Source organism: Coptis chinensis, chromosome 8 (assembly GCF_015680905.1).
Source record: "Coptis chinensis isolate HL-2020 chromosome 8, ASM1568090v1, whole genome shotgun sequence".
In the NCBI taxonomy this organism is placed as follows: Eukaryota; Viridiplantae; Streptophyta; class Magnoliopsida; order Ranunculales; family Ranunculaceae; genus Coptis; species Coptis chinensis.
In genome coordinates, this window is record NC_141463.1 from 85,022,794 (window position 1) to 85,083,741 (window position 60,948).

The 60,948-nt window shown below is 37.9% G+C and overlaps 4 protein-coding genes, 1 long non-coding RNA gene and 1 other non-coding gene across 15 annotated transcripts; 5 read left to right on the plus strand and 1 right to left on the minus strand.

Moving 5' to 3' along the window:
• Nucleotides 1–5,728: 5,728 nt before the first annotated feature.
• Nucleotides 5,729–9,471, plus strand: LOC147483744 (uncharacterized). 2 transcript variants are annotated; one of them, XM_086580657.1, is made up of 2 exons: nt 5,729–5,868; nt 7,791–9,471. In XM_086580657.1, the coding sequence occupies exon 2, from the start codon at nt 7,956–7,958 to the stop codon at nt 9,270–9,272; it is 1,317 nt and encodes a 438-aa protein (XP_086436783.1). In that variant the 5' UTR covers nt 5,729–5,868; nt 7,791–7,955; the 3' UTR covers nt 9,273–9,471. The 2 variants fall into 2 exon arrangements, with proteins under 2 accessions (XP_086436783.1, XP_086436784.1); XM_086580658.1 differs by lacking the exon at nt 5,729–5,868 and adding an exon at nt 5,879–6,235.
• LOC147483745 (small nucleolar RNA snoR145) lies at nt 6,214–6,371 on the plus strand. The gene has a single exon (XR_015207158.1). It is a non-coding gene; the product is annotated as a small nucleolar RNA snoR145 (small nucleolar RNA).
• An 18,160-nt stretch (nt 9,472–27,631) lies between the features above and the next one.
• On the plus strand, nt 27,632–37,083 carry LOC147483746 (mediator of RNA polymerase II transcription subunit 33A-like). The gene is given in 15 exon segments (XM_086575658.1): nt 27,632–27,966; nt 28,862–28,969; nt 29,754–30,107; nt 30,699–31,006; nt 31,101–31,192; nt 31,277–31,658; nt 31,802–31,866; nt 31,868–32,013; nt 32,095–32,209; nt 33,326–33,487; nt 34,229–34,591; nt 34,593–34,902; nt 35,102–35,308; nt 35,964–36,184; nt 36,186–37,083. Coding segments are annotated over 15 exon segments (3,966 nt in total). The 5' UTR covers nt 27,632–27,694; the 3' UTR covers nt 37,047–37,083.
• Nucleotides 37,084–37,822: 739 nt separating this feature from the next.
• LOC147483747 (leucine-rich repeat receptor-like protein kinase PXC1) lies at nt 37,823–39,723 on the plus strand. 2 transcript variants are annotated; one of them, XM_086575660.1, is made up of 3 exons: nt 37,823–38,035; nt 38,137–38,781; nt 38,952–39,723. In XM_086575660.1, the coding sequence occupies exons 2-3, from the start codon at nt 38,289–38,291 to the stop codon at nt 39,596–39,598; spliced, it is 1,140 nt and encodes a 379-aa protein (XP_086431786.1). In that variant the 5' UTR covers nt 37,823–38,035; nt 38,137–38,288; the 3' UTR covers nt 39,599–39,723. The 2 variants fall into 2 exon arrangements, with proteins under 2 accessions (XP_086431786.1, XP_086431785.1); XM_086575659.1 differs by having other exon boundaries at nt 37,935–38,781.
• A 1,325-nt stretch (nt 39,724–41,048) lies between these two features.
• LOC147483748 (uncharacterized) lies at nt 41,049–44,929 on the plus strand. Of its 8 annotated transcripts, none has more exons than XR_015206252.1 (7): nt 41,058–41,495; nt 41,598–41,652; nt 41,877–42,090; nt 42,261–42,420; nt 42,503–42,554; nt 43,684–43,753; nt 44,025–44,929. It is a non-coding gene; the product is annotated as an uncharacterized LOC147483748 (long non-coding RNA). The 8 variants fall into 8 exon arrangements; XR_015206253.1 differs by having other exon boundaries at nt 41,889–42,090; XR_015206247.1 differs by adding an exon at nt 42,852–42,885 and having other exon boundaries at nt 41,049–42,090.
• Nucleotides 44,930–50,201: 5,272 nt separating this feature from the next.
• LOC147483749 (Tetratricopeptide repeat (TPR)-like superfamily protein) lies at nt 50,202–59,498 on the minus strand. The gene is made up of 11 exons (XM_086577233.1): nt 58,946–59,498; nt 58,678–58,794; nt 56,680–57,175; nt 55,936–55,974; nt 55,592–55,713; nt 53,917–54,063; nt 53,388–53,477; nt 53,152–53,276; nt 51,969–52,174; nt 51,182–51,306; nt 50,202–50,531 (listed from the first exon to the last, which is right to left on the minus strand). Exons 1-11 carry the CDS (start codon nt 59,453–59,455, stop codon nt 50,346–50,348), a joined length of 2,163 nt encoding a protein of 720 aa, XP_086433359.1. The 5' UTR covers nt 59,456–59,498; the 3' UTR covers nt 50,202–50,345.
• Nucleotides 59,499–60,948: the final 1,450 nt, after the last annotated feature.

The following is a 60,948-nucleotide window of genomic DNA, read 5'->3' on the forward strand; positions in this document are numbered from 1 at the left end:
ACGCCCTTCACATGGGGCCAATCACATGAGTTGTGGTAGCTAGGTTCCAGGATTTTCGTTACGTAATTTATCCAGGTATCATACGTATATATCTCATAACAACTTTCATTCTTTTGCGTGCCAAATAAATGATTGCACTAAGCCACAATCCCGTGGAAAATATCCACAAATATTATACTACCTCATAGTAGCATCTCATAGATATAATGATGGAGCGTTTACATCTATTTCTCTAAAAATATTGCATTTTAATATATATATATATATATATATATATCCCAACATATCATATAATGTCACAATTGCTCCAAACATACCCGATAACATTTTTATAGCGTTTTAGGAATATTATGTCTCCTAAAATTTCTATCTCGTCACATGTCAAAAATACACAACATCAACGTCAAATCTTTCTTAGATAATGATAAACAAGTTTATACCGGCTTCCACAACATTCTACCACTGGACTTGTCCATACAATTTACAACATAAAAAGTAACGTAAATAAACAGTCAATAGTCCACAATCAAGGCCCAAAACCAAAATCCAAGAGTCTAAACATCCTATTTATTCAACCTGAGCCAATTGGGCACATAAAGACCAGCCCACATAAAATTAGAAACCGGCCCAAAGAAAACTAAATGGTTCGGCCCAAAACAAAAGAGTAGAAACTGGCCCAAAACCACTTAAAATGAAACTGGCCCAAAGAAAACTAAATGGTTCGGCCCAAAAACAAAAGAAATAGAAATTGGCCCAACACAACTAATTGGTTCGGCCCAAACAAAACAAACCAACTTAGGTCCGCCCAAAGAAAACAAATAAAACAATAGATTTTTGGCCCAAAGCCCGGCCCAACTGAGGTCGTCTTCCTCACCTGCTCCCTCCACCCACCACCACCACCGGATTAACCACTCCTCACTTCCACATACCCACGGTTTCACTCCTTATCAAAAACCAAACATCTTTAATTAACCCACCACACCCTTTTAACAACTGTCGAGATCTCTCCCCAATCTAGATCTCGACCGCCATTAACATATGTTCCAAGCTTCAACAGCACCCATCCCCTCAAACAACCACATCTACATTCACCACACACAGTCCACCCAAACAACCATCAACAACCCACATCAAACCAACCAATTCAAATCACCACAACAAGAGTTCACCTAATCTAATCCATCACGATTTCTTTGGGCGCCATTAACGCTTCTTCCAAGCTCCCACCCCAGACATCAACCAAACATCAAACCCGTAACAACAACATCATACACACAATAAACATTCAAACAATATACAAGGACGATTTTCTCGTCCTCACGGGCTTAGCTTAGCGAGCCATTAACAAATCCAATAATTCAATAATCAAGGAAAACAATATATGACATTTAACTAGTTTAACAATTCAGCAGGATAAGAAAAACATCGAAAGAAAAAATGAGGCAGAACAAAAATGGAGCAGAGACAATAAAGTTGTTTCTTCGTTTGGTGAAATAGAAAAACACAACTACTCACCTTCGTATCGTCAAAACAGAGTATATAGAAAATGAAAGAGAATCAATTCCGATGCACAATCTGTGCCTCCGTTCTTCTTTGTGTTTAGCTGTTTAGTTCTTGTTTTAAGAAAAACTTTTTTCCTTCGGAGACCTTTCTAAATAATATTACCTACCATATATTATGTTTAACCTTTTAGAAACTTCCTATTTTACCAACTATCTCTATTCCTAATTATATAATATTATTTTCTATTAAAAGTACTCTATTTATTATCTACCTTATATTAATATATATTTTGAAAAATTTCAAATATTTAAAAATCTCTACACACCATTGAAAATTCAAAATACCTGTTTTCCCTCTTTTCTTTTTCTATCAAAAATTCAAGCCCACATTTACTAGCCCATTTACTAGCCCGTAGACCCAGAAATAAATATCAAATACCGAAATATTGAATATTGTTACGAAATAATATAAAAATAATTTAGGGGTCTTAAAGAACGTGATAGAGATAAAGTGAAATTTGACTAGTTCACTAATGGAAAACAAGTTAAAATGAAAAGTGGGAACAAACAAAACGTTGTCAAGATGCAATAGAGAAGAGAGAATAACACTACCAACATGAGTAATTAAATGGTCTGTTCCATCCGGAAGTTTAAGAGTAGAATGTGTTGAACAAGTATGATAATGAGAAAACAGATGTAATGATGAACAGACATGATTGGTAGCACCAGAGTCAATGATCCATATGGATTTAGAAAAACACGAGAGAGAGATATACCTGTCAGGTTTGCTTGTGAAGTGGTACTACCTGTATAACACCCCGTGTTTTATTCTTTTATTTTCTTAATAATAATAATAATAATAAAGATAATAATAAATAGATAAAACAAAGATAGGATATCCAGTAGTTTTGGATAAAAGCCCGTAAGTAAGTAGATAGGTTTAAAACCCTTGTTTTCGGGGAGGTTTTAAACAACTGGAAAAATAAAAAGAGTTTCGGGAGAAAAAAAAATGAGGTTTATAAAAAAAAAAAAAAAGTTTTACAGAAAGAAGAAAAAAAGGGTTTGAACAAGAAAGATCGTCCAATTTCGCGCGACAGTTGTCTTCAGGGGGGGTTTTTCCGCTTCGGGGAAGCCGTTCGGTTTAAAAACGATGAGTAGTCCAAGTTTTTTTTTTGTTATTTTTGTTTATGCTATTCATCCCAAAGAATATCTGCTTTCCGTAATTGAGATACCCCGTTAATGGTGTCGATCGATAAATACGAATCGTCGCATTACCACAAAAGTATGTAAAACTCGTAAAGTTGAAAAAGTTAAACCGTCGAAGCATTGACATCTTTGACACCGTGGTTAATGGCGCCGCCATCAACACCAAACCGTCCTTTTGTTTTGTGTTTGAAGTATTTTTATTTTGATTGGTGGTGATGTTAGAACTGCTTGTTATAATTGGTGTTAGATAGATTATTGGTAGGTTTTATCGCCTGGTTTGCTAAAGCCCCACCAATAGAACCGCCTTAAACCTTGTTTGAACTGGGATATATTTTTGTTGATTCATGATGCTAGGTGGTTGTTGTGAAACCTTTTCAAAAGCCTGTAAATCGGTAATGGATTTGAACTCGAAATTTACTGTGTAATTGTGTTGTTTGTTTGGAGGGGTTAGGCAGTGGTTCTATATGGAATGCTAGTGATTGGAAGGTTGATTTTGAGTTTAAAAGCTCCTATTTTCCGGATCGATTTTCATCATAGGATTGGAAATCGTGGTTTTGTGGTATCATTGTGTAGGGGTTTTTACAGGGAACCAAACCGCTGGGGTGGTGGTGGTGAATTAGTGGAGGTTGGTGGTGGTCAACTGGTGGTAGAGGCGCTGTGAGGAGGAAGATGAACAGTGCAAATTTTAGTTTTTGATTTGGGCTTGGGCCCGAAAATCGTGTGGTGGGCTTATATATTTTGTTTGGATTGTTGATTTTAATTATTTTAGACTATGGGCCTTAGGCTTTATATATTTTTGGGTTTTGGAGTTTAGGCCTGGTTGACCAATATTTTAGTTGATCTGACTTTACCGAGTTGACTTTGACCAGTTGACCCCAATTTGACTTTTTCCTAAAATTATGATTCGGTCTATTAGGATAAGTCTAGGACTTTTAGCATGCTTGGCTCTAGGCTAAGACCTTTCTAAATATTTATATGTAACTACTGTGATATTTTCACACAACGTTATGACACTTATACCTCCATGAAATTAATAACGCGTAAACCAAAAATACATGAATCAAGATATTCCTACGTTCTCTGAAATGATATATACAATAAGGTTCAATAATGCGTAAACAATTTACCACCTCTTTTAGAACTCTCCACGCCTAAGTTTTGGAATTGAGTTTTATAACTGCTGATGTCATATATTAGGTGGACATTTATTGAATGTGTCATAAATGGTCCGTTAGCGTTATATAGGGGTATTTATTGAAAATGAATGACCGGTATTCATTGAATGTAAAAATGACCCAGATTGTTTGGAAACAAGGAACTAAGGTATTGCCTCAAGTTAGTGGTATTAATTTGATTATCAAGTGTTTGGGTTTTCTTTTGAATACATAGGATAAAAAGAGGAGGAGGATACAAAAGGAGGACGATCCTATTCTTATCTATACAATGGATGATCGGTAAGTTTTAATTCAATGATTTAGATATTAAAACGAGTTATTAGAATGAGGTAATATAATTGAAGTTTTGCTTGGGAAGAAACTATGCGGTTGAAATGATGGCGGAACCTTTCTTCCAAGTCGAGAATGAATGATTATGGAAAAATATAACGTGATTGTTTGGATAATTTAAAAAGTATGATAATGTGTATATGTGGTTAGTCTACTCATACCAACAAATTTCATTTTCTTGACCCATGTTTGCTTTGTTTTGGTAACGTGGGTGTGTTCTTGAGAACATAGGTGGAAAGCGATGGAAATGGGCGTGTGTGATTTGGATTCTCTTGAGCATCTGGGAGTTTAATTTATTAGGTCCGATCTTTTTGAAATGATGTAATAACGTAGGTTACATTTTTTTTATATGACATGAGAATCTGATGTTGGAAATTGTTATTCTTAAAGTTTGTTTATGTTTGTATTGAGATGGAAGAAAGTTTTTAATAAAGTGATAATTGAGGAATTTGGAGATTTTTGTTGTTAAGTTGATCCTGTTGTGATGTGGGTTTTAGGTTTTGACATGGGTTGTATTCCCCGCCATAGTGCAGGTTTTTGACAATTGAAAGCCAAGTGATGGTTGAGATATTTATATTTCAATTATTCATTTTTTTTAATTGTTTAGAAATTCGGGCTGTGACAACCTGAATCAAGCAAACTGAGAAGTTGGCTGTATTGTTCGGTGGAGAAAACAGGAGAATTGGAGTCCGTACACTACAACAAAAATGACATTTAAAATCACTCTATAAGTGATGTCAAAAATATACCACATCACTTTTGAAAGTGATGTAAATGGTGGCGACGTGAAAAGTAAGGGTTTTTAAAATCACTTTTTCAGTGATGACAGCAAGTGATTTGATAGGTCTTTTACATCATTTTTTTTGGTGATCTAGTAAAGATGCATCACTTTAAGAAGTGATGACCCAAAGTGACGTTATTCAAATATAGATCACTTTTTAGGTGATATAATAGTTGTTAGTTTGACATCACTTTTGGAAGTGACGTAAGAATGGAACATAAACATCGCTCAAGAAGTGATGTTAAAAACCAATTAAACAACACCTAACAAGTGATCTCACATATTTTAAGTCACTATAAAAGTGATGTCATAGTAACCAAAAAAATTTAAAAGAAAAAGAATTTTTACGTTTGCTAATAGAAATCCTAATAAAACCATTGGTTATCAAATATAGAAGAAATATACCATTATATTGTCATTAGTACTATCTAGTAAGCTTGAAACACCAAAATACTCATTTAAATTAAGTATTCGATTTCATTTGTTTGTAGCACTGCAATGGAATTTCACAGCTACCTGTGTTGCAGATGTTCCTCGAATGTTTTTGTATGTCACTTGGTTGATCTTTGTACCAGAATGCTATCACATATAATAAAAAGTTATAAAAATTTAGTTTATGAAAGGACTCCATTACTCCAACTGTGACTAGTTTATGGTGCCTCCAACTGTTGCATTGACCAATCATTGCCTCATGAATATTGTCTTGAAGAACGTATTGGGCTTAAAATGTTGGGCCCCCTAAAATGTTGGCCCATTTAGCTATTTTAACTATCTTAAACCCTAACCCTAAAACCCCAACTCCTATAAAACCACTGAAGCCTCTTCTTTTCAAAATTATGAACCGGATTCAGAGATACCGGATTCACCAGCTAGGGTAATGTTATATCATATCATCCCCAAATGTATTTCTGCTATCAACTAGTTCATATTTTGATAAATCTCTATCTGAATTACAGTAATTGGTCTTTAGTTGTTTGATGATTAGTAATTTTATGTGTAAATGTAGTCAATAAGCAAACATACACTAGATGGACACTATTTAGTTTCTTTGAAATCAAACTGTGTTCTAAGGCATTACTGGATTGATGCACTGATGAGGACATGAGAAATCATTGATTGTGTGGATGTATATATCCTCCAAGATGAGCTTTTTTTTTCTGGTTCGTATTCCCTGAGCATTAAAAACCACTATGCTTTTTAGTCAAGTTTGATTGTAGGAACGCGAAGGTCCCAGCAGAGAGGTAGGAACTCTACATTGAGACCTCTCTAACACTAAAAATTATCCTTCGTATATTGAGATCATTATCAGCTGTTTCGTAGGATGCCCAAACATATATTATGATTTTTGGAGTATCTAGAACCCTCAGCTACATTTAATTTATTGTGAATAAAGTAGAATCTTATGGTTTTTCTTTTTGATTTAAATCTTTCCTGTTTGTTGTTGGCGTGATGCAATGAAGATACCATGAGAAATCATTGATTGCGGGGATTTAGTCCTCCAAGATGAGCCTCCTTTTGGTTCGTATTCCCTGAGCATCAACACCAACGTTACTAGAATCTTATTAGTTCGAGATCCAAATGGATATGGATTTTTACCTATTAAAGAATAATCAAAGAAAGGCATAGAAAAAAATTTCTGATCACATGTTCCCAAACCTTAATTCATTCTCTGGTTTTGTTTGATCCGAGGGACCTATGGAGGAAGCACTTTCAATCGGTGTGCTTTCAACCAAGTTTGCCTTCGAAAATTTAATTAATGAAAAAGATCATCAGATCAGATTGTTATAAGTTCTGATTTGGTTCGAACCAAGATCTCTTTTCGTACATCAATGCTATAAGTTTTATAATAGCAGTAAGCAAGGACTCTGAATTGAGGGAGCTCTGCAATAGTAGGAATTATGGATCCCTGTTTGAGATTATTAGATGTTTTATAGAATGCTAAAGGCTCTTAAGATTGCTAGAAATAGCTTGAAAATAAATTTTTCGTATGCTAATATTGCTAATTACAGTAGATCTTCTTATCAAAAATGTTTGCAGGTTGAAATGCTGAATGAAGTTTGTTCTTTGCCTCTCAATTTAGTTCTAATAAATTTTTCTTGCAAGTTTTGCTATAATAGATGTGCCAAATTTCATCTTTCTAGAATGTTGTTCTAAATTCTAACCATTGTTAAGTCAGTATTGGCTGTGCTGCTTGCTGGCAGCAGTGACAATTCTTTCAAAGCATTTGGGCCGAAGTTCAGATGAGAGACTTATAGATGTGCAAGTGTTTGATTTTTGTTTGCTTTCTCAAGGTTATGCTTTTATATAATTGATTCAATGACAATAACATGAGAAATCTAGATTGCTGTGATTCATATTCTCTAGGATGAGCAGATTGTTGGTTTGTCTTCCTGGACATAAGGATGAACATTTACATACTCGATGTAGCTCAATCTTAATTAAGGGTCAATTGACATACGAACCATACCTCTCCAAATCTCTAATAAACCTTTTCCCTCTCTGTTTTATCTTAATGAACTTAGTTAGTTACATGAGTTGAATCTCCCTAATGTGTTACGTTTATTGACTTTCAACATGAATCTTGTTATGGTTGTGATTTGTCATTGACAAAGTCAGGCAGAGACATCTTAATTGAGCTTTTACATTTTTCTCAATAATCTTAACTTTAATGTATAGGTATCTTTGTTTTGGTTGTTGTCGGTGTTGATTTATTCCTCCCTCCATGACCACCCACCTCTCTCATTGTTTTAATTTCACTGATTTGGTTGATTCTTTCTGGATTGGGTATTTTCTTAGGGATAAAGTTCACACAAGACTTTTCAAAGATTTGGAGGAACTAAGCATAATATCATTTATGGCTACTATATAGTCAAGAGGTTTAAATAGTCGAGAAAATCTGGTGGCTCCTCACTACTTTTAGATTATAGTGTTGGCGACGGTGAACCTGAAATAAAAGAACACATGGAAGGAATGTGGTTGAATAAGCAGAAGCAGATGGTTATGGTAAATATAGAGATGGGTGTTTTCTGTGAAGAACTGCTTGAAGAAATCCTCATCCATGTTCCATTCAAACCACTTAACAGGATGATGTGTGTATCGAAGGCTTGGTACCAACCGTACCATTTAATTTCACATCTCAAACTATCAAAACTATGCACTCCGGGGCTCTTTGTTCAATATGCCAATCATTCCCTGAAGAGAACCATTGATAACCAAGCAGTTTTCCTCAAAATGACGGCCAAAGGTCGAGAAATTGATTATATCGAACGTGATCCGCTTGGTTTCTCTCTGCCCCCGTATTGGTGGTTCTCTAGCTCCTCCAATGGCTTACTTCTTTGTCATTCTTTAAGGAAGCTCTACGTTTGTAACCCCACCCTCAATCAATGGGTATCACTCCCCCCCATTCCAGGATTCAATTATTGTGGTTCTATGTCAAGCATGGGACTTGCTTTCAATGGCTTAACACCACACTATAAGGTCGTATGCTTCTCTTTTGATATAAATTCAAGCAATCGAGGAGTGATGGACTGTATGATCTTTTCATCAGAAACAGGGAAATGGAGAATACGTCAAGCAAGACTCTTGAATTCTTTATTCATGAGAAATGGGTTTTATTTCAGTAGGGATGCCCCATTCTTGTTCCATGGGGGTGCGGTACATTGGTGTTCAAGTAATGGACACATGCTGGTTTACCATCTTCAAAAGGGTTTCTTCAAGATCAAGGAACTACCATTGAAAAAATTGGGTTACTGTTCCACTGGAGGTCAGGGTTCACTTTGTTCCAGTGAATCCTTGTGGGAAGCAGGTGGATGTTTGCATCATGGTTATGTCTGTGAAGATGGATTTCATATATGGGAATATGGCAGAGGAATTAAAGACAATAATATGATGTATAATGTGGATACTATCGGTAAGTGGCACTTGAAATACAAACTATACTTTAAGAGAATGGTGCAGGTTGGGGTAGGTTTTGGTTATTATGCATCAAATATGATGACTGACCAGTTTCCTGCTGAATTGAAACCTTGTGGTTTTAATGATGACCTGCAGGTGCTTTATCTATGTTCTTATGGTTATATCTATTCTTATAGTTTTGACACTAAAAGTATGAAGAAATTGTGGCCTTACAAGTTTGAGGGTTCAGAATCTTCTGATTTCAAGGTCCATCCTTTTGTATTCAACCCCTCAGATTTGCCTTTGGGAAGTGAAAGCATATTGATGGTGCCTGAGAAGAAACCATCACAAATAACTGGAAGGCCGCTTCTGTTGGTTGACTAGTAAATATTCCAGTAAGGAAGATATTGTTTCTTTATAGATGTACAGACTTTTGTTTCTATTTTATCATCTTATTAAAGTTGTTCATAAGCGCACGACTGTAATTTGTAGTGCTTATTGGTTTTAGCTTGATGGCCTGCAACATTATTCTTTCAAAGAGTTTGAAATATGGAGAAAGTGCAAAGTTGCATGGTTTTTTGTTTGCCGTTTTAGAATCTGAACTTTTTTTATGACCTTTTTAATTGCCATGACAAATTGTCAATATCATGAGAAATACTGATTGGGTGGATTAATATCCTCTCCAAGATGAGAATTTTGTGTTTTGTATAATGACAACATCTACCTAAATAAACAAGGGTCAAAATGATAAAATGGCAGGGGAGGATGCTAGCAACTGCCCTGGTGACCTATTTTAGCTGGTGCATTTGCAAGCAAACAAACGAAGCGTAACACCTTTTTTATTTTTTTGAACATGTATCTTACTATTATTCTCATTCCTCATCAGCAAAGTTTAGCAAGACATTATAATCGACATTTTCCAATTATTTTCAAATTTTCTGATATCAAGTATGTGTGCCTTGCTTGTTTTTTCTGATGTATTATAATTAGGGTTAACTAGTATTACCCTCCCACTAGATGAGCCAATTAGGATTTCCCCACTAGATGAGAAATTAGGGTCTCCCTAAATACACACAAAAAAGGTCAACCTACGCTTTTTTTGTGTGTATTTAGGGGAGACCTAATTTCCCATCTAGTAGGGGAATTCTAATTGGCTCATCTAGTGGGGGGTAATACTAGTTCACCCTTATAATTATACTGATTTGGTTGAGTCTATCCTGGTCGGCGACTGTTTTATGGGTTTGTTATGATTGTAGAAAACTTAATGACACTTTTCCAAGGTTTAGAGGAACTAAGCATCTCCCTGTTGATGGCTGCTATAATCCAGAGGTTTAAATAGTCCAGAAAAGATGGTGGTCTCCTGACTCCTATCAAAATCTAGTATCGCAGACTGTGAACCTGACATCAAACTACGCATGCATGGAAAAAACAGGGATGAATTAGAAGATTGGTAGGTGGGGTAAATTAGATGGAGTTGGGTGTCTTCTGTGAAGAACGGACTGCTTGAAAAAATTCTTATCCGAGTCCTTATAAAGGAATCTGGCATGGCACTTGCTTTCAATGGTTTACAACAACACTATAAATTGGTATTCATCTCATTACATAGAATCACAAACAGTCAGAGGATTTATGGGCTGCACCATCTTCTCATCAGAAACAGGGAAATGGAGAACACACCTAACATGATATTAAGTAATAATGTATAGTAATATTAGGAGTGTGTTTGTTAAATTTTAACTCATGGAAAGGAAAGGAAATAAAATGGGTGGTCCACTATGGAATCGAAAGGAAATACTATGGAAACAGGGAAATCAGAACAAACTATGGAAAAGGTGGACCACTCTTACTACTTATCTTGTGAAATCAGGGAATGTAGGCTTCCTTTGGTACAAAACAAAAGGTTATAGAGCAAAATATGAAGGATACTGACGATAAATGATCTTTCAAGGGTTATAGTCTGGTGCTTCTGTAAGGTCTAAGCCCAATCAAAGTTGTCATAACAGTTCACCGACTATGAGCTTAAACGCCTTAGAACTGTACACGTTTCTGTTTGATATATAGGATATGTTATGCAAGGGTATTTAGGTATTTGCAATAGGGTTTAGGTTTATGGTATAAGTACGTAGGAGTTTGCAATAGTTTGGATATTCACTCCGAATAGAAATCTTGATAATAGGTTCATCAAAATCTACAATTCCTTGAAATTGGAATATATATCCATGTCTTGAAAGTGGAGGTTTGACGCATTTGAGGGATTTCCAAGTTTGTCTAGTTTGCTGGCCTGGGTTTTTGTATAGGAAGAGAGATGGGAAAATGCTATAGTAAACTGCCGCATGTAAAAGTGCCCTTGATATGTTTTCAGAAAGGAAAATCTACTCATAGTGTAGCAGCGGAGACGATGAACCCTATTTTGCTGGAGGTATTCCCCAACATCCCTGATGATGTTTTGCTGGAGATACTTAGGAGAATTCCTACTAAATCTCTATTACGTTTCAAGTGTGTTTCCAAGCACTGGTGTTCTTCGATTGAAGATCCTACTTTTGTCTACTCTCATTTGGCTCTAGCGACAGAAAAAGGTATGGGCATTATTAAGATAATGACGAGCTATGATAAGACAGTAGCGTTTAGTTTTTACTCGATCGACTCATATGGCATAGCAAAAGTATTACAGATCACTTCTCCGCACATGCACATTATGGCTATACTTTCATGTAATGGTTTTTTATGTGTCACAAGAGATGTTTTATTAGATTCCAATATTATAAGCCTGTATAACCTGGTCACTAGAGAAACCATAACCATACCACTCGAAGTCGTGCCTTTTTGATACAATTTTGGGGTTTGATACTTCTTCAAACAAATATAAGGTGGTATGCTGTCTAGTTTCTCAATCAGAACTCGAGGTATACACTCTAGGGGGCAGAGGCAATTCATGGAAGAATATCAAATGCCCATCAGATTTTAGATTTGGTAATTACTGTGGAAAGATCACATATGCTAATGGAAATCTGCATTGGAGATTTGACTGTACAACGTTATCTAGGATGATCACATTTAACCTTTCCGATGAAGAATTTAGAACGATCGGGGTTCCTGATGTAATTCTTATGAATCAAGACTACGACCTACTTGAGTTCGGAGGTTATGTAACTCTGATGCATGCGCCTTCTAATGAGAGGAAGGCACTCTCCCTGTGGGTTTTGAAGGATTACAACAAACGTGTGTGGGTCAAACAATGGACATTTCAACTACCGCATGAACCCCTCTACGACTCTGGTTTATTACTAATTTCAAACAATATAATCTTGATGCAATCGAAGGAGAACGAGTTCCACTATGCATGCCACTATGATAATCTGGGTCAGCTGCTCAAGGTAATCAAAGTTAACGGGATACCCCGGTCCACTCTAAGTTATAGAGGCTACTATGTCGAGAGCCTAGCTAGTTTTAAGCATATGTGAAATTTAACAGTGTAAGCCTTATCATGGTTATGGAACAGTAAAGGTTTAGGTGCTGGTTACGTTCTTTTATTCAATTATCTTTGATTGATTCTGCTTGTATTGATTTCCCATATCCATCGTGGTGTGTTAAACTTTATTCATTTTAGTGCAAACTTTTTCCTCTCAAGTGCCCTATAATTTCCGAACATCAAGAGTTTCTGAAAAAGAAAATTTCCCATTGAACTTATTTTCCGCAAATCAAACACTCCCAAACTAATTACATACAATCTTGCCACCCCAAATTCATCCACTTACTGTTAATTGCATCAACCACCATATTCCATTTGAATATTTACATATAACTACAGGAAGAAGGTAACTAAATTAGAGTTTTCCAAAATCAAATATGGACTTTTGCACTAGAAATGCAAAACAATAGTTTGTCATTAAAATGGTATTCAAACGTATTAGAAGTTGTTCTTCACATCATAGTGAAGAGCGCAACCTGCGCTCAACCAAAGCATGATAGAGCGCGAGCTGCGCCCATGCCTTGACGAGAGTCCAGGAGATATAGCATGTGCAGAGCGCGACCTGCGCTCATGCCTTGACCAGAGTCCGGAGATAAGATGCAGAGCGACACAATTTTCGTCAAGGCTCAACCCGAGCGCACCCCGCGTATTGTGTTTCTCAAGTTACACCGACTGTTTTGTTTCTATTTAATTTGTAATCTCTATTTAGAAGTTGTAACCTCTATATAAATAATTGTAATCTCTTTAGAAATCAATCAAGTAAATATTCTCAAATCTCTCTCTCTAATTTATCATGGTATCAGCCTAATATTGATCCAAACCCTAATCCTAAACTCTATCAGCTTCCGCCTCCTCTCAATTCTCAATGGCCGACGCCTCCACTCCCAATAATGACTCTACTCCAGATTCTGATGATCCTTTCTATGTCCAGCACTCAGATAGCCCCACAGCTACCACTCAGATATCCCCACGGCTATCATTGTATCTCCTATGTTATCAGGAGACAATTATCCAACTTGGTTACGGTCTATCTCTAGAGCCCTTCGAGCAAAGAATAAGTTTGGTTTTATCGATAGCTCTGTAACTCCTCCCAGCACTCCCAAAGAAAAATCCAAGTGGTCGCAATGTGATGACCTTGTTGTTTTATGGATTCTCAATTTTGTTACTCCAGATATCCGTGGCAGCATCCTCTATGCCGACTCTGCATCCGAAATCTTGAAAGATCTAGGTGATCGTTTTTCACAAACTAATGCACCCAAGGTTTTTCAACTGAAGGATTCCGTCACTCTTCTCAAGCAAGACAATCGTTCGGTATCTGTTTATTTCACTTTGCTTAAATCTTTCTGGGATGAATTAAGTTATTTATCTACTATGCATGCTTGTACTTGTGGTCATGCATTTATTTTTGCCAAAGAGATTGAAGACGGTCGTTCTATGAAAATTCATGCAAGGCCTAGATACTCGTTTTCAATCCATCTACAGTTAAATTCTCTTGATGGATCATTTTCCTCGTATGTCCAAGATTTATTCTTTAATCCGACAAGAGGAGAAGCAACAAGAGATTCATTCACTCTCTCTTCCTTCTGCTCTAGACGTTGCTGCCCTAAGTACTCATTTTCAGAAGACCAACTGGGCATCTTCTTCGAAATCAGGTCCGTCTAAACCTCCACAGCAGCCTGGTGGTTCGCCACAGCCTCGAGCGCGCGTGCCCTCAGATACATGGCCACTAGAGCTCGCACGCACTCGTCCATTCTGCAACCATTGTAACCGAGTTGGACATCATATTGGTACATGTTACAAACTGCACAGTTATCCACCCAAGCCTGCTTAGGCTAATTCGATTGCTACAGACTCCAATTCTCCTATTTTCTCCATAGAACAATACAACCAACTTCTCAGTTTGCTTGATTCAGGTAGTTGTAGGAACCGTTATGGTTTCACTGAATGATTTACTACTAACCGCGAAACACCCACGCGCAGCGAAATAAGGGGTGTCCACAGTTTGGTTAGAAATTCATATCTTTAGATCGGCTGAGAATCCAAGATCTATGAAATTAGCAACCTCTTGATCTTCTGTTGTATTCCTATTAATTAGAATGGATGTTGTGTGGGCAACGATCTTCCAACCCTTTCTCTCTTGGCCTCTCTCACTCACAAAGTTAGAACCGATTTTGGATCTATTTTTTCTTGAGCAAAACCTGAGTTTTTCTTGTGTAAAAAACGGCCAGAGAAAGAGGTTTCTATTTATAGGCTGGCGGGGACCATGAGGAGGAGAAATTAGGGTTGGGCCTCGGCGGGCTTGGGCTTCCCATGTTCGCCCATAACACACGGCCCAAGTCTGTCAACAAATGACTTATTCCACTAAATGTCATTGTTGCACTACCGCCCTAATCCCAAATTACGTGTTACATTTATGGGCTCCATATTATATGCTTGTTGATCTCCCCGTGTTTAAGATATCGAATTCCCGTTTCGTTGATTAAGTCAAGTTACTGACAACTACATTAACCAACTTCTTATGTCCTTGAGTAGTACCACTCAACCTCATTATCATGTCGGATTAAATCTACCTACAGGGTTTACATGACAATCCTTGTGAGCTCCTCAAGGGGACATCATCAGCCTTCCTGCAAGTCACAGATTCCTTCTATAATCAACAACACACCTTACATACAATGTCATTACCCAATCCATCGAGTTTGTTGATTCACAAATGAATCTCACTCATTGATGATTTAAAGTAATGTACAATGCACGTAAGTGCGCGCCCGTTACTATATCCAGATTAAGAGGACGAGCATCCATAATAACAGAGGTGTTTGTTCTCTTATATAGTCAGTATAAAAAGAAACAACCCCACTTAGTCATGTTCAATACACACAAAGTGTACTAGTGTAATCCTATAGTCAAGATAGACTAATACCAGATTATACTACAACCATACCAATGGTGTGTCCAAATCCATTTAGATTGTGAACGTTTACTTATACTTATACTTTATAAGGTACTGATGATATGATCTTCTGTGTGTCACCACACACCATATCATCTACAACATAAAGTATTAGACACATGCATATAACTCATAACATATATAATATGCATAACATTTGCCCATATGATTCTCATTCAAAATATAAAGAATTAGAGTTAATACAAAAGTAATGCTTTTAGATATAACCTTATCAGTAGTACCTCTAACACAAGCAAACCTGACAGGTATATCTCTCTCGTGTTTTTCTAAATCCATATGGATCATTGACTCTGGTGCTACCAATCATGTATGTTCATCATTACATCTGTTTTCTCATTATCATACTTGTTTAACACATTCTACTCTTAAACTTCTGGATGACACAGACCATTTAATTACTCATGTTGGTAGTGTTATTCTCTCTCCCCTTTTGCGTCTTGACAACGTTCTGTTTGTTCCCACCTTTCATTTTAACTTGCTTTCCATTAGTGAACTAGTCAAATCTCACCCAATCTCTATCACGTTCACTAATGATTCTTGCCTTTTTCAGGACCAGTTAATGAAGAAGAAGATTGGATTGGGACGACTTAATGGGGGACTCTACCATCTCCAACTAGCTTCCATTTGCTCATCCCACAACTCCACCACAAATAATTTATGGTATTATTGCCTAAGACATCTATCTTCCACGCCTTTGCAGATTTTAGCTAAACAGTTTTCTTTCATCTCTAGTTCCAATAATGCTACTTGTACTGTATGTCCGCAAGCTAAGCAAACACGTTTATCTTTTTCTCATAGTTCAATAAAAACTATTAGACCTTTTCAAATAACTCATTGTGACTTTTGGGGTCCTTTTCATTTACCATCATATTCCAATGCTCGTTTTTTCTTAACTATTGTCGATGATTTTAGTCATGCTATATAGATTTATCTTATGACTGTCAAATCTGAAACTGCCATGCATTTACAATCTTTTTTTGCCATGGTTCATACTCAATTTCATTCTACAATACATTCACTCATATCTGGCCATAGCAACATTGATGACAATTTTCATGAAATCCAAGTCCTTCGCTCCGACAATGGTTCTAAATTTATATCCTATAACATGCAATAATTCTTTTTAAAACATGGGGTAATCCACCAATGTAGTTGTGTTGCTACTCCCCAACAAAACACTGTTGTTGAAAGAAAACATCGTCACTTACTCAACGTTGCACGAGCATTATGTTTTCAATTAAGCTCATCTCCCATTATCCTTCTGAGGTGAATGCATTCTCACCGCAGGCTATCTCATTAACAAAATCCCTAGGACCTTGTTAAATGACAAATCACCTTATGAGCTTTTATTTACAACACCTCCCACTCTTGCCCATCTTCGTATTTTTGGTTGTTTATGTTTTGCTCACAACACTTCCATTAAAAATAAATTTGATCACCGCGGGAAACCTGACATCTTCATTGGTTATCCTTATGCTCAAAAAGGCTATCGCATTTATGATTTATCTTCCAAGAAAATTTATACTTCCTGTGACGTGATTTTCCATAAGACTGTATTCCCCTATCAACATTTATCTTCCCCCCATCACATCTGCCCATTTCTCCCTTACCCATCCCAGACAATAAAACCTTTGACATTCAATCATCTCATGTAATTCCAATGGATCTGGCGCCCTCCCTACTCCGGCCTTAAATCGAGCGACCGGCTTCTTCTTCTTTCCCGACAATCTTCCTACTCCTACAGCACCATCACCCGCACTTTAGGAAGATCCTCAGCCATCACACCTCAATCCTCCTACCTCACCTCGATCTACTAGAGTGCGACAACCCCCACCACTCCTCCTCAAAGATTATCACTGTCCTACTCTCACCAAGGCACCTACAGTCCCTCGTTCGACTAACCTCCTCCAATCGGACTCTAAGGTAACACGGTCTTCCACTCCATACCCTATGGATTTTTATGTTTCCGACACTAACTTTTCTACTTATCATAAAGCTTTTTTGACTAAAGTGTCTTTTTCAGTTGTTCCTACATCCTTTTCTCAAGCTGTTAAAATTCCAGAATGGAGAGCTGCGATGGCTGCTGAAATTACAGCTTTGGAACAAAATAACACATGGACTCTTGTTCCATCATCTTCTCATCATAAGCCTATTGGTTGTAAATGGGTTTTCACGATTAAATATCATTCAGATGGTTCTATTAAACGTTACAAAGCTCATTGTCTTGTTGCCAAGGATTACAATCAGATTGAAGGCCAAGACTATCATGACACTTTTGCACCCGTTGCAAAATTAGTCACTGTTCGATTACTTCTCTCCATTGCTACTATTAGACATTGGACTCTTCATCAGCTGGATGTCCACAATGCCTTTCTCCAAGGCGATTTGGATGAAACTGTTTATATGACATTACCCCATAGATTCACCAAACAAGGGGAGAACAGGATATGTCGCCTCAATAAGTCCTTATATGGACTCAAGCAGGCTTCTCGGCAATGGTTTGCCAAACTATCTACCACTCTTATCACTGTCGGCTTCACTCAGTCTAAGTCTGACTATTCTCTATTCACTAATATTTGTGGTTCTGATTCTACATTTGTACTTGTGACATTCTGATCACAGACAACAATCTATCTCTCATTCAGAACTTGAAGAAATTTTTAGAAGCAAAGTTCTATATCAAGGACTTGGGACGTCTAAAATATTTCTTGGGTATCGAGGTTGCTCGTTCCAAAGAAGGATTATTTCTTACACATTGCAAATGTCTTTTGGACATTCTGTCTGATTGTGGTACCACTGGTGGTTGTATTTCTGAGTTCTCTATGGAACAAAACATCAACCTCCATACCGATGATGGCACATTACTTCAGGATCCTACTATCTATCGTCGCTTGATTGAGCGTCTCTTATATCTCATAGTTTCACGTCCAGATATCACTTATTCTGTTAATTATCTTAGTCATTTCATGCAGTCCCCACATACTCCACATCTAGATGCTGCTCATCGTATACTCCACTATCTTAAAGGTTCGACCAACAAAGGGATTCTCTTATCCGCTCATAGTTCTTTACACATCTCTGGTTTTTGTGACTCTGATTGGGCTGGCTGCCTTGTCACTCGTCGTTCTACTAGTGGTTATTGCACTTTTCTTGGTTCTAGCCCTATATCCTGGAAAACAAAGAAACATAACACTGTATCCCGTTCTTCTGTTGAAGCCGAATATCGTTCCATGGCTACTCTGGCGTGTGAACTTCAATGGTTGAAGTATCTTCTCTTTGACTTAGGCATCTTTCATCTTTCTCCGATGAACATGTTCTGTGACAATCAAGCCGCCCTTCATCTCTCTTAAAATCCAGTTTTTCATGAACGAATGAAGCACATCAAATTAGACTGTCATTTCTTACACGACAAGATACAGGCCAAGTTACTATCGATCTCCTACGTTCGTTCCATCCTCAGATCAGGTGGCTGACGCCTTCACTAAACCTCTCGGCAAGGACACCTTTCTGAGATTAATTCGCAAGTTGGGAGTTCTTGATATTCACTCTCCAACTTGAGGGGGAGTATTAGAAGTTGTTCTTCACATCATAGTGAAGAGCGCGGCCTGCGCTCAACCACAGCATGATAGAGCACGACCTGCGTCCATGCCTTGACGAGAGTCCAGGAGATATAGCATGTGCAGAGCGCGACCTGCGCTCATGCCTTGACTAGAGTCCAGGAGATATAGCGCATGCAGAGCGTGACCTGCGCTCGTCCAAGGCTCAACCCGAGCGCACCCCGCGCCTCGTGTTTCTCAAGTCACACCAACTGTTTTGTTTCTATTTAATTTGTAATCTCTATTTAGAAGTTGTAACCTCTATATAAACAATTGTAATCTCTTTAGAAATCAAGTAAATATTCTCAAATCTCTCTCTAATTTATCAAAACGCTTAACATTCTTGTGAAATCAGGGAATGTAGGCTTCATGTATATCTACTTATCTCAAGGACCTTCAAACGCTTAACATTCTTGTGAAATCAGGGAATGTAGGCTTCCTTTGGTACAAAACAAAAGGTTGTAGAGCAAATACTGATCGACGAGAAATGATCTTTGAATTGAAGGGTTATAGTCTGGTGCTTCTGTAAATCTGTAATAAGGTCTAAACCCATTTGAAATGGACAGCATAGTGTTGGAGTTATCCCTCACATGAGGAGAGAAACCGAGCCGACAAACGGCAAATCAAATTGTCGAAGTCGAGGCTGGCGCCAGCTTTCGGATGAGGATGGCGCCAGCTCGAGTTCGATAACATAGGCGACCAGCTCAAAGTGAAAGCCAGCGCTCGGCCTCAGTCTTGGTAGCGACTCGGCTTCGAGGGGCCGCCAGCTCGAGCATAATTTTGTGGGCCTAGCTACGCGATTCGAAATTTGGTTTTGGAGATAAAACCAAAAATCAAGGTTTTGGAAAACCTAACCTATGAGAAACGGACACAAGTCGGAAGGATTGGAATCGGACTAAAACAAAAGAGAGAACCTTTGAGGAGATCTGACCACGTAAAAGAGATAAGAGTGATCTAGTAAGGTGAGGCGTAAGGAGAGATTGTAATCTTCCTTCCTACTTTATTAAGAACTGGCTCTTGTGGAAGTAGGCATCATTGGCGAACCACGGTAAATCTTTGTGTTGTGGTTTGCTTTTCTTTGCTTTACATTATTATCATTTGTTAATAGTTGTTTTAGCGAGTTGGGCATGTTAGTATAGGTAGTTTGTGATATTTGAGATTTATCCGGAGTTGAAGTGTGTTCATACAAGTTATCCGTGTAGTGGGGAACCGATTGATATTGGTGTAATCCCCAACAAGTGGTATCGAGCCTTGGTTAGAATAGCTAGGGTGTTATCGAATCTTGGTGAGGAAGGTGTTTGACGAAATTCACGAGAGAAGATTTGAGGTTAAATAACTTGTAGAGATGGACCATTCGGTGAACACTTTCGTATGATGAGTCGAATAGGAAGAACTACACCATCCGGAAAGCCAAGATGGAAGACTTGCTATCTTCTGCAAGGACTTGGCACTTCCCATGAGAATGAGGGAGTAAAACCGAGAAAAGGCCGATGAAATTTGAGTGGGAAAAAAAGCTTGACGAAAAGCGATTGGATACATTCGGCGATGGATTGGCGGCGGTGTCTTTCACCATGTGGCAAGAGACTACTGACCTTGAGTCTATGGAAGAAACTTCGAAGACATTTATGAGAGGAAGTCGGGTGGAAACAAAGTGCTAGTCGTTAAGAAGTTTGCGGAACCACGAAGTACCAAGAAGGTTCTTGATGTCCGAGCATCTTAATGAAGTCTGAGAATATCATCAATCGGATGCATTTGATGAAGATCAATTTGGGAGGCGAAGTTGAGGCTTTGTTTCTATTAGGCTCTCTACCCGAAAGTTGGGAGACATTAGCGGTTTCTCTACATGGAGCGACCAAGGATGGAATTGTTACCATGGAGATGGCTACCCGTCTTTGTTGAATGAGGAGACTAGAAGGAGTGCAAGAAGCGGCTCTTCTCACTCGAGGAGATCCTTTTCCACAGAGAAACGGGGAGAGGTCGAAGCAGAAAACCATCTCGTTCTAGAGGTGATGGCGAAAGTAAATCTAGGGGTGAAGCTAGAACTCCTAAGGTAGAGAGGCAATGTTACTATTGTGCCACAAAAGGCCACGGATATGAGTCGCGAGAACGCAGAAGAAGGATGAGAAGAATAAGCGTGTACATGAAGACACATGGTGCGGAGGGCGGAAACAAAGGGAGATACTCTGCACTAGTCGGCGACCTAGTGGGAATTGTGTCGGTGTGGTGTGTCTTTGTCTTAGTACCTCATGTCGGGACACGAGTGGGTGATAGATCTGAGGAGCATCCTATCACGTCCACACGCATTGGGGATTCTTCTTCACTACCTACATTTGTGGTGAATATGGTGAAGTGAGGATGGGTAACGATGGCGTCTCGAAGATTATAGGCATTGGAGATGTTCATATAGAAACCAATGTCGGCTACACCTTGACACTTTCAAGGATGTAAGACATGTCCACGACATACGGTTAAGCCTAATTTAAATTTGGGAAATTAGATGCGATGGCTTTGTAAACTTCGTTTGGTAGCGGGGTATGGAACTGAAGCGGAGGTTCCATTGTAGCGGCCGGAGGAAAGAAAACTTGCTCTCTTTACAAAAACACACGGGCTAGTTTGTGTAAAAGCGAAGCGAATCTTGTGAGAAGAAAAGCTTCATCCGAGCGTGGCACAAGAGGATCGTGTCACATGGGCATAAAAGGGATGGAAGTTCTTGCTAGCAAAAGGCCATGCCGGACATTAGAGGTACACATTTAAATACATGTACTCATTGTTTGGTAGGAAAGCAACACAGGTGTCTTTCAAAGATTCCGATCTCCGCGAAAGGACAACGTCCTTGAGCTAGTGCACCTGGACTTATGTGGTCCTATGAGAGTGAAGTCCCACCGAGGGGAGCCGTGCTTCTTGACATTCATTGATGATCGTCAAGAAAGATATGGGCCTATAGTCGAAGACCAAGGATGAAGTACTTGGCGTGTTTGAAATTCCACGGCATGGTGGAAAGAGAGGCTGGGAAGTTGTTGAAGTGTATTCGCTCGGATAATGGGGGTGAGTACATTGGGCCATTTGAAGAGTATTGCGAGTCATGGGATTCGTCATGAAGCGGACCGTTCCCAAGACACACCGCAGAATGGAATAGCGAGAGAATGAACCGTACCATTGTAGAGAGGATGAGATGCATGCTATCTCACTCTAAGCTACCTAGAAACTCTTGGGTAGAAGCAATCGCGTCGTCTGTTGCATGTGATCAACTGTCACCAAGCAAAGCCTCCGAATAGTGATTATCGAGAGAGTATGGTCGGCGAGAGATGTTGATTATGGATACTTGAGGGTATTTGGGTGCGGGGCATTTGTGCATATTAGAAGGATGAGAGATCCAAGCTTGATGACAAAGCCAAGCGGTGCATTTTTTCGGGTTATGGAGATGAAAAGTTTGGTTACAAACTCTATGATCCGATTAACAAGAAGGTAATCCGAAGTCGAGATGTTGTGTTCTTAGAAGACCAAACCATAGCGGACTTTGAGGGGAGGGTGAAGCTTCTGAGGCTTTCACCAATGATCTTGTTGATTGAGAACCGAAGTTCCCTTGTGGAGCGTGCGAAGGCATTGAGAATGCAGAGAACCATGAGTTTGAAGCTCATGATGAGAATCCTATTGCTCATGATGGGATAGAACCTATTGGTATAGAAGATGCACGGATGAGATGCATGAACCACCACCGAGCAAGCGGAAGTGCAACCTCACGAGGCACCGGCCGGATGGGGCAAGGAGGTCCGACAGGAGGGAGAATAGCTTCAACGGTATCCACCACATGCGTCACGTACTACTATCGGATGGTGGAGAACCTATGTACTATCAAGAGGCACTTGAAGGTACTGGACAAAGAAAAGTGGTTGAAGGCCATGCATGGCGAGATGGATTCTTTGCATAAGAATCACACTTATGAGTTAGTTGAAACCCCGGGGAGAAAAGTTCTCAAGAATAAGTGGATATACAAAGTCAAGCATGAGGAGAACAATCCTCACCCAAGGCACAAAGCTTCGCCTTGTTGTGAAGGGATTGGGTCAAAAGGAAAGGAATTGACTTTGATGAGATTTTCTCTCTCTGTAGTGAAGATGACTTCTATCAGGGTGGTATTGGGTATGGCCGCAAGTATGAACCTAGAGGTTGAAGCGACTAGATGTTAAGACAACTTTTCTTCATGGAGACCTTGAAGAAGATGTCTACATGGACCCGACCCGAGAGGGTTTGAGGTCAAAGGCAAGGAGCACCTAGTATGCAAGGTGATAAAAGAGCTTGTATGGGTTGAAGCAAGCAGAGAGATTGGTACATAAAGTTTGACTCCTTTATGGTGAAGCAAGGATACAAGAAGTCGCTTCCGATCATTGTCGCGTTTGTTGAGAGATTTCTAGATGGAGATTTCATTGTCTTTATTCATTGTATGTGGATGATATGTTGATAGTTGGCCCCAAACATCAACAAGATATCAAAATTTGAAGAAAGACTTGAGTAAGTCCTTTGAGATGAAGGATTTGGGTCAAGCAAAGCAGATACTTGGGATGCGGATCACTTTCGTGACGAAAAGAGTGGAAAGTTGTGGCTTTCAAGAAAGCTACATTGAGAAGGTGTTGAAGAGATTCAACATGGATCGCCGAAGCCGGTCGGTTATCCGCTTGGTGGCCGGTTCCGCATGACCAAAGAGATGTGTCCTAAGGGTGAGCATGAGCAGAGTCGGATGGAAAAGATTCCTTATGCATCCGCGATGGGCGGTTTGATGTATGCCATGGTGTGTACTAGACCGGATATTGCTTTTCGCCCGTTGGGGTTGTAAGCAGATTTACATCAAATCGGGTAAAGAGCATTGGGAAGGTGTTAAGTGGATATTGAGATATCTCAAAGGCACTTCCAAATCATGTTTGTGTTTTGGTGGAAGTAAGCCCCTTACTTGAAGGCTGCTAACCGATGCGGACATGGCGGTGATGTTGACTTCGATGAAGTCCACCTCAGGTTATCACGGTTACTTTTGCGGGGGCGGTTTCTTGGCAATCAAAGTTGCAAAAGTGTGTTGCCCTCTCCACTTCTGAAGCCCGAGGTATATTATTGCCAACCGAAAGTGTTGCAAAGAGTTGCTATGGATGAAGAGGTTCTTCGACGAACTAGGGCTAAAGCAGAAACAGTTTGTAGTTCTATGTGACAGTCAGAGCGCCATCCACTTGAGCAAGAATCCGAGTTTTCATTCTAGATCCAAGCACATACGTGCGTTATCATTGGATTAGAGAAGTACTTCGAAGACAAGCAATTGTGTATCGAGAAGATCCATACCGACAAGAGCGGGTGGGATATGATGACCAAAGTCTTACCGAAAGGTAAGTTTGATGTTTGTTGTGCTATTGCCGGAATGGCAGCACACTCCTCCTGTTGATTTGGCAATTGCATGGAGGTATCCCCCCTCACTGTTCGGGAGGGGGAGATTGTTGGAGTTATCCCTCACATGAGGAGAGAAACTGGAGCCGGTGTCGTCGAAACGGGCACTTTCGGCGGGATGTCGCCTTTCGAAGTTCGAGTAACATACGCCGAGTTCCAGAACAAAGTGGCTTAATTCGCCACAATAAGCTTCGGCCTCCTTCTTTCTTCAGACTTCTTGAAGGCGGAGGAGGGCCATTTCGAGCATAATTTTGTGGGCCTAGCTTTTCTGATGTACCATGAAATTTGGTTTTGGAGATAAAACCAAAAATCAAGGTTTTGGAAAACCTAACCTAATGAACCAAACAAGTCGGAAGGATTGGAATCGGACTAAAACAAAGAGAGAACCTTCTGAGAGATACAACCGTAAAGAGATAAGAGTGATCTAGTAAGGTGAGAGACTGTAAGGAGAGATTGTAATCTTCCTTCCTACTTTATTAAGAACTGGCTCTTGTGGAAGTAGGCATCATTGGCCGAACCACGGTAAATCTTTGTGTTGTGGTTTGCTTTTACTGCTTTTACATTATTATCACATTTGTTAATAGTTGTTTAGCGAGTTGGGCATGTTAGTATAGGTAGTTTGTGATATTTGAGATTTATCTGGAGTTGAAGTGTGTTCATACAAGTTATCTGTGTAGTGGGGGAACCGATTGATATTGGTGTAATCCCCAACACATAGTTATCATAACAGTTCACCGACTATGAGCTTAAACCCCTTAACGTTCTGAAGTCCACCACTAGCTTAGTTAATTATAACAGTGCCACAGACTCTGAGCTTAAACGTCTTAGAACTTTACACGGTTCTGTTTGATATATAGGATATATTATGTAAGGGTATTTAGGTATTTGCTCTAGGGTTTAGATTTATGGTATAAGTAGGAGTTTGTAATAGTTTGGACTTTGGATACTCACTCCGAATAGAAATCTTGATAGGTTCATCAAAATCTACAATTCCTTGAAATTGGAATATCCATGGTCTTGAAGCTGAATTTCTTAAGAAAAAACACCAGCTAGCTCTGCCTCACCCTCTACTTTCAGTATTTTTCTCACCCCTTGTAGGAATTCGTCTAGTTTACTGGGGTTTTGTATAGGAAGAGAGATGGAAAAAGCTATAGTAAACTGCTGCATGTAGAAGTCCCCTTGAGATGTTTTCTAAAAGGAAAGTCTAATCATAGCTTTATCCCTAATGATGTTTTGCTGGAGATACTTAGGAGACTTCCTCTTAAATCTCTAGTACGTTTCAAGTGTGTTTCCAAGCACTGGTGTTCTTCGATTGAAGATCCTACTTTTGTCTACGCTCATTTGGCTCGAGCGACAGAAAAAGGTATGGGCATTATTAAGATAATTTCGGACTATGGTAACGACACAATAATCACACTAGGCTATAGTTTTTACTCGATCGACCCATATGGCATAGCGAAAGTTTTACGGATAACTTCTCTGTCTCATATGCCTATACTTTCATGTAATGGTTTATTATGTGTCAGAAGAGATGCTTTATTAGATTCTACTATTATAAGCCTGTATAACCTGGTCACTAGAGAAACCATAACCATACCAGGACCATTCCACTCGAAGTCGTGCCATTTTGATCCAATTTTGGGGTTTGATACTTCTTCAAACAAATATAAGGTGGTATGCTGTCTAGTTTCTCAATCATAATTCGAGGTATACACTCTTGGGGGCAGAGGCAATTCATGGAAGAATATCAAATGCCCGTCAGATTTTAGATTTGGTGAGTACCATCCAAGTATCACATACGCCAATGGAAATTTGCATTGTCGAGATTTGACCATGTAACGTTATCTAGGATGATCACATTCAACCTTGCCGATGAAGCATTTAGAACGATAGGGGCTCCCGATGTAATTCTTACGGATCGAGATTACCAGCTACTTGAGTTAGGAGGTTATTTAACTGTGGGTGTTGAAGGATTACAACAAAAGTGTGTGGTTCAAACAATGTACATTTCAACTACCGCATGAACCCCTCCATAACTTTCCTATCTCTAATGGTTTATTAATAATTTCAAACAATATAATGTTGATGCGATCGAAGGAGGACAAGTGCCACTATGCATGCCACCATGCATGATAATCTGGGTCAGCTGCTTAAGGTAATCAAAGTTGACGGGATACCCTTGTCCACTATAGGTTATGAAGGCTACTATGTCAAGAGCCTAGCCAGTTTTAAGCATATGTGAAATTTGACAGTGTAAGCCTTATCATGGTTATGGAACCGTGAAGGTTTAAGTGCTGGTTACGTTCTTGTACCCTAATCACTTTTATTGATTCATCTTTGTATTGATTTCCCATATCCATCGTGGTGTGTCACATAACTTTGTTCATAAATTTATGCATTTGCATCTCGAATTGCTTTAGAATTAAGATCTAAGGTAAGAGTGGGAACAATTCCTACCCTCATTTATTTGCTAAAGTTCGATTGGTTATTCGTCCATTTTAAGCGGTTTTTTCACTCAAGAGCTCTATAATTTCCCGACATCAACAAGAGTTTGATGTTGACCCAAATTGCCAACTGAAAAAGAAAATTAATTACTAACTTGCACTATCTGTCTTCATTATATATCCTTTCTGTGTCCTCGAGTCTTCTAAAAGCATACATAGCATCAACCACCATACTATGTGATAGCCGGGTTTGTAGGAGCTACACTTCTCAACCAAACAGTGTATTTCTAATCTCCCTATTTTAAGATTTTAGAGCCACCTCCCTACGTTTATTTAAATTACATCTCTGCTATTTATTAATTACAACTGACTCCCTGATCTCTATTAAAATTGAACCACCTCTTTCTTCAGTAATTTTAGGATAGTCTTCTTAATTTAAAAGCTAAAATTTATATATAGGAATTGTATATCTTTTCCATTTTTAGAAAATTGTTTCTCTTTTCTTAGCGAGAGAAACAACTCGGCGAACTGATGTGTGCGGACACATGCTAGTTTACATATAATTACAGGAAAAAATGTAGTCTAAATTAGAGTTTTCCAACATCAAATATGGACCGTCAGATGGTTGCCACATTACAATAATCTCTCGTCTAAGCGTTCGTACACTTATCTGAAGGACCTTTAAACACTTAAAAAGTCAATCCACACAATTGACTTGACCCTAATTTCCACATTCTTAGTCAATCCGTCAAATCCGTCATTGACTCAAAATTCTTTGACTAACCACGTGTCGCATTCTCATTAGACCTTAAGACTTTCTTTTGTCTTACTTTTCTCTCCTTGATTAATTTTTTTTTCTTCAAACTCAAAAAAATTCATTCTGAAGAAGAAGAAGAAAAGAGATGAGTACTGAGTCTACTCGGTTTGAGAACCGAGTTCTAGAAACAGTGAAACGTTGCCAAGAGCGTAAAGATTCACCATTAATATGGGGAATGGAAGTGTGTAAATGTTTAAGAGAAGCAGAGTTAAAAACACCAAGTGTTGAGTTAGGAGAAGTATTAGTCTCAAATCTTTGTTTCAAAAACAACAATCCTTATCTATGGAAGTTCATTGAACAAGCTATTTCTTCTGGTATTTTGTCTGCGTTTCATGTTCTTGCTCTTCTTAGTTCCAGGTACTTTTTTTTTCTTATACTTTGGAATGTTTTGAGAGATACTATGTTTTTGTTTGTGGTAAAGAATATAACTTTGATGATGCCCGTGTGATAAATCATGATTAAACAGTGTGTTTGATTTGGGTGACTTAGTTATTGTTAGTTTGAATTTAATTAGACAAGCATATTGTTATGTTGGAGAATAGAAAAGCTGTGTTTCGGGTCGACTAACTTGTAATGTTTGTGGTTAATTTTAAGATAACTAGGATAAGCTGGTTCCGATAAGGCGATAACAAGATAATCACACTCAAAATATTAATAGGAGCTGTGTCCTCATGTCCAAGTGCTCTCAAGATGTCAGTTCGGGCACTTTGTACTTATGTGCAAACCAGCACACCTACTCCTGTTAGTATCACGTAGTTTTGTAGCATTTCTTTGACTAACTGCCCTATCTTAAGATGGGAACAGATTAGTGGCAGCTGGCAGGACCTTTTAGGTAAGAAAGTGACATGCAATGATTGCTGATTGAATAGTTGCTTTGAGTTCATGAATAATTCATAAATCTGTGTTCTTCTTTGGTAAAGTCCAAATAATTAAGGTTCTGAAAAGTCGACAAGTTGAAATATTAATTTAGAAAAATATTTTTCGTACTTTTTTTTCATAAAAATGAAATGATTCATCAATGTATATACACCTCCCTGGTATGCATACGGATTAAGCCCATAATGTTAATTTTTATTTGTGTGCATATGTCTTGTGGAATAGGTATGTATTCACTGTGTATGTTCTTGTTTTTTCATCGAAATTAATTTGAGAGTCTGTAACTTCAAATTATTGTTGTTTGGAATCGTAATTTGATATATAGCTAGTCTTTTTATTCTGTTAACCTTATTTGCTTCTTGGATTTTACTGTTAGGGTAATACCTCATCGAAGGACTCAACCAGAGGCTTATAGACTCTATCTTGAACTTGTAGTCCGCTATACGTTTTCATCTACTCAGATGGATAATGTTTGTAAAAAGAAGTAAGCATCATTATCTCATTTATCTCCTTAGTTTGAATATTTAGACACTTGTCATTGCGTCAAGGTGGTTTGCTTTTTTTGAGAAAGCATGTATGGCATATAAGTAGGAAGTAGTGCTTTAATTTAAGACTCAAATTGAACAGTGACACCAACCCAATCTAAGCATTGTCTTGAGTCATTTATTAGGTCCAGGTATTCTTTGTTATATGAATTTGGTACAGGGACCTACTAAAGCAACTCATCTTAGATGATTTTCGATAAGTCCAGGGCCATCTATTTTTGTTTGAGCTCCAACTACTCTCTAATCAACCTTCTTTTTTCTGACATTTTTTAACTTTACAGAATTTCATTTTTTTATGTTCAAGTTTCATTTGTTGGCTAAGTTCATTCACAGTTTGATACTTGTTATTCAGGTTGATTTCGAAAATGGAAAGATAGCATGAAACGATGAGAGAGTTAATTTTTTTAATTTTTTTTTCCCAACCACAGTGGTTCTCGGGGTGGGGATGCTTTTTTTAGTTATCATTCTTAGTTATTCACAGTCTGATAATTGCTATTCAGGCTAATTATCAACGTCATTAGTTTGGGGATCTTTCCTTCGTTATCATTTTCTCATCTGTTGATTCTAAGCAAATGAAGGGTCAGGATAGGTAGTGGCTAGAATGTGGTTGCAAAGGATATGGCTCTATCCCTCTCCCCTTAAGCTAAAATCTAAAAATTCCCTTAAGTTAGAATCTAAATATTGATTCTAAAACCTCATGCAGCTCTTGCTTTCTTGGTTCAGGATCGCAAAATCTGTTGATGATACCCTACAACTTTCTCAGACTTACGAGATTCCAATAGTTGAGTTTGGACATGCTTTGGCTTTGTACTTCTTTAGTATGATAATTGGTTTAATCGATTGCACGTTGAAAGATTGGGGGCTGCAACATTCATCTACAGACAAACTCAGTGGTGTATTTGGAGATGGTGGCTGCCAAATTATGGATGTCGAATCTAAGCTGGATCACCAGGATATGAGAACTGATCTTCATGATCGCCTGCATAGAATGAATTCTACAAGAACAGTCGAAGTGTTGGGAGAATTGACAGAAAACAGAAAAGCAGTGGTTTTACTTCATCTCATGTTGTTGAACATGTACGTACCATTATTCCCGTTTCTAACTTTTACTCTTTGGATCCTCTTGGTTCATCCTAGACAAGGGCACTGCTAAGATTTGTATTCTATTGTTCACAGTACACCTTTGTCAACCACTAAAAGATAAAAAGGTGACCTGGTGACTGATATACATTATATTCAAGTTTCAGTAATGGAAATCAGTTATCAGGTAACTTGTGTTTCCTTTTAGAAGGATAACAAGCTTTTGCTGCACCTTTGGCGTTGTTTCTGGCATTCCTTGTTTAAAAAATTTGTATATTTCTTGAAAATCTTATATTTGGACTTCTTGTTGAGTCTGTTGCGATATAATTTTGGAACCTTTCGTCCTTTTTTCTAATAATTTTGGGCCTTTGATTCTTTAAAGAAAGTAAATACTCAAACGTTGATAATATATTCAGGTGTATAGAAATTGTACTTATGTGACATGCTAGTCTCGTGAATTATTTCTTAATTCCATATTCTATTTAAGATATATGAACTCGTTGCTTGTCAAATAAAGAAAGAATAGACATTTATGAGCCCATATTAAGTTCAGTGGATTACTGATATGCACTTCCTTTCGAGTAATAGGCCTGAAAAGTTCAATGGCCTGCTGCAGAGATTACAGTTTCTGGAAGCTAACAGGTTGGCATCATTGAATATAAAATCTGCAATTGCAAGATTGTTTGCGAACATACAGAGAATTCGTGGATTGGAAAACCATTTAAACAAGCGTCATCTCATCAGTATACTGACTGATATTGGATCATGTAGTTCTGCATCTTGCAATAGTTTTGGAACTACTCAGGCTGCTTCTTGGGTTCCCTTTGATATTTATATGGAAACTGCGATGGATGGGAAACAACTTCCAGCAACATCTGCTATTGATATACTGAAAGGTGACCTTCAGTACTCACTCTCTGCACAGGTGTTCTGGCATCCAACAATGACATTTTCACTTGACTTTCTCCAATTTTGATGACATAACTGCAGAATTGACCAAAACACTTCAAGTTATTAACCGGGCAAGCTGGCAAGAGACGTTTCAAGCGCTCTGGATTTCTGCCCTCAGGCTTGTGCAACGAGTTGAGATAAACCCAAACCGCCAAATTGATCTTTATAATGGAAAAATGTATATCTGATCTTCACTAATTTCTTCTGCATTCCAGGAACGTGATCCTCTAGAAGGGCCGATTCCACATCTTGATGCACGACTTTGTGTTCTTCTGTCTATTACACCCTTGGCAATTGCTCGTGTCATAGAGAATGAGGAGCTTTCTTCATTTTCTCTGCGGGAAAGCAGTGGAACTGGTAGTATAGGGTCTCATGATGACCATGGAATGGATGAGCGCAGTCGCGGTACTAGAAAACATGGTTTGATTTCCTCACTTCAGGCTCTTGGACAGTTCATGGGCCTCCTTTGCCCTCCTGCGTCAGTCATTATTGCAGCTAATAATGCTGCAGCCAAGGCAGCAGTCTTCATTTCAAGTTTCAAGAATGGAAATGATGGTTTTAGTGGTCGTGGACGTAGTGTTCCTCATGCTAAATCAGGTGCTTTGTGTATTGTATTACATATCACTTCTGTTAAGTAAAACATGATTCTCTATTAGGTTGGTCTGAGTTGTACAATTTAATCTGTGGTGCGATCACTTTCTATAAGATGTTACCTTCCATGTGCTGCCTAATTCTTGTAGTTGGGAGTATGCTGCATCTGATAGTTGAAGCTTGCATTGCAAGAAAGTTGGTTGACACATCAGCATTACTTTTGGTCTGGGTATGTGTCGTTATCAGTTACATCATCATCAGAATCTTCATCCGATCTGGGATCTCCCTGGTCTGCTTTAATGGAAGGAGCTCATTTAGCTGGTTCTCTTAAAAGCTCCCTTATTGCCACTCCTGCTTCAAGGTATTTTAAGATGGTTTTGTTGAAGTTGTGGATATTTGTTTTATTACAACATTATCTAAAATAGTCTCTCTCTGATATAAGCTTCGCGGAGATAGAGAAGTTATACAACATTGCGTTAAATGGGTCGGATGAGGAAAGATCAACTGCTGCAAAGATTTTGTGTGGCGCATCTCTCAGTCGTGGGTGGAATATTCAGGTAGCTCGTGTGTTCGGTAATTGTCTGGCTATCCTGACTGAGTTTGTGATTCCGTTGTTTAATGCGATCATTAATCACATGATATGTTCACAACTGTTATGTTCTGGAAAATAATGGTATAAGAACTACAAATGATTAATTCTGATTTTTTTTTTTTTTTTTTGCTTGGTGAAGTTGAAATCTCATGAAAAGTGAAAAGAAAGTAGGCCGAGATAGGCTACTATTACAAAGAAACAAAATAATGAAAATAAAACTAAAAACATAGCCATAGGAGCCTAACCCAAGAACTACAAATTATTATACTAAAAGTCTATCCCACCTCACCACAAAATACTCAAAAGGGATACTCCTAAACACTTTAAAAATCTTAGACCATTGAAATAATAAAGCCTTAATAGATATTGAAATAATAAAGCCTTAATAGATATGATAAGCTCTTGCTTAGATGTGGAAACACCTTTAAAAGTATCGGACGATTTAAGCTCAATCCAAATACCCCACAGAATAGCAAATGGTAACAAGTTCCAAAGACGCCTATGAAGTAAAATGACCATGACCCCAACCCTTCAACAAATCCACCACTTGCCCATGACTCACCCAATAAAAATAAGACTCTAAATGGAAAGAAGACCAAATGTTCCAAGAAAAAGGACACCCCAACAAATCCACCACTTGCCCTTTTTTTTTCTATTTTTTTTTTCTTTTGTTTTCTTTTTTGGTGTTTTTGTTTCTTGTAGTTGTAAGAAATTTCTTAATTGGTTAATTGCATTTCCTGTGTTGCTTATTAAATGTCAGTGATATTGCTTAAATCAGATTTGTCTACCATTTCAGGTTGGAATTATTAGTATAATTTTTTATAGGTATTTCAGAGTGGAATTATTGATGATTGTAAAAGAACATGAGTGGAAAATATCCACATGGCCCCACATGCCTACTTGGATATATGTGGATCAACCAAGAATAGTTTAGACCAACAGTAACACAAAACACATGCTAATGTGGTTGTTGGAATCTTTTCTACTTATGGCATGCATCATGTTCAATTGGCTCCTCACTTCAGTGTCTTCTTAGTTCTTAGAAGTAAAGTTCAATACACTTTGTTTCTTTCTTTTGCAGGAGCATGTGGTGCACTTTGTCATTAAGCTCCTATCTCCTCCTGTACCTAAAAATTTTAGCGGACCAGGGAGTCATTTAGTTGGCTATATCTCGATGCTAAACGCCATCCTTTTCGGGATGTCTTCAATTGATATTGTCCATATCTTTTCTTTGCATGGTGTGGTACGTGACCCTTTTCTTTTTCTTTTTTTTTGTTATAAAAAGAAATTGCACAATGGGAGAGGACAAACGCACTACAAGCTATGCTGCAAGTCCTTTCTGAATAGCGAATCCAATCCTTCTAAATACAAACTCCTTGAACCAGCTCACATCACATTGTTGTCGATCACCTTTTGCAGTCTCTTGAGAAGTTCTACACACCAAAGCACCAGAAGTAGCAAAAGTGAATGGGATAAAACAATGTTGGTTTGTCGTGCATGCTACCTTGTGTTTTTCGCCCTCACGCTGCCAATGTGCCATTAGCAGCTTGACCTACCTCAAAAATACCACTACCAATCCCCTCCATTGGGGATACTCTTGTTACATCAACACATGCATGCCTACCACTACTAATTGTAAATTAAAACATTATATGTTGTAATGTGATTGACATATTCCCATAAATTTAAAAGAGTTTTTTATACTTGCCTACCTTTCGCTTGCCATCGTTATTCGTAGTTGACTCTCATAGTCTCATACTCTCATCATATACTGGCATTAACAAATTGATGGTTATGGGGATTCTACTAATTTAGCCAACCTAACAACCTATCGTAACTACTAGAATAGATAACAAATACTAAGAATGATTATCTTGTACAGTACAGATTGTGTAATCAGGCCTTTCCATTTATTTTTAAACACCCCACCCTGGCATACAATTAACATACATTTGGGTCAGGCTCAAGTTAACATCTATTGCAGGTCCCAGAAGTTGCAGCTTCTCTAATGCCACTATGTGAGGTTTTTGGATCACTTGTACCTACATCTGGTCACAAATCAAGTGTGGGTGATGAGCCATCAGTTTCCACAGTTTTCTCTTGTGCATTTCTGTTTCTACTTCGCTTGTGGAAATTTTATAGACCCCCTCATGAACACACTATCAAAGAGGGAGGAACATATACAGGGTCAGAGCTGAGTCTTGAGTACCTTTTAGTATTACGCAACAGCCGCATTGCATTGAGTAATTCTGCTGCAACTAATAAAAGTGATAAAGTTATGAACCCTCATGACCAGTCATTGACTCAAGCTATTTACATCGATTCTTTTCCAAAGTTCTTGAGCTTGGTATTGTCAAAATAGAGCCTGTATAGCATCAACTATCTCAGGCCTCTCTAGCGGAAACCCAGCCCATCAAGTGGCTAATAAGATCTTGAGTATGATTTACTGGAAAATTAGTAAAGGTGGGACAATGTCCAGTAACCTTTCAGCACAGTCTAGCAGCAGCATAAGTGGGTCACCTGCAAGTGCTGGAGAAGATGCTTATGACAAGCCCATGCTTCCTGCATGGGAGATTTTGGAAGCCATACCTTTTGTTCTTGAGGCTGTCCTAACTGCCTGTGCCCATGGCAGGCTTTCATCAAGGGACTTAACTACAGGTTTGTTTATGCTTCTTGATTTGTAGTTTTTTGCTATCCTTGGTTCTTTCAACTTTCTTTCTCTTTATATTTATTCATTTGATTTAATTTTATTCACTAATGAAATCCATTTATCTACATTAAGTTGAGTTGGCCAGTTTTGATTATTTCTTAGACCCATTTTTGAGCAGCGTTCCTTGTAAACCCTTTAACCTTTCAGGCCTGAGGGACCTCGTGGACTTTCTGCCAGCTTCTCTTGCTGCTATTATTAGCTACTTCACTGCTGAAATCACTCGTGGTATCTGGAAACCCGTTTCAATGAATGGAACAGACTGGCCTAGTCCAGCTGCTAACCTTCTTTCGGTTGAATCCGAAATTAAGGAAATACTTGCTGATGCTGGTGTCACTGTGTGTGGTCCTTCTGCGGGTACATTAAGATCCTCTCTCTTCCCTCACTTACTACTTGTATTTTTGTAGTTGTTGACGAGATTATATAAGTTTGAGTTGCAGTCATCAAAAAAATAAAAATAAATAATGTTTGAGTTGCATATTCTGCCTCTCTGGTTGATATCAAAACAGTGTTTTTAAAGGCATTTGCAACTTGGGTCTTGACACTTGAGCTAAGACGTCCTTAAAACACAGGCCTCCTTATCAAGAAATTATTGAGAGTTGATGACCCATATGACAGTTGCAGAAGTCATCCAAAAAAAAGCTCGTTTAGATGTTTCTAACCTTGTTTAAAGTTGTTTTCAATTTTCAAAATCATTTTATTTAGACAAGGTTAGAAATGTTGGAATGAATTGATATGTTGTGAGGTCATCTTTGCGGTGGAGAGACCATATGCATGAAAAATCAGTGGTTAAGTCGTCTTGTAGTTTTACCAATGGTCACTTTGTTACAACAGCCTCTTCAACTTTTAACCTGTAGAAACTCCCGTGTCCCAAAACATAGGGCATGAGATGTTCCTTTGGGTCGATTCTTTGGAATGCATTGCTTGCTGGCATTGCTGGGTGGAGATCTGGCTCAAATATGGGAATGAGGCATATCCTTCTAATCATTTAGTACTTCTGTGGATTTTGCAGGAGCTGCACCTGTGATGCTTCCTCTGCCAGTGGCTGCCCTGGTCAGTTTAACTATAACATTTAAACTTGACAAGAACATGGAGTACATCCATGGTGTTGCTGGACCCGCCTTGGAAAATTGTGCATCAAGTTGCCCTTACCCTAGCTTGCCTGTAGTAATTGGAGCTCTGTGGGCCCAGAAAGTCCGTCGTTGGCATAATTTCATAGTTGTCACATGCTCAAAAGACTGCTTTCAAACAAGATCAGGAAGCTGTTGGCCAGCTTCTCCGGAGCTGTTTTACCTCCTTTCTTGGGTCACCAAATGGTACACATCTGCTAATGAGCGCTTCAGTAGGTGTAAACGGTCTCTTAGGCAGCACCATATCAACTCCTGGACTTCGACCCTCTATGGCACCTGGTTTTCTGTTCCTTCGGACATGCAGGACAATACACAACGTCCAATTTGTAAGTCACCTGATTGTAGAGCTTGTTGCAGAGTCTGCTCGAGCATCAGCTGCTCGGTGGGCACACGGCAACTCAGCTCGCTTGAAGTCAAACCAGACATCATTAGCCTCAGCTGCCGCCCTGGCAAAAGAGGTGGCTATGCTTGGTGCAAGTCTCTTGTGCGTGGCTGGAGGGCTTCAGCTTGTCCAGGTACTGTATCAGGAAACAATTCCCACATGGCTACTTTCAACGAGGACCGTCCAGAATGATGGCCCTATGTCTTGTATTTTGGAGGGATATACAATGGCTTATCTTCTGATCCTAGCAGGCTCCTTTATTTGGGGTGTTGGTGAGACATCCTACCCACGGATGATCTCTAAAAGAGCTCGTTGTCTCAGGATGCACATGGATTTTGTGGCAGGAGCACTTGACGGGAACATATCACTTGGATGTGATCCTGCGACGTGGAAGGCATATGTGTCTTGCTTTGTGGGGCTGATGGTGAGTTTTGCTCCGTCATGGACACGGGACGTGAAACAGGAGACTCTTAGGAAATTGGTTAATGGTTTGAGAGGTTGGCACGAGTGTGACCTGGCTCTTTCCCTCCTTGAAACAGGTGGTATCGCATCCATGGGATTTGTAACTGAATTGATTATGTAAAGAGAATATTCTTTTATAAAGCTTTAGATTTTATTTTTATGCGGCAAAGAAAACTGTTAGCCAATTTTTCCAGTTCAACTTTTGAGAAGAAAACAAAGAGGGAAAAGAATGCAAAGCTAAAGAAAGAGGTAAGAGGAAAAAAACATCCTAATGAAAATTTTGTTCTTTCCCATCGAACTTTATTATTGAGAATGAAGTGCTGAGGGGAAATATCTTTATCAAAAGAGTGTTCAAGTTCTTTAAATGGTTTATCTCATTTCCAGTGAAAGGTCGGGATATGAATTCTCTATGAGGAATGTAAAGGTGTCTTAACGTCCGCATACGAACCAGTTGTACAGATTTATGCAGCCTTAGATATAATAAAACTAATATTTGCAAAGTTGAACGGATTATGTTTGGATTAAGAGAGTTCATAGACTGTCCAAAAGAAAAACATTGGTTTCTCCAAAGTCCAAACACTCCCATAAAACTTTGTTATGACATCATTGTTAAACTCAAATTTCCATTGATAACATGCTGTTGATTGAAAGGAAGAAGAACGCCATAAATTTCTCGAGTCCAGTTTCGTGAAGGCATACATGATGATGTATAAGTGACAACTACTCTACCGATATTAACTAATGTCAAAGAAATGAATAGAGAATTTTTTTGGAATAGTTTGATGAATATGTTCACACATTGGAGTTGTTTAATTGATTAAAAAGATGAACGTACGAAAACAATGGTCATCTTAAATTCTTGAAATATAAAAAGACTTCGGAAACTCTGAAGACATTGTCGGGGATATGGTACACGATTGGAAACAGACAAATGACGAGGTTGACATCGAAAACTGCATCAAACCAGCTTACATATCAATATAAACAGCCGTGCACTCTTGATTTTTCCATCCTGTAGTACCTTCAGTAGTGGACAAGCAAGCTATTTCTATATGTTTTTAGCTGGTTGATTGATATACATCAGACACCAGTTTTCGGAGTTTGGAAGAGGTAAGATTTCATGTCAATCAATTTTCATTCTGTTCAAATGGTTTCTCCAAAACATAGGTATGACTAGCTAGGAGGGGTGGTCTTTCTTTACGTAAATGCAGGTTTTCAAGCATGAGAATACTTGCTCCACAGAAACATTATGCGAGAGAGCAAAATAAATCATTCCAGTTCCACATATTAATGCAAAACACTCAGTGCTTATAGTTGCAGATAGCCCAAAAGTTGACCGCCATCCAAGGAACTGCCAGTTCTAATGAAGTTCTTCCTAGTAATACTTTTCACTGGTTTCATTATCTTGTTTATTTTTTTTGCGAAAAGAAGAGCTGCAAAATTGGCTCGTGACAAAGAGATTCAGCAGTCACTAGAGGACTCACCAATTAAGATTTCAAGTGTCAAGCCTGAAGAAGAAACAAAGTCAGGGGAGGAACACGGAGAGCTAGCGTTCTTTGATGGAGAATATGAGAGGTTTAAAATAGAAGATTTACTTGCGTCCGCTGCTGACTTACAAGGGCAGAACCTTTGCAGCAGTCTTTACAAGGTTCGACTGAAAGACAATGGCATTTTTGCTGTCAAGAGATTAAAGAATTTGCATGTCTCTATTGAAGAGTTCGGACGCATGATGAGGCAGATTGGAAACTTGAAGCATCCAAACATACTATCTCTTGTAGCTTACTATTCATCAAAAGAAGAAAAGCTTCTTGTTTACAGATATCAAAGGAAGGGGAGCCTATTATCTCTGCTAGAGAGTAAGTAACTTGATGTTTAAACAGATATTGACATTTGAAATGGTAGACTAGGACGCAAGCCGATTTAAGCCCCAGTTTATGAAATGAACTAAGTACTAGCAAGCCTAAACCAGATAAATCACATACTCGCACACACGCATGTACTCACACAGTTTACTGATTTCTTGCAGATTATGCAGAAAATAAGAGGGATTTCACATGGAGGCTTCGGCTCTCCATAGCACAGGGGATCGCACAGGGGTTGAAGTTCTTACATGATCAGAGCCCTGTTGGGAAAGAAAGAATCACTCATGGGAACCTTAAGCTCTCTAATGTGTTGTTAACTGAGAATGAAGAACCTTTAATAGGTGAATTTGGATTTCAAAAATATCTGGATCCAAAGAGAGCATGTCTCTTTAACTCAAACGGGTATAAGGCTCCCGAGAAAAGCTTAACTGAACAAGCTGATGTGTTCAGTTTTGGTGTGATCCTTCTAGAGTTGCTAACTGGGAAAACTATAGAAAGAACTGGTCTAGACCTTCCTAAATGGGTCAAGGCCATGGTTAGAGAGGAATGGACAGGAGAGGTGTTTGATAAGGAAGTGAACAAGGCAGGTAAACAGTGGGCATTTCCTTTACTGAATATTGCTCTGAAGTGTGTGTCACATTTGCCTGAGCAGCGGCCAACCATAGCAGAAGTTTTGCGCAAAATTGAAGAGGCTGTGAATGACCAAGAAGACTTCTCTTTCTCGTCGACATCTTCTGTCGATTCCAACAACCATGATGGTTCTTTACTTACCATACCAGAAAATTGGGATACTCCAGGATCAAATACCTGAAAAAGTATGCTTTAGCTTTAGAGATTTTGTTTGGGAATTTGTTTTTATTAAGTTCCATACACTGTTTCTTTGGAGAACTGGAAACCATATAAGTATTATATCCGAATAAATCATCTTTTAATTCATCTCTCACAACCTTGCATGGACTGTCGAGGATCAGAATGCTAATTATTGCCTCATAACCCTCATTGTGATGATGTGTCCTGAAACGAACAAGTATCAACCTCAGGAAAACTTTATACTTATGATTGGAACTCTGGCAAAGAGATATGGGCAGACGTATTGTAAATTCAAGTTTCATTACAATGTTGTCCATGGGTCTTCTTCCGATTGGTACCTGTATGCTCTTAGAAATTTTGAGCTTTTGTTTCACCACCAAGAGGTTGACGAAAAGCGTTAAAGCTTTATATGTTCCACGATCAGAAGTTTTTCTAGTGTTGATATATACTTGATAGTTTGCACTACACCGGTGTACTGTATGGAAGTGTTTTTAAAAGGCGTTTGAGGAGTAGCCTTGATGTGCGCCTCGCGGTGTACCTAAAGCGCCCTAGAAGCGTTGAGCAAGGGGCATTTACACTGGAAGCTTACGCTTCAATGTGTGAGGCGTTCTTGAAGTGTATGCCTCAGTAGTGCGTGAGGGCCTACGCTTCCATTGCAAAATAATTTGTCCACGTTTCTATAACATATAGAACTTTTGTTTTCAATAAAAAGAAGACATCAAACTTTAAGTACTATTAGGGCATCTCCAATGGGGGGTGTAAACCGTATAGAGTGGAAATTTTACACCCCAAATATCAAAAAACTCTCTCCAATGGGGGTGCTAAACCGTAGGTAATAGTGTATTAGCTAATAGAGGGTGGGGAATTCCCCTCGCTATTAGTTAATAAAAGCCCGGACGTCACTTAAAATAACGCCTCGTTTAACTTAAAACTTCGGACGCCACTTCAACACACGTTTGAAGCTTTATTTTTTAACTTTCCCCGGACGTCACCTCCAGTGGCCCCAGGTTTAAATTAAAGAGGGGCGTCACTGGAGCGACGTCAGGAGTTTAAAATCTATTTTTTTTTTTTACACTCTTCCATTTGGAAGTATAGAGTGTGGATATTTATGAGTTATACAATCTTATACAATTAGAGGTGTAAAATCCTAATGGCACCTACGTGGAGCCTAAGTGGAGGTGTAATTTTACACCCCCCATTGGAGATGCCCTTAGGCGACCAATCTAACCAATCTTTTGAAATTGTCTGTAATCAACTTTATAAAAAAAGATTGTCTGTAATTGGGTATCAGTTAGTGTACTTTGTTTTATTGATTTTTCTTGTTTTACTTTTAATTATTCAACTTGGATCTTTATATCTCTATTAGTAAAATACACCATAATTAACCTGGCCTTTTAAATTAGACCAGCTTTTTTTCTACCACTTAATACCCCTAATTAAATACAAAAAAATATTATTCAATGTCTTAAAAAAGGACTATTTCGTCATTTAATTTTTGATTTCTATTTATACCCTTCAATTACAACACACAGACAAAGGAGTTTTATGTAAATTCAGGGCAAAAACCCAAATCCACGCCTATATTGACATGTACGCGGTGTTACCTTGCCATTAATACCCACTTAAATACCATTAATACCCACTTAGCTACCATTAATACTGAGTTCTTTCAACTTCCCCTCCTTTCTTCATGAACTCTTTCCAGTACTGGTTTTTGCTTTATGCTTTCAATTCCGGTTAGATCGAACAGAGACCATGTACTGCAGAATCAACAAATTTTTGGAAAACAAAAAAGTTCTTCTGGGCTGCAATTGTGGTGGCTTTCGTGCTGATTGGTTTTGGGATTTTGCTTTTTATGTTGAAATGTTGCAAGGGAAAGCAACGGGGTAATTTCACAGGTATTAACGCTTCTTAAGTTTCTTCTTCTTCTTCCTCAAATTGTCTTTGATCATATTTAAACTAGGGATTTCTCAATTTTTCTGATCTTTTCACAATTCAAGTGGTGCAAAACAGATAATATATATTCTTTCAAGTTACCAATCAACAAAAGCGAAGGTATGATTCTCCAGTATTTGATAAGAACTTCATTGCTTCTGTGTCCATTGCATTCATTGATTCAGTTCAACTATTTGGTGTTTGGCACAATGTTAATAAGGCTAGCAGAAGAAAAAATAAATAAAGTACTTTGAAAACGAATTGGCTAGATTTTCTGATTTTTATTTGACTACTTGATTATATTACTTGAGATTGTGCGACCACTGATTCGTTTGTTTTTATAGCTTAACTTGCAGTTGCACTGTTTTTGTTGGATGGGCTATTGCTTCATAGTTTTCAACTCTTAAACGTATATTATCGAAGAAACCCAGTTTGATATTTCTAATAATTACCGTACGTTTTTGCAACATCTGTTGTCTTCCTCTGTCGATAAAACAGTTCGCTTGTGGCGAGTAGGATGTGATCAGTGCCTCAGAGTTTTTTCTCACAACAATTATGGTAGGTTTCTCGCGGCTTGCCGGTGTTACTATCTGACACATATATGGTTACTAATGTATCAGTTTCCTAGGATCAGTCTGGGGCATGACAATACCATTTTTGTCCTGCTTCTTCATAGTTATCTTAATTCTTAACTCACTGATATGTTTGTTTCTTAACATGTAATGCAGTGACATGTATTCAATTTAATCCTGTGGACGATAATTACTTCATCAGTGGTTCCATAGATGGAAAAGTTCGCAGATTTGGGATGTTCCTGGTTGTCGTGTTGTTGATTGGACTGATGTTAAAGAAATAGTCACAGCTCTTTGTTATCGTCCTGATGGGAAGGTATGTGATTTATTTCTTCCAACTTTTTCTACTGCTGGTACAAGAAATTTGCCTCATTTTTCGTATAAACTTCATTTAACAGGGAGCAATTGTTGGTTCCGTGGGTGGTAATTGCCGCTTCTATAATGTGACAAGTATGCTCTCTTGCTCTAGCTTTACATTTTCATTATAAGTCAATTTGTAATCTATAACACACTGTTTGAAGCCAACGCTTGCTTTGTCTGTGTTTGTGAGTGATAAACAGAGAGCCTATGTAACCCCTTCAATCCAATAAATTTTCCCGCCAATAGTTGGTAATACTTTTGAGCTGTTAATTACATGCATAGTTAATAATAGTGAATGCATACTTGAAAGACTGTTAATATTCTAATATATGACGTGGAAAAGAACTGCTATTTAAGCATTGTAACCTATACTGCCAATTATATCAGGTTTCCCTGCAGCTGTATGGGGTGATATAACATTGTAAGTTTTACCGAATAACATTCATATATAATGTGTAGGTTAGAGACAATCCTTATTTTTATGTTCTTTATTTCTTATGTTACTTATTTAGAATCAAGAGGAGATGAGGTGGGATTGACTTTTATAAATATAATAAAGATTAATTGCAACTGAAATTGTTGGATGTCTTAGATACATGCATGAAAAATGTTGTTGAGGTCTTGCCTATTGGACATAGCAACTTGCAGCCAAGTAACATTTGCACATGCATTCCAGCCACTAGCTTTGGCAATTTAATTTTCCCTACTATGTATCATTTTGAGTTGCATTTTCTCATTCACTTTTATACTCTATTTTCATGGCAGTGATCTCTTTATTTGGGAGTATGTCATATATATATGAAACTTTTGAATAATCTTTACAGGTAGATGTTTCACTATCAGAAATTTAGGATCACTAGGTACATAGGGGCTGCTGATAAAAGTATTTATAGTCGTAAAACTACATAACTTAATTGTCGACCTTACGTCTGTGTCTGCCATTTCAGGTAGTCCATTACTACCAGTTTTGGGCCCTTTACATTATTTATGGCTTTATCCATTTATCTCTTCCATATTTATAAGTGAGTAGTTATTCATATTAGCTTAATTTATTGATATCTCATTTAAGGGATCTGTCATACAGCAGTTTCACTGGGGATCTCCTTATCTCATTTCAATATTTTACGTATCTCATTGGCTTGGGCCATTAAGGCCCAAAGCTCATTTAAGGTATCATCATCAAATGACTCAAAAACTGTTGTATATGTTGGACGTGAAGGAGAAGGTGTCATTGGAGCTATCACAATATCTGATACTTTACGCCACGATGCAAGGTCTACATTGGACAGGTACCTCTCCTAAAAATTATTTAGCTAGATCAAGTGGGAAAATCAGTACCTTTGTCTTGAAATGATTAGGTGATTCTAGACTGCAGTAAATGCCTTAGTACATAGATCTAACACAAGCATTTTCATTCTTAATTATATCATGAAGAAGTATTAAAGCATATGGTTTTTTCAATTGCAAATTATCCTTCTCTTTTCAACTGCATGGAACGAAGCTGGTTTTATGCCTTAATCATGTCACTTTTCGCTTTAGTTTTAGTGCTTGTGGATTCAGGTATGCCTCTCGAAGTTCTGTGGTGTTCAACCAAAATGTGAACATTGTGAATGTACAATAAATTTTCTTAGCTGAGCTGGGGTATTTGAAGAGGCAAAAGGTGTGCAATAAACACCAAATTAATGTAGCACTTCTCAACAACCAAAAGCTTGGAGAGGAACTCTGACTTCTTTTGCTGGCGATTACCTAGAAACACGATTGGGTAGGTGTTGCAGCTGAGAAGGCTCCTTCAGTCAGAACTTAGAACGTCATAGTGGTGACTACGTACTACTCTCCACCATGTATGCATATGACGTGAAATATGATGATGCAAGGAAAGTGACGAAGGAAGGGAGTGGAAAAGACACCTGGTTGGCCAATGCTGGTTGGACGTTATATGCCTAAACTGGTCTGGGCCGTTGACAATCCTGGTTCTTGGACGGTATGCTTACTTTAAGCGTTTAGGCTATTCCTCCTTTGACATAGAGTACTTTGGACCTTTTAAACGATTTTATAGAACTTAAAATAAGCATGGTAATGTCAAAGTTGTGGATATATATTGAAATTCAGGAGTCATGTGTTCTGAATGGAAGACTTTTAGTTAAACCTCAAACAACAAGCAGCAGGAATAAATCCAATCTGACAGTAGTCTTGGAGCTGGGTTTGTGAAGCAATCAACGTAGGGGGATTGCAACAGTGAACTTCTTACACCTTGATTTTCTTGGCCAGTTATTCTTATTGTACCATTTGATGCTTCCTTAAAAGACATTTTCATTTATTTTCAATGTTGAATTTCTAGGGACAATAATGTATTCATTTGCAAAAGCCTATACCGATTAATTTACCAATTACAAGGTTATAGGAGAACAATCTGTTAACTTGGGTTTTTCTTCCAATTAAATGTGCTTGGACGATCCTTCCTGATCAGTGTTTTGGTTTTTGCTCTGCTTTTGATGAGGCTCACTGCAAATTGGCCAACTAGAAGCAAGTCAATCAAAGCAACCTTCCCGTCTGAAGAACTCTTTTCTGAGGTACCATCCTCATCTGTTTGTTTTTCTCGAGTTCTTATAGATACTAATTAGGCCCATATGGTGGGGTTTTTTAAGGGGGATCTCTTTTTCCGAACTAAGTAGCCAAATTTTTGTGTAAAAAGTTTTTAGGGTTTGAAGTATTACTTATAATAATTTGTTTTGATTGAAATATTTAGAAGTTTTCTAGGATTAGTTTTTTCGTTCTAATATATAATAGAGTAATAGAGACACTCACACAATATAAAAAAAAAAAAAAGTTTAGTAGTTTACAGTTTTTGGTTTGCAAAAACAATTTCTACTTTTGTTTCCATTTAATGCAAAAATTGTTCACTTCTTTTTATATAATTGATTTTAAAACTTTTTACTTTGTTGTTGTTGTTGGTTGAAGGGTTTCTCATGGTTTTCAACACAAAATTCTCCGTTTCAAAATACAAAAATTGTTGCTCGCTGTAACTTCAAAAAGAATATTAGTGGCTGATTCTCATTTTGTGGTCTGCTAAATTTCATGTGGTAGTGAATTTTATTCAATATATCCTCGTGAAATTTTGTGGGAGAAAAAATTCATTAAAGGGAGGGGCATGGAGGAATTTCACGTGGCATGTGAAATATAAAGATGGAATGTACTACCACTAAGAATGTGGTTACTACAAAGTGGGGATTGTTCGCAAAAGTTCTCCCCTGTAATCTAACTTACCCAAGTTCGTATTCTTCAATAGTACTTTACCAAAATATTGTTTGTTTCAAAACTAGAGTTCTTTGTTTTAACATACTAACATGTATTTGATGATTTTTGGGGAAAGGGGAAGAAAGGTGACACATTGTTTTTAAAACAGAATTTTCAAAAATTGTTAATTATTTTTGTTCGAATGGAGGGTGTGATTGTTAGTATGGGGACTACTACGCGTCTCACGCCTCACTTTTTTGTTCGAGATATTTCATTTGGTAGTAAGTATTTTGCAAATATATTCTCCACCATCTACCAAATTTGTGGGATGCTTAGTAAAGGGAGGGCATGGAGAAATTTCACATTATAGTGAAAAATTAAGAGGGAACTTACTACCTTCTTAAACTCTTTACAACTACAAAGTGGTACTTACTCTGTGAAAAAATTTTCCTTTCTATCTAACACCCAAAATTTTAAAACTGTTTTTTTTTGTTTGTTTTTTTTTATAAAGTGCTTTTCTTTGTTTGTTCGAGCATCTATTAAAATAAGGAAGGCTTTTTAGAGAAGATATCACTTTAACATTCAAGATGATAGGAAGAACAAGTGGGGAGTTTTGTCACGATGTTCTTTGGTGACCAAAGATTCATGAAGAGATAGAGGAGCAATTGTTTGTATTATTGGCACTCATTTTTTTTTTTTTTTGGTAAAAAGTATAGTAGTGTTATTAAATAGTTACTTTTCTTAATAGGGCTGGAGGAAGATTGCAATCTTTTCTTGTGTAATAGCAAGCAAAGATAAATGCATCGAAAGTATGTGGCAGGTTTTTGGCAGATGAATGTTGGGATTGCAAGAGCAAGGTTTTACATCTGGATAGTTGCTACTTCATATGATATTCTCTATGGCGAAGTTCGAGTGCTTCTTCCTCCAATTGATGTACGGTAGACTGGAATGGCCTTCGGTGGTGTGTTATGCTTCTTCTTTGAAGTGAGATAAGCATTGGGCCAACCTTGTGCAGTGTGAGGAACAACGGAGTTGTCTCTTCAAGGTTGTTTTTTCACCTTTCCTACAGTCTTTTTACTTAATACTTTTAACAAAGCCATCATAAATGGAATCTGTTACAGGTTTGAAGTCCCTATATTTCGTTTTTCAGTGAGAAAAAACATTGCAAGTGAAGAATTTTCAAAACAAAAATTTTCGTGCATAAAACTGTTGTTTCTGTTTACTCAAAAAAGATGTGGTCTGTATGAGAGTATGGGGAGAATATTAATTGATGTTGATTCTCACTTTGTTGTCTGGTAAATTTCATGTGGTAGTGAGCTTTATTCAAACCTCCAAAGGGATCACCTAGACTTTCATTCATGCATCTTGCTATCTAAACCCTGCCTGGGGGAATGGTCTAATTGGTAGAGCAGGAAATTGTTGTTTGTGACTTGACTTGGAATTTTAACTCAAGCTATATTTTACATTTTGCAGGTATTGCTGTCATTGGAAAGGATCGAACAAGATGAGGAGCTCACATATGAGGTTGTTTGTCTTTGTGCTTTTCTCCTCTTCTTGAGATCTTTTCTCGAGCTTCTTTTACCTAATCACGGCAATTATTGGTTTTGGAGACAAATTTGTTCTTGAATGGTCTTGGTTTTCGTGGATCAAAGATCGGGATATGAGACTTGACATTGACAACATGTCATTATGAGGTTTGTTATTTTTCTTAATAGCCGTGGATTTTTGCGGATCATATTCCCTTTACTTTTTCTTTTTTTCTTTCCCTTTCATTTTTCATTAGTTCTCTTTTTCCAACAATATTTTCGTGGAGCTTTCTCTGAAGGAATTTTTAATTGTAGTGTCAAATCTTGCTTCCTTAAATGAGGCATTATCGCCCCATTTTATGATCTAAATTCTATGTATAAAATATTTAATCTAAGACTTGTGAGTAGTGATTTTCTTATATATGCTTATTGCTATAATTGGGAATTGTTAGCACTAGGTGAGAAGATGAGTCTTGTCGGCCACAGCCTTACGGAAGAAAAATTCTCAAACCGCCGAAAAGGAGCTTCTATATGCTTGCGCCCAAACTTCGGGATCGGGACAGGAGGTGATGATGCCAAAATGCGGTGTTTGTCGTACAAGACTTCTTAACCATAACCCGAATAACAAGTTCAAACCTCAATCATCATAAAGTGGATTTTGGTAGTGTTTGTATGGGATTTTGGGAGTTCTTTTGAGGTGTTTATTAGTGTAGGTAGTAACGAATTCCAATAGTATACCAAGATTGCGGTGACCGAATCAGAACCGCTGTTTGATTCCATCCGTAATGGAATCAAGATTGTCTTGAAATTTCAATCCTTGAAATTTATTAATGTTGGTTTGCTGCAGGAAGAGTATGCTGAGGGAGATGAGATGGGCAACTTGGTGCGATCATCATTATCATTTGTCTCAGTATCAATCGGTGGTACGTGGGTGAAGAACTGGTGCCCAATCTGTAAGGCTCAAGCTGCAGATTTATAGATGCATATTGGACCAAATCATCACATCTTCAATCTTGTGTAGTATGAGGTCTCCCATCTCTTTCTTTTTGTACATATTTTTCTATTTTATTTTTGTGAAATAAGCAAAACAGCTTGGAAAACCGTTTCTGTATATATGGTGATCCTGGCTTAGCAATGGAAAATTTCCATTTTATCATTAACAAAATCAATGAAAATTTTCATAAAGTATTGTCTTCCGCATATTTGTTGCTCAATAGAATTTACAGTTTCTCAAACTAAATATAACTCTTCCCAAAACAGTCCCATTAAGAAGCTAACTTTGTTGTGAATATGCCCAAAAAATTGCCTGCTTAATCGAGAAGACCTCTTTCAGTTCTGAACAGATTCTTAAAGAAGCAGGGCTTCGTCAAATTTAAGCATTTCTTGTGGACGATAGTGCAGTACTCCAGGCATTAACAAACCAAACATAACCAGTAAGGAGATTATGTTACAAAAAGTCTGAATAATGAAATACAAAAATCGTAATAGAATAATATTATGATTTCTATCGTATATGAGTATATGACACTATGGTTTTTACTCGGACGAGAAGCTTTATGTTTCTTACAATTTGAATAAATGGTGTTAGTTAACTTGCAAAATTCAGGTATACAATATTGAAAAGCAAGACGCTTACCTATATCCTTCTTTAAATGTTAAGTTCATTCTCTCAACAAGAAAATTTAGCAATCATAAACACAATTATAAACAGTACATCAATTTCCCCTCCAGTTGGTTACCAAATAAGAAAGGTGTTAAGCAAATTATGTTTACACTCTTCCTTAAGTTTTGTTTGACATCGCGTGCATAGCACGTGCATCTTGCTAGTTTACATAATAGCTAGCAATTTTTCAGAATTAAAAAAAGTCTTGCGCTTGAGGCTTCGCCTTACGCCTTGCGTCGCACATTCACGTTTTAAAACATAGCTGTATGGTGAAAGTTTTTGCACCCACAATGCCTGCCTCATTAGCCATATTTACAAGTGAAATGGGCATTGATAAAGAGGATATGTGCTGAGGTTGACTCCATGGCAGGTTGCGGTAGTGGACTTGTATAGATTATAGTATGACGCAGTTGCATATTCATTTCGTTCCAATTCATTATCTATACTAGTTGTAATGCGATAAATCCATAGTTAGAATGTCAGAATATTTCCTATGCCGTGATTGGCGTCTGAAAATCCAAGCACCACTACGTATAATTTTCAAAAAGTTGATGAATACAAAGCAACTCTAGTCCTCGACACTTACGAAACTGAAGCTGTCACACTGAAATTAATATGGCTTGTGTACAGCAGAACTGCAGTTCCGTTCTCTCCTCCAGATTCCAGTAGTCCGTGAAGTAAAATTTTCTTTTCATGTGGTAACTACTTCTGGGTGTTAATGCATAGAGAAGCCGTATGACTCTGTTTCTTCTCTCTCTTCTCCACCCATCCCAGCTCTCTCTCTCCTCCAGCCTGCTCCACTCACACCTACCGCTATGCAGTGATTCTAGTATTCAAGAGATCAAAACCAACAAAAGTTGACTTTGGTCGTGCTCAAAGAAATTACACTTCAAGACAATTAGTCAAAATGTTAGAATTTTAAATTGTTTCAACATTCTTGTTTAGTGAAGAGAGGAATCAGAGGATCCAGAAATTTATCAGGAAGATAAGCAGGAAGATACTCTCAAGTCCTGCTCTAAGCCTCTAGTGCAGAATTAAAACAGCAAACTGTGATTTTGTGCTGCATAGTGCATACATGGGAGGCAATGCACTTTTCTAGCAGAGTGTAACTCACCACAGGAGTTTATCTATTTCTATCTGACCTCACTTCACACGCACAGATCATCAAATTATGAAGCGAGTTTAATGTTTGCTCAATCCATCATCGGAAATGAAAGCACAAAGTTGAACTTTGTTCTAGTAATCTTGTCTAAAACACAAGCTGTAAGACTTGAAAAGAATGACACCACGGACTGTCAGTCTGTAACACAAGAATAGTAAGAAATTGGCCAACTGAATTTGTAAATAACTAGATTTAAGTGTCTTTACACAGGGATGAGATACATTGAAATTGCCTTACTAGGCATTGTAAACCAAAACAAATGAGCTATTTGTACAACATACACAAAGTTGGGTACACTAAACCTTTCTTTTACCGCGTCTCACTGAGTCTATATCTACTAGTCTTGATGATGGAGCAGTAGACTGGATTGTCAAACCGATAGATTCAGGAATGTCAAGATCAGTTCTCATTGAAGGACCAGCACTTACATGTTTCATGTCAATATCATTCGGTTGTTGGACTTCAAGTTTGACTTTTTCAATCTATAAATGACGAAAACAAGCAAAACTCAATATAGGCAGATAAAGGAAGTCTTTGAGCCCTTCCATCCTATATGGTGCACAAACTATCAAAGTTCTACTATGACTGGCACCTCTTGGGTAAGAGGCCCAAGGAAACACAATTATCTGATATCCTAGTTACACATCTTCCAATTACAGTCAACAAATAGGGTTAACTAGTATTACCCCACCACTAGATGAGCCAATTAGGATTTCCCCCTTACTAGATGGGGAAATTAGGGTCTCCCCCCTAAGTACACACAAAAAAAAGAGTCAACTTGGGTTGACCGTGTTTTTTTTGTGTATTTGGAGGGGAGACCCTAATTTCCCATCTAGTGGGGGGGAAATCCTATGGGGGGGTAATATTCGTTAACCCCAACAAATATCAGTACTCATTGGATGTCTGGCTAATACGATTAGTGCATATATCATGCACTGCATACATCGTTTAATTTGCATCGTGTTGAACTTTACGAAGGTTTTGAAATGGTTGTCTTAAATATTTTATAAACCCTGAACTTCCCAGAATATCTTATTGCTATGGGATAAAAAAAATCCAATCTGATGAATATAACAAATTCTATCCTCTTTTGCAGAACTACTATAGAACATAGAAATGGTTTATACTTTACCAGCTCAATGTGAAGAATGGATGACCGGGCATCAGCAAGTCGCTTCTGTAAATCTTCTTCCTTCTTCTTTGCATATTCGGAATTCTCAATCTCATTTCCTTTTTCACCTAGTTCTTTATATAGAGCTGAAATGTACAACAACCAAAGTACTAGTCAGGCATGTGCTCCTGCTGTGTATACCAAGACCAACTCTATAGACTAGTGCAGTCATACAACAAAAACAATGAGATAACTTCTAACAGAGGTATGTAAACTGTGTCAATTAAGCACTCTAGCAGCCGATCAATAGCTGCAAACAGATTTTAGTATATCTGTCACCTGTCTGCGCAGTTCATTCTTCTTTTGTTTTTCTTTTTTGTTTATTTTTTTTTTCTTTATCATTATCACAACAAACCTATACATGTATTTCTTAAGTAAACTACTCATTCATTTTCATGTGAACTACTCTGTTCTCGATAACTTTTTGCCATTAAAGATACATCTATTGTGTTCCAACCAAATACCCCACACAACTTTTGCATATTTTACTCTCTAACACCATTATTAAACATCTCAGAAGAACACTTCTATCAGAATTTCTTATTTTAAGTTTCATTTTCCATGCCTTAAGTAATTGAACAAATTTACTGTTTATAAATCTTTCATAATTCACATATATACTGACTTGTGATTATTCAAATGTAAGTGAATATTTCACAAAATTTGGTTGCAATGGGTTGGGAGTTCACAAGTTACAAAAAATGGTACCCCAAAACACCAGGAAAAATAAGAGAGGCGTAATGCATACCTGTGAAGAGAGATAGGACCCAAATTTGAGTTGGAAAATCATAGAGCGTCTTTGCTAATGTCAAAGAGGACTTGAGTATCTCTTTGGCTTGTCCGGTGTCATGCAGGGTGAGAGCCAAGCTCCCAAGGACTGTCAAATACTGCGACACTAGTTGAATGTTCCCCAACTGTTGATGTGATATCCTCAAGCCCGTGGCCAACCGGATGCTACATGGAAGTTATTACTTAGGTTATGTAACAGAGGAGTACAAATGGATCAACAATTTTATACCCTCAACCAGGCTCAACTCTTGACTAAAGGCAAAATATCAACAACGGAAAAAGTATAACGTCCTCAAAAAGAAAACTATTGACTAAAGGCAAAATATCAACAACGGAAAAAGTATAACTTCCTCAAAAAGAAATATTTTGTAAGAGTATTTTCATCGACCTCCTCAGTATTTTTAAGCAATACAGGCATATGCCTAAAGACCAGTTAGCTATTGTTCATGGACACTGCTATGTGCTAGAGACTCAGAATCCAACTGAGGTATGAATTGCCAGAGTTTGCAAAACTCCAAAAATTCGTGGACTTGGCAATTTAATTCTAATAACTCAGATAAAGGGATACATATCGTTGTATATCATGGCATACTACAAAACATATGAAATGATCTTTGATAAAGTATGAAGAGAATCTTACTTCCAAGGGAAGATTATTTTGAGAGCTAACCAATAATCTGACTTTCGAAAGGAGAATCAGATGGATCGCAAAAGACACGTCGCCAAGTCAGATTGCAATCATAGACCAAATTTTTCTTAAAATCTTTTTAGTATCAATTCAATAAATTGAAATGTTATGTTTCATTACATGTGCCAAAATCACATTGTGAAACTCTATGTTGTCAGGGGAGTGGCGAGATGCCTGGGCCACCTTGGCGCCACCTTTGACTGCCATGACCACTTTGGCATTATTACTGTCTATCCTACTAATCCAAATTTATGGATTTATTTCAAGCAAACCAATTTGGTTATTCGAAATTGATCCAAGTTAAGGAAAATTTGCATTACAGATGCATACCCAACACAAACTCTTCCAGCTATTTCGCATTCATTGGCTATCTTTGGTAGCAAGTGCATTAGTGCATCTATTCATAAGGGTAAACACCATATTAGCTGATCACAGTTTAATCAACAATACATACCGTGCTTCTTGAAGATTATGCTGCTTCATCAGTAGAAGGCCATAAGCAAAAAGAATAGCGGTTTTCTCTCGGACTCCTACAAAAGAATCTACAATACTGAACACTGGTCCAATCAAATCCAGTGCCTGCATATACAGTAGATGAAAACGTTTTCAAAATAAGAACTATTATTAAATGGAGGTAAGAAAAATATTTCTTGGTGGCAACAAGATGTTCTTCATAGGACAAATTATCACCTGCGAAGATGATTCGGCATCACCAATGCAGATGTAGGAGACAGCTGCATACACATGGCACATGGCTTGCAGCGATTTGCTCCCTGTTAGCTGTATGCAAAATGTGAGTTACATTTCTTTTGTGATCGTATGATTAAAATTCAACTTTTAGACCTGTAACCACCTTGCAAATTTTTATTTGTATTCCCAAAGCCCATTTGTCTGACAAGGCCTTAGTGAGGTTAGTTTTCAAACTCACAAGATTGCAGCAATCAAGAGCTTATCACCGTCATCATCAAAGACAACTATAATAATTCCTTGAATGCTAAAAAATGAAAACCAAGAAGACAGCTTAATTTGCAATAAAACCTATAATCAGTTGGTTACTACATTATCTGTCCTCTTCAGCTAATCATGGCATATTGCCTCACATGACAGAAAATAAAGGAATTGAAAAAAATAAAAATAAAAACAAAACCCATTTACAAATTTGTAATTTCCCAACCCTCCTACCCCAAAGAGAATCATCTTCAAGACATAACTGACAAACCTTTGCTGCTTCTGTGAAAAGAAAAGCTGCCTCGCTAAAGCAGCCAAGGGTATGAGCATACTGGCCTCTAAGCATCTGAATAATGCTCTCACACCCCTGTAAAATTGTAGGAAAACGAGCATACCACATTTTCATCTGCACCAAAGCCTGCAAGCAGATCACCAAAATTACTTTCTATTTGCAGGACAAGCGTTTAGGTGTAACGAATACCCTATCAAAAGATACTAAATAAGCTAAGTTACTTTGACACGGATAGGTGTGTCCGAATCTGACACGGCAAAATATCAAATATTGAGGTATATCACATACAATGTGTCCGAACACGGACACGGATTGATTTTCAAAATATGGTGTGTCCGACACATACGTGCACATTGAACATGCCTATCCTATAATTCGTGAGCGCGGTACACGTTGACTAGCTTGCTGATCTCTTCACCAAAGACCTACACAAGCTTTGCTATCAGCTTTTGCGCTACAAACTCATCTAACCAAGACCGTCGAGTTTGCAGGGAGTGTTAAGGATAAACGTACAGCGAAAGTGTTAAGGATGTGCGTATTACCACTTGTATAGAGTACCCATGTTTATCGGATCGAACACCCATGTTTATTGAATTTCTATCTCCCATTTTTTGTACTTGTTTTGATTTGCAAGCCACCTCAGGTACTTGTATACTACAGTTCCAAAGGTAGTATGAGACATAAATCTCAATTTTATGAAGCATGCAAAATTCAGTTCCAGCACACACACTATATAATTTTTATAAATTTGATTATCCTAGAGTAGTTTTTATAAATTTGATTATCCTAGAGTATCATTTGAAAGACCCTATGAAAAGATCGAAAACAACTTCATGCCCATAGACACTCTCACCGTATGTGCTATTGCTGGTTATCTACACTCCACACAATAGAATGCTACAAAACCATGTCTACAATACTCCCTGTGATTTCCGCACATAAAAGTTCATTTTTCAACATGTCAACATGCCTTTAGCACATTTGGCGTCTATTTTGTTCTCAGCACCAGTGTTCTAAAAAACGCTAGGCGGTAGTCGAGCGGTAGGAGAGCGCCTAGCGCCTAGGTCTTCTAGGCAATGCCTAGACGGGCTAGGTGCTAGACGGTTTTTTTTCCTAATATATATAGTAATACACACATATACTACAAAAAATGAAGAAAATCATTTACCATAACTCAAAAAATAAACACAAACAAAGATACTTATTACAAAAATACATAATAGTTGAGAAATATTGACTTCATATAAAAACATACTCTTTGTTATAGTGGCATATAATTTACATTAGACTTAAGTCTTTTAAACTCATTCAAATCTTAAGCCTACACGGGCTTTTATTTTTCGACATTTAATCATTTTAAAAAAAAAATAAAAAAATGACTGGACCGCCTAGAGCCGCCTAATCGGTCTGCCTAGACCCGCCTAGTCGGTCCACCGATTTTTTAAACGACTAGGGCCTAGGCGAGTCGGTTGGGCACCGCCTAGCGCCTAGAGACCGCCTAGGCGGCCGCCTAGACCGATTTTTAGAACAGTGTGTCAGCACCCTCATGCAATCATGCATTTCCTATTAATTACATGACCTACAAAAAAGAACTAAACGAAAGAAAAATTAAACTTAGTTAATTTATACATGTATGTCTGTTTAGAATACATACCCCCTGTGCTTCAATAAATTCCGATCGTGTGAGGTCTAGTGCAACTTTGTTTTCTAGGAAATGCATTAATAGCACCAAATATACACCTGCCATCCAGATAGATGAGTGATGCAGATCCACCTCTGCAAACATGATATTTCATGAAGCTTGTCTCAGTTGTCAATACATGGTGAAGCTCATATCTATATGTTGAAAATAAAACATGAGATATTCAAAGTTTATCATTAACAACTCCAGGTCTACACAGTGGAGTAACAACATACATATGCATACAGAAACAATCCTTCTTTATCTGCTTTTTTGAAGATTAAAAATGTCCTGTAATAGCAAAATAAAATCATTACCTCTTGTGCCATCAGTTATTCCAAGCTTCGTTAGCTCCACTGCATGTCAAACATTGATTTAGTTTAGATTCTACTTTTTCATGCCATAATTTTTTTTTCTCAATCAAACTTAACTTCATTATGCTTTTGTTTTGGCATGCATGTTTTCCCCGAGTATAGCAGTGTGCATTTTTGCCACTTGTTGTACCAGCAGTCCCTGTGATATACATTGTTGTGCCTCTCTCCATCAACTCAGGCTTTGGAGTAAAGTGGCTCTCAACATGGTATCACAGTGGTAGACGCTGAGAGGTCGTGGATTCAATCTACAGTTAAAAGCTTACATGGTGTTGGACTGTTGGTGGTGGTGTGTTTGCCCCTTTTAGACCCTACTCTCATTTTAAGATACCTTGTTTTGCCTCTCTGCATCAGCTCGGCCTTTTATTGTGAAGTGTTTCTCAGCTAAAATCTGATATTATCGTGCCTAGGATCCCCCAAAACTATAATTTTGGTAAAAGGCTCGATGGATGCGCTCATTTTCGACTTTCTTAAATCCAACGCAATCAATCACAAATCACAACATAGACTTTGGTGAGATTCAAAGAGAAAAGGAGAAAGTAAGAATGAGTCAGTCCTTGGGGTGACATGTGAACACAAAATCTTCAGGTAAACTTGGATTAATAATTCAACTTAATCTCAAAACACTATCAAACCACAATTTATATTGAGAAGGAATATAACAGGAAAGAAGCCTGTCCTGCAACTTACCTTCAATCGTATGCAACCCAGATTGAATCCTCCGACCGCATTCCTTAATTAAACCTTTAGGCCGCCCCAATACGACAACCATAAGATCAACCAGTGCATAAACCGCACTTTTTGGCAGCCACTCCCCATCTATGGGGGGTGGTGCCAGCTCTAGCTTATCACCCCATGCCTGTCTCAGATTACTGATGTATGAAGGTTCCAGAGATTCTGTTCCAGTTGGACTAGTTACACTTCTTAATTGCTCTTGAAGCTGATTTTTCCTCTCATACAGAGCAGAACTCTCTCTGTACTGTAGATCAGATTGGGAAAGCCTCTGAGCTATGTTATTAAGCTCTGAAGTCAACTCCTTGACACGCTGTGTTTGCTCCAAATCACGCTTCATGGCAGCATCCAACCTGTCAACATGTGGACTGGCATTCTTGTAGTCACATATTCTTAGCAGATAGAATGTGTGGAGTAGCTCATTGTATAAGAATAAACCATGGCATTGTTGTTTCTGGTCGAAAAGCGGAAGATGGGAAGGTACAGTAAAGAAAGGTCAGATCAGTGCAGACAGCAGACTTTCAATATGTTATTTATTAACTCTGAAGAAATATAAACATGTACATGCTCAGTGAAGAAATATGAAATACAGAAGAATCTCCCCACAATCAGGACCTGAATTTCATGTAAAGAAAATATGGTTTCCATGTAGAGAAACTTTTAGACGAATGTCAAATCCTAACAACAATATTTTTCTATAAGATTGACAGATAAATTATGCCCAACACTCTAAACGTCTATCCATCGTTTTCTTTTTTTCCTAGGTAGTGTGACAGGAACTCACAATACAAGAAAGGTACAAGCAGGTTAAATCGTGGTAAGATAACATTCTCCCACCTCACCATAACGTCATCAAATCAGAGAATTCTAACTGTACATATTAAGACACAAGTCTGGGCTATTAAATCGTTGAGTACTCGCCGAGTAATCGGTGAGTACTCGCTACTCGCTGTTTAGCCGACCCGACTAACAATTTAATCCCCGATCACAATCGGGCTCAAAAACTCCCCGAGTACTCGGCCGATTAGTTTATTAGCCGAGTAATTGTGTTCACTATTTCAATGTTAAACATTGAACTCGACATTTCGCCGATTCGACCAACCCTCAATTCTGTAAAGTTCTACACTTTAATCATATTTATTTTAGTTGATTGAGTGTTTTAATTGTTTATTGATTGATTGGGTTCTTAATTGGCTTCATTATGTTAGTATTTCAAAGTTAAATATATTTAATAATTATTTGTAAAGAAATATAGTGTTATGAAAAATCGTCCAATTAATCCTGATTAATCCCCAACCGATTACACCTACTCGCTACTCACTCTTCAAACGAGTAGCGAGCAAGTAGCGATTTAACTGCACAGCATGAAGTACACCCAGTCCCAGACACTTCCTCCTAAATTACAATTTATATCCATCCTTCCCACTCTTCAAACAAGAATACTCAATCTGTAAGGTCATTAGCAAATAACCTATTGGCTACATACTTATTTTAAGAGATAAGTATGAGTTTTCACTCTGAACAATGAGTTTTCACTGAGAACAAGAAAAGAAAGCATACATAGTGAGAATCTCACGACTATCCAATCCACCTAAAAACCATAACTTCCAGCCTTAACCTGCAGGACACAACAGGAACTATGAACCTAAGCATCCACTTCCATTTATCTCTGCATTATTCTTTTTTGTTCTTGTTGGTATTCTTAGGGTGGTCTCTTCAACTAGAATATCTGTTTTCTTTCCACATAAGAAGCGGTTTGCTTTCGTCTAAGGTTCCTCTTTATCTGTAGTGGAACACTCTCTATTATTTACCACTTGAAAAAGAAATGTCGGGCCAGGTGAAAGGTAATTGTGATAAAAACCTGGACTTCCAACTCATAGTTGTATTATTACAGCAGGCCTACCTCGAAAACTCAGATATAGCTAATGTATGAAAATAAAGAAGACTTAAACTTACTTTATCCGGTGAGATTAACTCCCAAACTTCAGTGCACCTTTGCAAAGCACTTTCAACCACATTTGTATCACCCCATTGTATGACATGCACATGCAGCATTGAAGTTGCAAAAAACATCTGATTCATCAAGATATCCAAGAGCATTACAACATGAAACAATGTATATATTCCACATCTAAACAAACTAATCAACATCAAAACATGCATTTCCACTACCAAAACTAACATTTACAAATTTCATCAAAAAAAATGAACATAAATCAATCACCTGAAGCTCGGGGTAATAAATCTCCGCGGCGCAACAAAACCCGCGTTCCAAAACATCAACAGAACTAGTATAATCACCTTCAATAACCAAAGCATTACCCAACTGTGCAAAAAAATTACACCTCCATAACTTATCAACAAACCCATCACACCCAGAACTAAAACTTAACTCCAACCCTTTAATAATAATCTGTTTCTGATTCCCAATAGCCCCAACAAGATTATAACACTGACTTAAAAGACTAAAAGTTCTAAACTTTAGCTCAAAACAAGATGGAATGGACTTCAAAAGTAACTGACAACGTTCAAGATGTGTTCTTGCATGGGTTAAGTTATGTGTGTGTTTAAGTAAAAGTGTGGAAATACGTAAACGGGTTTTGATTTCAATGATGGGCAAGAAGGAAACTTGGGCAGTGAAGAGTGATTCTAAACATTTTATGGTTTTGATTATTTCTCCATTGTTCTCATGTATGTCTGCTAATCCCCATACTCCTTCTGCCAATGCTTCCATTGAAGCAAACAAGAGTTTTGAGGGGGAGACTGGAAACACTCAGGAGTTCTAGTAACAAATTCCGTGATATATCACGAAATGTTGTGATTTTTTTTTTTTTTTTTTATGTATTGGAACTTTGAAATGGTTTTTTTTTTTTTTTAAATTATCCAAAACAGTTATATACACTTGAACAGTTATTTTGGGTCCTTATAAAGGTTCATAACTTCAAATCAATCAGGTATGAAGCTCTAAAAAAAGTAGAACAAGATTGATTTAACCAACCAATCAACTAATTTTTTCTCCAGAACAATGAAACAATGAGTTCGTCTATCCCGAGGATATCCTCATAGGGACGAGATCCGAAACCATTGGATGTGTGATCCAACAGTCAGAAAATAAAAAACAAACTCTTTATTTTTTATTTTCTGACCGTTGGCTCACACATTCAACGGTCTCGAAACCCTCATCCCTATGAGGATATCCTCAGGATAGCTCTTATTGTATGGTCAACGGATAGTAGATGAACAGATAAAAGAATACAGTTCCAAACAAGAGTTTAAAGCTAAGGTTTACATATAATCACCAAAGAATTCTGAACTGTCGTTCCTGCTCTTTCCTTTTCCTTTTATTTTTCTTTTTTTTCTTTTTTTATTTTTAGCAAAAGAGAGTTAGCCCCTAAAAAGGGGCCACTCTCTAAGATTACAAGATTATAGACTCAAGGACAACTCAACTAAGGACCGTGCTGAAACAGGTCCAAACAAGAGTACAGAGAGGCCCGATTACCTCTAAAAGATAAACTATGGGCGACAAAGTTTAGGGTCCGACTAACATAGTAAATTTTACACTCAACTAATTGAGATAATAATGAGTATATATCATGAGCACAAAAGTTGCTCCCCAAGAAAGCATTGTTTTTCTACACTCCAAAGCAGCAACAAGGGTTTGACCGTCTGACAGTATTGCCACTTTATTGATTTGCAAACATTGTGCTAATTTCAATCTTTCAAGGATAGCTCTGGCTTCGGCCTCTTATGCGTCTCCAGATCTAACTCTATCATGTCCTGCACCAATGCATATACCAGCATAGTTCCATAAGGCAAAACCAAGGCTTGTTTGGGTGTAATTGTCCACCTAAGATGTATATGTAGACATATAAGGCCAATCTGAGCTTATGTTGGGCCAATTGGTACTCCTAATAATTGGTTGGTTGTTCTTGGTGATGTAAGTGTTTGCCCTAAAGAGAATGGCGGTGATAGGAGTTTGTTTGTTGTTGAAAGTGAGATCATTCTGGTCGATCCATATGGAGTACATGGTTATTGTAGCTACGGAGCTAAGCATGTCTATGATATCATGCTTGTTATCGTGTCGATTGATAAGACTACTCAAGATGGAGCTGAGATTATCACTCGGATTCCAATTCTCAGTTCTTAGGCCAAGACTAGAATTAGACCAAATACGCTTGATCCTAACACAATGGAAGAGAGCATGGGAAGTAGATTCCACTTGTTTAT

Coding starts and splice junctions, on each gene's coding strand:
- LOC147483744 (XM_086580657.1), top strand. CDS start 7,956: ATGGAAGGAATGTGGTTGAATAAGCAGAAGCAGATGGTTATGGTAAAT.
- LOC147483747 (XM_086575660.1), top strand. CDS start 38,289: ATGAAGTTCTTCCTAGTAATACTTTTCACTGGTTTCATTATCTTGTTT. Junction 38,782..38,951: donor CCTATTATCTCTGCTAGAGA/GTAAGTAACTTG, acceptor GATTTCTTGCAG/ATTATGCAGAAAATAAGAGG.
- LOC147483749 (XM_086577233.1), bottom strand. CDS start 59,455: ATGGAAGCATTGGCAGAAGGAGTATGGGGATTAGCAGACATACATGAG. Junction 53,478..53,916: donor TTTTCACAGAAGCAGCAAAG/GTTTGTCAGTTA, acceptor TTTTGCATACAG/CTAACAGGGAGCAAATCGCT. Junction 51,307..51,968: donor GGTCCTATCTCTCTTCACAG/GTATGCATTACG, acceptor TGTACATTTCAG/CTCTATATAAAGAACTAGGT.